We start from the raw sequence: 72,089 nt of genomic DNA on the forward strand, positions 1-72,089 counted from the left end.
CTTGTGGGAAGCCAGTGGATGAAGGATGTAAATGGTTATCCCCTGTGTATCTGCAACTGTTGTAAGTGCAAGCGAGTTGTCAAGCAATTGGCTTGCGATCACATGATTACAGGACTGTGAAGATGGCCAGAGGTTCGAGGATTGATTGTAAGTAAAACTGGTCACTGACTCAGTGGCTGTTAACTAAGTACCATTTGTATTGTTGTGAGAAAAAAATGGAGCTTTGGACTTTCAACCTCAATAAGGAATCTAGCAGAAGGAGGGTCAGGCATCCTGGACCTTCTGGAACAATTATACTATGTTTGCATAATCAGGAAATGAAAACTGATTTTCAAACACAAGTATATTAAAATAGTTTTGCTTTGGATTGGATATTATTTATGCACTATTTATTTATACTGGTTCATAACAAACTGGCTTTTTATCTGGCTCAGGTTCAAGGGCTGGTGGGTTTTCTTATACCACGCCCTGCTGAACCATTGACATTGGGGAGCTAACAAGTTAGAATGACTGATTAGAAATAGGATGTTACATCATGCATATCACGTTGAGATTTCTCCCAGTAGCTGCCCTTGGGGTTTTTTTTTAAAGCATTGGTGTTTGTGGAAAAATAGGCTCCATTGTCTTCCTTTGAAACCTGGATCAAAGGCTGCCCATCCAAAGAGCTCATTCATCATGGAATCAGGAAGTATTGAAAAATACGGGGTCGACTGCTAGTATCTCTGCTCTGATATTCTCTTTGTTTTCTACCAGCTCTGCTTGCTGTTGTGATGGATTCTGAAATGTGCTGGGAAATGACTAGAGTTTTGCAAAACTATTGAGCTTAAAATAGGCCTGAAGCAACCCACTCAGAGAGATTCCATTTTAACTGAGATGATGTTGAAGCATTATATGCCTTCAAGAATAAATATATTTTCCATATTTTTCCATAATGATTAATGTTCCATACTTAATCTGAAGTTGTTTAAGGTTGGGCAATAGTTAGTCTGGAATGGTATAGGATAGGGGTGGGTTCCTGCCAGTTCTAACCTCTTCTATAGAAGAGGTTCCACAAATCTACCATGCCATTTAGAACCGGTTCCAGCTCCCTCCCCCCGCCCGTCCACACCACACTTGCCCTGCCCACTGCTCACTGATTGGCTGGCTCACCAATCACTCCACCCACATCTAAGAGTCCTATCTAAACCTTAAAGTCTTAAAGCTGTCAAGTTTGAACAACCCTGGGGTTTTTTTCCTAAAGGGTTAGGGGTGCAAGGGTCTTATAACTTGACAGCTTTAAGACTTGCGTGCTTCAAATGCCAGAGTTTCTGAGCCAACATTTTGGTTGCCAAGCAAGAGTGTTGTTAAGTGAGTTTCACCACATTTTACAAGTTGGCCATGCCCACCCAGTCACATGGCTGCCAAGCCACTCCCACTCGGTCACATGGCTGGCAAGCCACTCCCACCTGGTCACATGGCCAGGAAGCCACTCCACACAAAGCAGGCTACACCTACAGAAGAGGTTCTAAAAAAAATTGAAACCCAGCACTGGTATAGGATCTCATGCATGAGCATGTGATTGGACAAGAAGAGCTTCAAGGTCCCATCCAACCCTGTTATTCTATATTCTATGTTTTATGTGTTTTGGAGGACTATTTATAATTTCTCTTCACATAATTAGAAGACTTATGACTTCCCTACTATTCAAACCTTATGAATACTACAATTTTTATATTTGATGTTATTCATTTTTGGATTCTTCTTCATGGTCACATTAATATGCATTCCTCCAGGCCTTGACTTGACAGTCAAATATGCTTCCATAATTTATTCTCCCCTGATGACTGAGCAATAATCTTCCTCAGTAATGAGGTTTATGAGGCGTCCTGTTTTTAAGCTTTAAAAGGTAAAGGTTCACCTCGCACATATGTGCTAGTCGTTCCCAACTCTAGGGGGCGGTGCTCATCTCTGTTTCAAAGCTGAAGAGCCAGCGCTGTCCGATGATGTCTCCATGGTCATGTGGCTGGCATGACTAAATGTCGAAGGCACACAGAACACTGTTACCTTCCCACCAAAGGTGGTCCCTATTTTTATACTTGCATTTTTACGTGCTTTCAAAATGCTAAGTTGGCAGAAGCTGGGACAAGTAATGGGATATCACCACACTACATGGCGCTAGGGATTCAAGCCACCAAACTGCTGACCTTTTGATCAACTTATATGGAGGGCAGTTGTAATCCCAAGTGACCCTAGAACAAGAAAAATGGAAAAAAAAAGAAAAAAAAGGGAAAGGAAAAAAGGAAAAAATCTTCAGGCTCTTATTTGCCTTTAATCCAATTCAGCAGAGTAAAATAAAAAAATCCAGCAGAAAAAAAAAGTGTCTATATATGCATCCCCAAAAATAGGAGGGAAAAGGCAAAAAAGAAACACTTTCTTTTAAAAGAGAGAGAGAAAAAAAGAGCCAAACTTCTTTTGCAGCCAGCCTCAATCAGCTGGCAATAGCTAAATGAGAGGGAGAGTAAGGGAGTGGAAAAGAAAAAAAGGGGAAGAGAAAAACACTGCCACTATGTAAAATCCAAGACTCTTATGCTGATTCTAAACAAAATTAACAGTTCTCTTTTCAAGGTCACTACAAATTTCTTTCTTCAGTTTCCAAACTTTCTTTCAAGCCCAAGCTCCACATGCTGATAATATCCCAGAAGAGCACCCGAATAAACAAATCTCCATGCTCATCCCACTATCATTTCATAAACAGACTCAAAGTCCTTGAAGTGTAGCGCCAGGTCTTAACTTTTCTCTAAACACTCATACAAGAAAAAGAAAAAAATGTTTCCAGACCTCTAGGTGGCAGTGTTATTTATTCTCATTCACTTTCCCTTACTTCCCTTATTCTCAAAATAAAAGGATAAAAAAGAAAATTCAAAAAGGAAATATAATTAAAACATTGTAAACAAAAAAATAGTAGGAAAAAGGTCTTAGACAGTGGAAATTGTTATGCAGGTTATTTAAAAAAGAAAAGAGTAAGAAATAAAAAAAACCAGTCCAGTTTAAAAAGTAAAAGATGTTTATAAAAATCCAGCCAAATTCCAACAATAAAAAGGAAAAGAAGAAAGCACTCAACTTGATTCTGGTTTAATCTCGCCGCTTAGCATCTTCAATCATCAATTTTAATTTTAATTTTTAGTCTTTTAGAGTGTTCTCTCAAATAATAATGAATAAAAGTCCTCTCACCAAAATGACACACTTTCTCCTGTTCTCTCTTCTGTACTGGAGCTGTCCCTGACTTCAGCAGCTTTAATGGCTGCCTCGCAACCATCAGAAAGAAAGGCTTCTCCTGGATCAACCAAGGACTTTGCGGTATACCTGGAATCAGCAGGATGTGCCCTTCACTATCACCATCTCTATGGGATGGTTTAGATTCAGAGGGACTGTCCAGCAGTAGAGATATTGACGGCGATCTTGGAGCTGCAAGATTGCACGTCGTATCACCGCAACGTCAGACATCTCCTCTCATAGATTCCCCTAGCTTTGTTTCTCTTCTCACACAGCAGTACTAGCTATTAGAAGCCACATCTGGTCATTCTCCTGAAAGTGTGGCAGGATAGATGTGGAAAAGTGTGGGTGAATGCTTTGCATGGAGGCTCTGCTACCTCTCCAGCTGTCTAAGAGACAGTCTTTGATGTAGAGATGCTCTAAATCAATGTCCTGATGTTTCAATTATTTCTGAACATAATCAAAATAAACCCAACTGAATGGTGAAAGAGTAGTGTGGGATGAAATGAGAAGGAGCTCATGTGACACACTAAGAGAGATCCCTCCCATTTCCCAATTTTCAGAGTATATGTCTATGGAGAGTCTCAGTCAGTCAAATCATGGTTGTCCCAAAGCTGCTTTTTCAAAAGGCAATTGTACTTGTTTTTTCCTTGAAGGCAGATTTATCTATTTTCCACACCTATAGGCACTGAAGCACACTACTACTTATACTGTATATAACATACACTCTGAGAACTGTTAGGGAGTGGTTCAGTGGTGGGTTCCTACCGGTTCGGACAGGTTCGGTTGAACCGGTAGTAGTTTGGTGGCCTGGGTCTCTGGAACTGGCAGTGAGCCAGGCCTGCCATGCCCCTGAACTGGTTCCCCAGGCCTATGGCGCTGCCATCTTTTTTTTCAGTTCTGCGCATGCGCAGAACAATTTTAATTGCACTGTGCATGTGCGTGCAGCATGCATCAAGCACATGTAGCATGCACACAAGTAACCGGCAGTAGTGCCTGCTGGAACCCAACCCTGGAGTGGTTGTCTTCATCCTCTTTCTCTCACACAAGCTATATGAACTTAGTTGGCTCTTAGTTCCTCTGGAATGCACCCCTCCCTCCTGGGGAATCCTGTCCACAACATTCCATCAGATGTCATTAGTTAAGAAGTCAATGCCATGATTTCCTCGAAATTCTTCCCCTGGCTTTGATGTAAATCTCAAATGTCCTTCCATTACTAAATGAGGTTTTTGTTGAATCTGTCTCAATACATCCTTTTCCAACAGCCACAGAAAGGTATAAATCATCCTTAAGCTCCATTGAAACTTCTGTCTCTAAAATGCATCTCCTAATTGGGGGGCAGGGGAAGGGGAATTAATTAATGTTTCTCCACAACATATCTGTTTATTAAGAAATTATGTACTAGGAAATTGGGTGACTTGCAGTGAAATGCATTTCTTAATGGTTGGGCTGACATTTTAAGTGATCAATAAATCACATAAATATTAAGACCTTTCTGAAGGAAGATAATAAAGTAAGGCATCTGGAAACAAGAGTTGCTGCTGCTACTTGCAATTACCAACCAAACAAAAGTGTTTTATTGTAAGTGTAATTTTAATCACTGCATAGAAAAGACAGATAATCAAACATTGGAGACGGGTGGTGAAAGATGCTTAAAGAATTTATTAGTTGAAAAGGAGGGAGGGAAAGGTATTTCTAATAGATGATAATTGCTTGTTTTTTAACAAACAAGAAAAAAAAAGAAAGTACAATTTACTATCTCTTAATATTCTTGGGAGTAGGGAACATGCCTTAATTCCATAGAATCTCTCATGGACCGAAGTAGCAGAGCCTCAATTGGTTCCCTTGATGGCAGTAAACCAGTTTTCCATGCTAAGTTTGGAAGTGATTTATGATCATCATTTTGAAATATTTCAAAAATCAGTTTGCAAACATTCTACACATATATATTAAATACACATCAGACATGGGAGAGCTACATTTTTCACTTTGCCAGGTGAAGAAGGCCCTATAATAAAGGTTTAAATAAAGTCAAGTGTAGAGATCTAGATCTCATTAAATCTACAGTAATGTGGAGGCATCATGAAACATTAGACTGCTTTGGTTTATTATACAAAAAATAAACATAGAAATTTTATCATTGGTGGGATATATTAATAATCCTATGCTAGATCTTTACAGTAAAGTTTATTACATTTACACTAAAATGATATTGCATGTTTTGTGGTTCAGCAGATTAAAGGAACTCAACAATTGTGTGAACCAGGACATCATGATCAGCCATAATCTGGTTTGTTTCTTTGGGAATAGCATGTTCTGTGAATATATGATATTTTTAAACTTGGATCTAGGTTTAAGTGTATTATATCAATCCAACCCATCTGTGTGAACAGTGAATTTGAGTGCCCTTATCCCACAGTCTATATTGTTGTTATTGAGTAGGTATTTGTATTTTTACAGCAAAATAGATGACTCAAGCTATATTTTTTTTCAATTTTGGAGATGATTGGAGCAAGGATTTTATTTGTATTTTTAAACAATTCTAAAATCTATTTAGGGATTATATTATAATTTGTACTGAAAACATTGGGAAATCTGGTGCTATTTTTTGGTGTTTTGTCACTGAATTTTGAACAGGAATGTAGGCCACCACAAAAGGGTTGATTTCTTCTGTGTGAAAAGCTTTGATGATATTTGGTTTTTGCAAGAGACAATTATTTGTGGATGGTTGGGTGAGGAATTTGCATGATACTGTATGGGCAAGGTGGAGACAGAAATGTATCTTATCCAACTAAGACAAGGGTGTCTAACTCAATTTCATTGAGCTCTGTATCAGGGTTGTGTTTGACCTCGGGGTGGGTGGGTGTGACCGTGACCAGGGTGGGTGTGGCCAGCTCAACATCAATCATGCCGGGAGCACATGTGGTGGCCAAGTGCTAAGGCAGGACTTCCTTCAGACCCTCCCTCACTCTCATCATAATCTCCTTCCTTCCTTCCTTCCTTCCTTCCTTCCTTCCTTCCTTCCTTCCTTCCTTCCTTCCTTCCTTCCTTCCTTCCTTCCTTCCTCCCTCCCTCCCTCCCTCCCTCCCTTCCTTTTCTTCTTTTTCCTTCATTCTTCATTCTCCTTTCTACTTCCTTCTCCTCTTTCCTTCTTTTTCTTTTTCTTTCCTCTTTCCCTTTCTCCTTTCCTGTCCCTTATTGCATGCTCAAATGTCCCTTCTGTCTCTTCTTGCATGCTCAAATGCAAAAGGGAAACATTTCTCCATTTGTTTTGTTTTTAGTTTGTTTTCCTAGCCCTCTGCCAACAAAAACGGAGCTTAGGGGGAGGGGTGTGCAAGCAGTCCTTCTAAGGTCCATTTTTGCTGGCAGAGGCACCGCAGGGTTGTCCTTTGCTGTTTCCATGGTGGCCCTGCGGGCCAGATCTAAGCATCCTGCAGGCTGGATGCAGCCCGCGGGCCTTGAGTTTGACACTCCTGAATTAGGAGAAAAGAGAAATAATGTCTCCAGGGCATTTGAAGTATCATTCAATTTGAAAATCATGACATGTTCATATGGTTCAGATAAGGAAGAGTTAAATGATTTAACTGGGTATTACAAATGTTAATATTACATATCTGTAAACTACCAGCAAGTGACCAGGAAAAAGATCTTGGATTATGATCAAAACATCAGCACAGGAAGTAGCTGCGCTGAAAAATGGCCAGATCATCTTGGGAATCATTAAGAAATGAATTAAAAACTTAACATAAGGTCAAAGTGCCTTGAAGTTAGTCTCTAATCCTGGTGACTACATGGATGTGTTTATTCAGTTTTCCTGACAACAGTTCAGCCATATTCATTCATTCAGGATGTCCCCCACGCCCCTAAATTCCCAGCCCAGATTACAGCTCTGGTTTTCCCAGGCAGTCTTCCAGCCAAATTGAACCAAACACTACTTTTGACCACAAATGAGTCTGGCTGGATGCTATTAAGTACTGAAAAATTTGGAAAATCCAAGCTACCAGTATAATACTATTTGTGTGAAATCTGCTTTGTAACAACTAAACATATCTACACAGGAAGATTGAAATATTTCAGGTGGTTGGTGACTGTGCAATTGAAGCCCACTCCTTTCTTTATAAGTATCCTACATCAGGGCTCCCCAGCCCCCAGCCCCCGGCCCCTGGCCCATGACCAGGTCTTAAGTCTATTGGAGCCGGGCCACAGAAGTGTTGGGCAAGTGTGTGCATATGCACATCCCCTCTTGTGTGAGCAGTAGGCAAGCGTGTGTGCCCGTGTGCTCCATTTGAGTAAGTGGTGGCCACACATGCCTGCTGCTGACACAGAACCAGAGGCGGTATTCAGCCAATTTTCTCCAGTTCAGGTGAACCAGTAGCAGTGGTTGCAGGAGGCTCCGCCCACTTGCCCTGATGTAATGTGCAACCCTCTGCGCATGTGCAGACGCGGCTGTTCGAGCAAAGCAAGTGCGCATGCACGCTCACATTTGCGAACCGGTAGGGAAGGTAAGTGAATCTCACCGCTGCCTAAAACCATCCCCTCCCCCTGCCACTAGTTTGCAAAGGCAGAAAGGTTGGGGAACTCTGTTCTACAGAATCCCTTGCCACTAAGCAGCAGGAGTTCAGTTGCTTGGTTCTGGCTGCCATTTTGACTTTTCTGATACTTCCCTGTCTGAGGTATAGAGCTCCAGAAAAGAGATAAGTCCTCAGAAGTAGAGTCCAAGAATTGATGGGAATGCTGGCAGGCTAGATCTGATCCATGAGCCAGAACTTCCTTGTTCCTGATTCAGAAATTTTTTTTCCCTGAATTGTCTCCTATGCCTCATTCTTTAGTACTTTACCTCTTTAGATGCTGTCCCCCACAGAACGGTGGATGAAACAAGATGCTCCTTTGGCATCAATTATTTTATTTATTTCTAATTTTATTTATTTGTAAAATTTATTAGCTGCCCATCTTACTGCATGGGTGGCGCAGTGGTTAAATGCAGCACTGCAGGCTACTTCAGCTGACTGCAGTTCTGCAGTTCGGCTGTTCAAATCTCACCGGCTCAAGGTTGACTCAGCCTTCCATCCTTCCGAGGTGGGTAAAATGAGGACCCAGATTGTTGTTGGGGGCAATATGCTGACTCTGTAAACCGCTTAGAGAGGGCTGAAAGCCCTATGAAGCGGTATATAAGTCTAACTGCTATATTTTCTTTTGGAAGGGTCAAAAATGCTTCTAAAGGCTCACGTTTGCTTAGAAGAGTTGGATCATGGGGATGGATTATATTTCTAGCTGTGGGAGCTGGACAGAGGAGGACAAAGCTAGTTTCTTGATCTGTTAAGCTACTTAATCAGATACCTTGAGGGCTACTGTGGCATAACATCATGAACAAGATAGTGTAGGAATTTTGCACTCACCCCTCTCCTAGGAAAATTAAATATTCTAGGAAATATTAAAAAGGCAGAATATTATACTTTCCTGGATCAGAAATGGAGAAACATATTTTTAGGTAGGAAGCAGACTCACTCTTAATAGTCCCCATCATCCTCAATAGCCCACAACAGATGCCAGCACTTAAGAAATAAAGAGATAACAAGGCCTATTCATAAGCAAATGCCCTCACCCAAGATCCAACAAAGGTAGGATTACCTCTCTACCCAACTAGCAACAGAACTCATCACATGACACCTGGGGAGATTACATCACCCAGCAAGATTCAGCCAAGCTTGGGACTCAACACACTACAAAATTACCCCTGCATGGCCTCATAGGAGACTGACAACCAATCAGAATACATTTCTTACACAGGAACAGGAAGCTCCAAGATAGGGTATACATCTCTCTCGCCCACCCATGTGTTTTTTCTTTTGCCCAGGATCTCAAACCATGTGGTCTTGTCGACCATTAAACCATCTTTCCAAGCAGTCTCCATGTTTCCAGTGTCTTTCTTTCAGTGGTGGGTTCCAGATCCAGTTCCAACTGGTACAGTTGCAATGGGGCCCAGCGTCATCCACATGGACCTGCGCAGCGCACGCATGCATCTTACCTTCTAGCGACGCCTCCGTGACCCTCCGTGACCCTCCAGCTGCTTGGTGGAGCATCACTCAGGCGCTGTACGCACTATGCACATATGCGGAAGCACCAAAGACTTTAAAGACAGGTAAGGAGTGCGGACTGGCAGGTGGGTCCTCCGGAGCACTGTATCGGAACGGTACCCAGTGATGCGGGCAGGCTCCGGAACTGGGGCATACAGCCTGCAACCCACCACTGCTTTCTTCCCACTTGGAACTGAACTCAGATAGACATTTCTTCCAACAATAGGTAGGTAGACTGAAGCCAAATATTCCTCTTCACAGTTTTTTGGAATGTTTCTTCTCCAGTCTAGCGATTATTGCATAAACACTTTATTTTGTTATTGTACATGTAAGCAAAAGAACAATTGATCCATCCACAAAGAAAACAGTTTTGAAAGGAGGGGATGGAGAATGCCAGCATATGAAGAAAGGAAAGAGAAAAGGAGGTTTATTGACTGATTGAATGAACTGATATCCCCCTTTCCAGGTATCAAATAATGCAAGGTATGCATTTAGAGTTGAAATGTAAGAAGGGGATTGATGAGAAAAAGCAGATGTGAGAAAAATAACTTAAGTACCCCTGGGACGTTTTCCTGCATATCCTATATCCCACATCCTGCAGCATCATGCTTAAGGTAAATTCACTTTAAAATATTTCATTTTAAAGTGAATTTACCTTATCTGAACACCCTGAATCTATAAACAATCCCACATGCTTTTTCTTAACATTCATTTTCCTGTCAAAATATGCAGCAATATTCATATATTAGACAACACAGAACTGAATAGATTAGGAAATAATAACATTAAAACCCAGTGCATCAAGGAAACTGCTATATAGCATGCATATATTTGATCCACACGGCATTTAAAAATGCATGGATTAGGAGAAATGTACACAAAAATGCCTTCCTTGTGGGCTTTTTTAACATGTGGAAATGGGATGATAAAGATTTAAAGCTCAAAAAATGAGAAAGTGAGCAGTACTGAAACTGATTGATCGCCATGGCTAAGAAGACCCATCTTTCTCTAATTTGGAACTTTTTAATGGCACCCTAAATTTGCCTCTATTTTACCTCACAAGATGTCCCCTTTACTCTGCTTATGAATTTCTACTTATCTGGATTTTTACCAGTCCGCTCCAAAGTTCTTGCTGTCAGAATGCCAAGCCTTGGCATGCCTCTCATCTCAAATTCTGTCTGTGGCTTGTGAGACAGAAATTAAAAAAAAAGAAAAGAGAATTGACCTGAGATGCTAATGAAGGAACATTTCAGACCAAGATGGTAACTTATGTTAATTAGCACTGAGTGCTTGTCAGACATTGGGCTAATAACTCCCCCTAAAAGGTCAGAGAGTTGCTTTCCTCTGCTGATGGATTCAAATTAAATAATACTATCATAGATCTCTCTCCAGTAGAGAAGAGGTGACAGGCAGCTCATAGCAATGGGAACTTGGAGAAGGAATTCTTTCTCACTATAACAGCTAATTTATGGGTAAAAAGATTGACCCTTTGAACCTTTTACCTAGCATTATTTCAGTCTCTCTTCCCTTCTCTCCAGCTTGAAACTTCTGAACAATCCTAAATATTGTTAGAAGAAATTAAACAATTCACCCACTGTTCATCTAAATAAATCAAGCATTAGTGGTTACTGAGTACATTGATGAATAAAGAAGCAGTGACATTGTCACATTAGTTCTGCTGCCACACATTGCTAGGGGCCTATAATGCAGTTGACTTTTAGGAAAAAGTCCTGATTTTGGAACATTGAGTACAACCTTTATATGATAATAATGTATATAATTGTTGTGAACCAAATCAAACTCTTGGTTCGTCTACCAAGGGCTTTAGCAGAAGAAGGCTTTCTACAACATTGCCTCCTAATCCTAGTTCTTTTTTAACAGTGATCTGAGAATTGACCTGTACATGCAGTGTATACATTTTGACATTAAGTGATAGACCTTCAGTGCAGTAATGTCTCCTGCTCTTCTTGACCCTACAGCATCAGCTACTTGGTTTAGGGAATGGAAAGATAATACTATTTGAGGGATACCTTTCTCAGCCAGGACAACCTTATAAAATATCATCTTTCCTTTTCCCTTCTCCATCTCTTCCTTCATGCCTTTCTTCTATACCATACCCAGCAATTTATTTTTTAATGAAGAAGCAAAACAATATTTGGAAAACAACCCAGAGAAAGAAAACAAAATGGAAATTATGTCCTCAAGAAGCTGTCCTTGGACCCAGCCCTTCTGCAAAACTTTTACTCAGTCTCTAACTGTAATTCCACTTACTTGATAAGGTTGTAGAGAAGTTGTAGTGATTCAACTTCAGAAGGTCTGGGAGGAAACAGATTGCCTAGATCCCCTTCAGGTAGGTTTTAGACCTCATTGTGGGAGAGAAAACATATTGCTCACTTTGATAGACCTTTGTCAGGACCTGGATGATAGCGCACCTGTTCTGACTCCCTCCTCCATCCAGTAACGAAAGCCAAGACAAGTGTAAAATGGAATGTCTTTTAATAACACGACCAGAATCTCGGTGGCTGAAAGCTAAATAAACAAATAGATAAGGACTTTGGCAGCAAGTCCGAAAAACCTTGGCAGCAATGCAAACAAACTCTGGCAGCAATCCAGCCTGCCAAGTTCGTTTCTCTTTAGTCCAAGCGTTGACTTCTGCAAGAAGGGCGTAGCACAAGCAGTCTCTTTTATAGTCTGGAGAGGAGCTTAATGACCATCAGCTGAGCGTAATTACCTCCTGTAATTACATAGTTGTTCTTGACGCCGAGTAGCCGTGTTGGTTTATGGATCACTCTCTCTTGTCTCCTCCCCACTGATCCAAGGCTCAGACGCCACCTGGTGGCCAACCAATCCCTCTGCGCCCTACTTGGAGTCGGAACTCTGTCCAGGGTCCTCCACATCCTCCAGGACCGACTCATAGGGCCCCTCGCTGTCGGAGTCTGGTGGCAGCTCCAACGGCTCCTGCTGGGCCACAACAGCACCTATATTGACCTTCTTAGATCTCTGAGTAGCATTTGATACTATTGACCATGATATTCTTCTGGACCAGCAATTGGAAGTTGAGCACACTGTTCTTAGGTGATTTTGCTGTTACTTTAGTGAGTAAGTCCAGTTGGTAAGAGTAAGTCCTCTAGAAATGCTCTGTTTATAGTCCTCCCACTATGCAAGGCCCATGTGGCATAATCCAGGTAATGGGTCTTCTCAGTGGTAACTTTGCCTTTGGAACATTTGAGGCCCAGAAGTGACAGCACCTTCTTCATTTAGGAGGCACTCATTCTCCAGTTGGTCCTGATGCCTGTTGTATGTTTATTTATTTGTATTTCATAATATGGCTTAACTTGTGATACTACTTGTGTTGTTCACTGCCTAAAACCACAAACAACTAAAAATAGACTAAAACAAATAAACAACTTTTTAAAGGAACAGCAGAAATTCCTTTGGTCTATAGAAAAATGTCAAGGAATCCAACTAGCTCTCTCTTGCTCATTTTTTTTAAAAAAAAGATATTTCATTATATCAAGCTAACAGAAAATGGGATATACAGTCAACTTTATTAACGAGATACAATTAAAGGAAGGGGAGTAGGAGTGGGGTGGAGATTAAAGAAGGAGGAGTAGGAGTGGGGTGACTGAAAAATTATACCATAAACAAAATCTACCTATCTTTTATATCAACAAAAAGCCAATGGAACCATTGCCAAACTATGTCAGTAATACATTTCTACAAGCAATTCTATATTCTTCCCTTCGGTGTTCTATAACAACTCTTTTGTTCATTTCCTCACGTCAATAGATAAGATTCACAACATGCTGGATATAAGAGAAGCATGTGTAAAGGAAACCTGAAGTGCTGTGTCCAATTCTTCCAGGCATCCCACTTTAAAACAGATTCAGACAAACCAGGGAGGTGAAAGGAAAGTTTTGAAAGAAAGACCTTGGAAAGAAAAACCCAGGAAAAGAGATGGAACAAATTGATTATGTTTAGCCTTGAGAAAAGGTGATTGAGGTGAAATAAAATGCCCGCTTCTCAAGTTTGTTTATGAAGTTGTCACAGAAATGGAAGCCACATCTTGTTCTTTAATGTATGTGGTGGTAGGATGTGGAATAATGGTCATGGTATAGGAAGGTGAATGTTAGGAAAAAACTCAGAGGAAAAGAGTTTGCCTGTGAAACTGATTACCTGAAATGGATTACTTCAACAGAGGCTCTGACTCTGGGGCTTAACTGTTAAAATTAAGAAAAAAGTCAGTACACCAAGCAAAAAGTACCAAGCAAATCTGGGAAATGTATAACTATAACAATATAATGGTTTGGTGCTGGTTACTGCACCAATAGGAATTGAATTTGATGGCTTAAATGACACCTTCTGACTCTGGGGACAGTGGGATGAAAATTCTAAATTCCCATTTGAGAAGCCACAGGCTGTCATAAATGAAAATGAGCATATTTTCATCTTGTTTTCTATGACATTCCTTGCTTTCTGTTTTTCTTTGTACCATGTAATCTATTTGCAATCTAAGTCATACAGCCCAAAAGACTGAGAAATCACACTAGTCCTAGCTAAAGAATGAGTCCCAGTTGTAAGACTCTGAAACAACCAGACATGCATAAAAAGCTTGGAGTGGCATGATTGTGGCAGTTTAAAATAAACGATTGATTGATTGATTGATTGATTGATTGATTGATTGAATGAATGAAAATCTCAAATAACTGCTGAGCGGATATTTGCCATATGCAGCACATGAAATAAAAACCTTGAAAGAAGTCTCATATACAATAAGTTTCTATGGAAAATTAGGAAGAAGACAAAGACTACTGTTGATGGATATCTCTATAACTCATTGGCTGGGTTCATATAACATATTTCCCATGAGTCTGGATAATAAATTGAACCATAAACTAAGCAAACAAGCCAGCAGGATTCACAGAACATGGTAAATCACAAGAAAAACTTATTTTAACTAAACAATCTTAGCAATGGTGAAATGCAATTTTTTTTACTACCGGTTCTGTGGGCATGGCTTGGTGGGCATGGGCGTGACTTGGTGGGAGTAGCAGGGGAAGGATACTGCAAAATCTCCATTCCCACCCAACTCTGGGGCCAGCCAGAGGTGGCATTTGCCAGTTGTCTGAACTACTCAACATTTCTGCTGCTCCCTCCCTCCCTCCCTCTGTCCCTCCTTTCTTCCTTCCTTCCATCCATTATTCCTTCCTTCCCTGTACAGTAGTGATGTAAGAAAATTGCAGAGCTATTTCTTGACTGTGCAAGTTTGAAGTCTCCTAGATGAGAATGAATAATGAAAATATAGAGTACAGAATAGATTTAGAGCAAGGGTGGGTTCTAGCCAGCATTACTGGAAGTTCGCTTATGGGTCCGCTTAGTGCGCGCACTGGATGCGTGCTGCGTGTGCAGGTGCAGTTCAATAGAAATTGTTCTGCACATGTGCAGAACTAAAAAAAAATGGCTGCGGCAGTTATGGTGACCGGAGGCCTGGCCAACCTGGGTTTCTGCCAGTTCTGCGACCCAGGCCGGCATACCACTACCGGTTCAGCTCACCTCTGATTTAGAGGATTCAAGTCTTAAAGATATAGTTGGTGATGGCCACAGATCCAGATAGCTTGAAAAAAATAAGATCTTTGAAAAATTAACTGATGAGAAGTATATCCACATATAATTATACAGACAGGCAGATTAACAGAGTTGGAAGGGACCTTGTAGGTCATCTGGTCCAACTCCCTGGCCCAAGCAGACCCTACACCATTTTTGACAGATGGCAGTCCAGTGTCTTCGTGAAAGCTTCCAGTGATGAAGCTCCCAAAACCTCTGAGGGCAAGCTGTTCCGTTGCTTGATTGCTCTCACTGTCAGATCATTATCATTGATACTGCAGTTAAGCTGAAACTCTGGACATAGCCGATATTCCCCCATTCCCCTAATATAAATTTCAAGATACTCTGGGGGAAAAAAAGGTGTCTGTTGGTGCCACTGTTGCAGATTGTGTGTGAGTGTTTAAGGGCTTGGGACAGCAAGCTAAGAAATGCATAACACAAAAAATAGTAACCAAAGTGAAAAATATTGTGAATAAATAAATAGCAACATGAATATAAGTTGAACAAATAGATAATGGTTTAGAAAATATTTCAAATAGGTAAAATAGAACAATACACATTGAAGAGTCTTAAATATTTTTCTCCTTTGCACATATGTACAAATTGGATTCTATATCATTGATTTTAACCCCAAGTACCATTGTCATTTAGTGAGAAATAAGGTTCCTGTAGGAAAAAAAAATCCTTTTATTTATTCTTCCCAGCTTGCAAGTGTCAACTCCATTGAAAGACATCAAGAATGAACTTCTTCCATGGGGTATTTTCAGATTAGGAAGCAAGGGTAGAAAGAGAAACCTCAGAATAGTGAAAGATATGCCTCAGAAAACCTGAACTATTTCCAATAATAAGCTTCAAAACTACCAAGTAAAGTTTGAAACTAATCCCCAGTCCCTTGAGAAAAACAGTAGGAAGGAAGCTTATTTCACAGACTAAGAAAACTTTCAAGAAATTGTAAACCAGATTTCAGCACAGCCTAACGTGAAGGATTCTGGAATAGTATGGGAGAATTGAAATATCAGTGTTAACCACATGTTTCTATCATCGACACCAATGGGACATAACTTTTGTTCACACGTCTACCTCAAACAGATGGTGTGAAGTTAGTCCAGATGTTGGAGCTTATTTTGGAAGGAAAGGGGCTTTGTTTAAACCAACATTCACTACATCTGTCAGGGTAGAAAGAGTTGCAGGGATTGTTTTATATAATTCTTCTGTCTGTGCTCTTGAAGAAAATTATTGAGAAAGGGCAAGCATACCAATCCGCTGGATTATATCTTCCCCATCTGATATCCTCCAGGAGGATGAGGGTTACATGTGGCATATGAGTAGAAGACAGGAATGGTTCTACCCCCCCCCCCAAAAAAGTAGGCTGAATCAGGACAAATAATTTGATTGAATTGAACTGAAATTGAAAATGTATTAAACTAATCTTTGCTTAAATTGAGTGACAATTTATTTAATGCCCCATGTGTTTAATAATGTTATGCTTTGTTCACTTTAAACAACTATAACTAAGTGACAATTTTAGAGATCTTTTGGTGGTAGAAGTGGGTGAATACATTTATTTATTTATTTTTTGATCGATTTATTGATTAATTTATTGATTTATTTATTCGTCTAAATTTTTAAAAAAAGTCTTTGGAGAACGAATTAAATCCATCCTTATTTTTAATCCCTCTCAAAATTACCATGGAAATACCCCACTAACATTTAGTTATTTATTTATTGGCTTTATATAGCTGCCTATCTCATTTGTCTTTGTCTTTGGGTGATGGACGCAGTTAAAACAACAACAAATCACCCAATTAAAAACAGTTCAAAATTATAATAAAAAAAGACATTGAAGGATGTAATCTAAATTTACAGCAACCATTTAACAGGCCTCGCATTTTCATGGGACCCACAGGCCTAATGGTGAAACCAAGTTTTGAGAGACCTTTGGAAGGCCAATGTGGTTGGGGGGGGGTCAGTCCCCTCCTTTTTTTTTTTGTTTAAACAGGCCTGCAAGCATAGAAAAGGTTTCATTTTTTAAAAAAAAGTGGAAATACTTCAGAGAGGAACTTTTTTTTTTTTCTAAAAAGCTTGAGAAGGGGATTGTAATAGATGATTCCATTTGAGGCTAATGTTATTTCGGGATGTCTTTTATAATGTGTTATTTACTGCATAGTTTAGAGCTGACAGAAAATAAACAGCATTTGCAATGTAATGTCTTTAGAGCCAGTGAACCGTCGCTCATCCTGTTTGGCTGTCAAGATCTAACTCCAACCAGCATCAGTCAATGTCTTCAGTGATGGAATCTCTTTTTATAATTATCTACCATGTTCTCTTTTTTAAAAACAACTTGAAATTAAAAAAACGGTTTCATGGCTAAACAGTGACGGTGGAGTTGTGTTCAGAGTTGAGTTAATATATTTCTGGGGAAAGCAGCAGAGAGGAATAGTAGATGGTTTCACATGTCACATGAGCTGTGATTTCCTTATCATTGAACGAAATGTGTAAACTGCAGCTTATAATCACAATAGTTTAGTTTGTACAGGCAGTCTATGACTTACGACTGGTTGCTTGGCAACCATTTCAAGTTATGACAGACCCTCCCCCAAAGGTACTGATAAATTGATTCCAAGTTCTGATGACTGCCCCCACCTAAGTGATATGACCACGTTTTGGGTTCTTGGCAACTGACCCACATTTATAGCCATTTGCGTCATCTTAAAATAACATGATCACAATTTATGATGTCCCCCCCCCTGAAAACTGGTGTTTACTTCTGATTTTTGGCAAAAACACCCCATAGCAAATGGAGATTCTCAGTCATCCAGGTTATAGTTGTCCCAAAGGTGCTTTTTTTCAGGAGGCAACTGGACTTCCTTGTTTTTCTTTGAAGACATTTCTCTTCTCATCCAAGAGCTGAAGAAACTTCTTGAATGAGAAGCAAAATGTCTTCAAAAGAAAAAAAAACAAGAAAGTCCAGTTGCCTCCTGAAAAAGCACCTTTGGGACAACCATGATCTGGATGACTGAGAATCTCCACAGACGTCTGTAGAGGGACTTAATTTTCTCTACTTGATTCTAAAATGTCTGCATGAGAGAAAGTCATAAAGAAGTCTGAATTCAGCTTAAAGAAACAAGTCTGCCAATTTATACCTATACCAAAATTTAGTGCATGATTTTCTCCTGGTTTTTCTTGTCTATATTTTGCGTTAGCAAAACACACAGAAGAAAAACAAAGCGGCTTGCGCTGTTGGTTCCTCAAAAGTACAAGTTTGTTTTGTTTAAGTGGTATGCTTGAGTACATGTTCCATATTGAAAACCATATTGTCAGTATCACTATTCTAGGTCAAGGTGCACCACAGGTTGTGAAACGAGTACTCTTGTAGTTGTGGACAGCAGCTTTAAATATTTCTGACCATGCTTCATTCCGATGAATTAGTGAAGCTGTAGATAGTACCTCAGCTATCTTTTACTGGATAAGGGTCCACTCTTCTATTTGGAAAAACCTCAGCCAATATCTTACCACTGTGAAGGGGAAGGTCACTCTCTATGTTTTTACATTTATAAAATATGAGCATAGGCAAAGTGACAGCTGGAAAGAATGAAACCTATATCCTGTGCTGTGGCTGGTGAAATCTATTGAGAGTAATATAAGGCTTGTCCTGTTAAGAACAGACTACTCATAAATCATTCCTTTTCCTTTGTGAACCTGGCTTCCCGCTTTGTAAAGTGAAGTTCCTGCATTTTTGTCTTCTGTGTGTTACTGGAAAAGACGCCATCCTGTCTTCCTGAAGAAATGCTTAAGACAATTGTTTTAGGAGAAATGGGAGAGTTTAGAAAGAGCCAGCTTCCCTTTCTTACATCGTGACTACTAAAATGTCTTATTTTGTTGAACTGTTTGGACAAGTTTCAAACAAATAAGAGACCGCAAAATCAAAGAAATGATATTATGGCTTCTTTGGTCTGAGAATCAAATCACAGTGAGGACAACCATCCTTTTCAATGTAAAAAAGAACAGATGATCCACGCTAGATTGCAGAAAATACTATTTCAGCAACAGAGTGGTCAATAACTGGAACGCACTACCTTACTCTGTTGTTACATCCTCAAAGCCCCATAACTTTAACCTTTAGCTGTCTACCGTGCACCTCACCCCATTCCTAAGAGGAATGTAAGAGGGTGTGCATAAGCACACCAGCCTGCCTACTGTCCCTGTCCTACTGTCCCCAATTATTTGTTCCTATTGCCTGTGTTCATATAGATGTTTATACTTATAGCTGTTATTTCATATATGTTTTGACAAATAAATAAATAAAATAGACCAGATGAAAGAGTGACCCAGTCAAGCATTTTGCTTCCAGACATTTATATAAATGTTATAGATCATTTAACTCTGGAGGTATTCATCACAGATGACTGGGAAGTGGTGGAAGAGAAGGTAGGATGAATGCTGTCAATCCTCATAACATCATGATGTACATAATGTTATTTTGACATTCTTGTAGCTTCTGACAAACACCTCTGATAGTGGTGATATTATAGTGGTGACTAGTGGGCATTGAGATCTTATCCCCCATGAAGTTGTCCAACTTCATGTCCAACTTTGATGATTAAAAATCATCAAAAAATATGATGATCACAACAGGAATACTGAAGTAAACTATGCTCTGCGCAATAGTCTCCCGAAAGCAGAAAGCTACTGTAGATATGTTTATGAAAAACTGAAGAAAAAAGATTCCCTATTGGCATTTAACATACAAACATGAGCATTTTATGCACACCATGTATAATGTTGTGCACCTAATCTCTCATTCACCTCCTTTCTAATCTAAAAATCCACAAGTGTCAAAGTTTTTTTTAACTGAGAAGCTGTTCCAGCCCTTTGATCATCTAAGTTGCCATCTTCTGAACCCTCTGAAGCTCCACAATATTTTGTTGAGGTGCAGTGACCAGAACTGCACATAATATTCTGGAAGCAGCCGCACCATAGATTTATATCTGAGCGTTGTGATATTGGCATCTCAATTTTCAGTACCATTTCTTATTATCACTAACATGGTCTATAAATCTATAGTGCGACTGCTACCAGGGGTCTACAACAACTTGCCACGGCCAACTCACCGCAGCCAACTTGCTGCGGCCAACTCATTGCAGGACAACTTGCCATGGCCAACTTGTCACGGGACAAGAGTTACACTAATATCAAAGAAATAGTGGAATAGACCATTAAGGAAAAGATGACAAAGAAGGGACAAAATGAAATGTAAATGGCAAAGATAAAAATAATGTTTTAATTATTTTAAATCATTAAATTGAATTGTTGAATAGTCCCATAAAAGTTGTCCCATGGTAAGTTGGCTATGGCAATTTGTCTCATGGCGAGTTGACCGTGGGGAGTTGGCCATGGCAAGTTGTCCCATTCCACCTTGGGTAGGGCTATCATAACTTTGAATGGTTACTAAGTGACTAGTACATCCATTTGCCTTATTGAAGCATTTACTTTCCATAACAAAATATACGAAAGGAGCAACAGATCTGAGAGATGGAGGAAACAGCCCAACACCCAACAACACTACCTGAGCATCGGAACAACAGGGAAATCTGCACTCTCAGCCATCCCAAGAAAGAGAAGTCTATGTCAGGGATTTATCAGGTTGATTCTGGCTTGGCCTGATGCAGTTGAAGACTTCTGCTAGTTACCACAGCTGCAGAGGCAACTTTGTAAATTTTGTGGAGATATATCCTTCTGAACCATAAATAGTTTCACTGAACTTGATTTTCCTTCACTGAAGACTCTTCTCTGCAAACTTCCAACATTTAAGTTCAGCCTCATATTACTTAACTTCTATGAATTGGTGATGATGCTCTGTATATCACAGAAGTGAGTACACCCCCTCACATTTTGTAAATATTTAAGTATATCTTTTCAGAAGTTTAGACATTAATGGCGGTGTGTTGCATTATTTTGAAGAGACAGCATGTTTACACTGTTATACAAGCTGTCTACTCACTACTTTACATTGTAGCCTCCAGTGTTGTCACATGAAAATATACACTTAAATATTTACAAAATGTGAGGAGGTGTACTCTGTAGGTGCATATCAAGATTTGAGCACAGATAATTTCATTATAGGGTGTTGAGCCTTGCCTGCAACTGTTTTTTTCTCTGTCTAGTAGGCAAACAAAACAATGTAAAGAGAAAGAAACAGGAATTTTAGTCCCATATCATATGAGAAAATATCTCATATGGGAAAAAAGCACTGTAGCACTGTCAATTTGTGGTGGTATAGTGGCTATACTGGGATTCCTTAAATAAGCTAAGAAACCTACAGCTTGAGACTTGTAGTTTTTGGTTTATTTTATATGGAAGGAAGGATAAACAATTCTGCACATTGCAAACTTTTTTCCCTATTTCCTCTGTCCAATTTAGCTCTAGCTCTATCCATCACTGGTTCTAATTCCACCTAGGGCAGCATTTAGCCTTTGGTAGATCACTTAGAAGAAACTTACTGTCTCTTAACTGAACCCCCCACTTCCCAATTCAGTCTTCCCCCAATAATAATCGGAGTCGGTCTCTAGTGTTGATCCAAACTCTATAATCAACATTTATGAGAAGACTATAATCTCCAGAGCTTCCTATTTTCTGGTTTTTTTAGGTCATAAAAGAAAATGAATTGTTGGAAAGAACAGATGTTTTGCTAAATGATCAACCCAAGAGTATTTTTCCTGGTTCTTTGAAACTTCTTGGTATCCCATTTGTGAGCTACAGAGGATTGTGTTGCATGTCTCCATATACCTCACAACGAAAAATAGCATGGAAAATGTGCATAATGCATAACTGTGCACTCATGCTATTCCATAAACATCTAGAATGGAAGCTCAAGAAATACATAGTGGCCAGCAGCATTTAAATCCATCTTTTATCATGGTGACCTGCTTTATATTCATCACACCTTATGTCCATAATGGGCAAGCTCCAATATGGTTGTAATTAGAGGGCTACCTCTTTATATTTTTTGGGAGCAAGGAATAATAAGGTAAGGAAGAAAAAAAAATCTACACATCAATTCTGCTAGGACAATAATAGACCTTATTTATGATTCTTGATGAATGTATCTTTTTTTTAATGTATACTGAGGGCATATGCACCAAAGACAAATTCCTTGTGTGTCTAATCACACTTGACCAATAAAGAATTCTATTCTATTCTATTCTATTCTGTTCTGTTCTGTTCTATTCTATGCTATGCTATTCCACATTTTCCCATGGGATATTCATAATCTCTCCATTAGTGGTATGGTGGCCTAGGGCTGAAACATTTGCCTCCCAGTTGGAAGGCTGAGACTTCAATCCTAGGTACTGGTAGATGTTTCTCCCTCAGGGTGCAAAGAGAAAATATCTGCTGCGAACTGCATGTAGGTGTCAGGAAGAGCATCCAGCCAGTAAATACTCACCTCCATTTACTTGGAATGAAGGAATTACAGCAATAAAAGAAAAAAAAATCTTAGTCTCTCAATTAGCAAGCGGGTATTAGAATGGGTATTTATACTATATGAGATTACCTTTAGGACCAGATGGACCTGTTTAATAAAGTATGTCCATCACTGAGGTCAAAAGCACATTCCGGCAGGTGTGAAATATTTCTTGAGTCTACCTACAATCGTTTGCTGTGGGAAATCTAAGATGGTTTTGAGTCTGTGGTGCTGTTGAAGTGGATAGGGCCCTTTAAATTACCAATTTCTTCCATTCCTAGATGTATCCATGCCCTTCATAACTGGTTAGGATTTCCTTGAGGGGGCACGAATTTAGGTTCAAACAGTAATCAATGCTTTTTTGAGCAAGGGAATATTTCCATCAATTCTGAAAGAGGCTGTGGTATGCCCCTGCTGAAAAAAAAAAAAGCCTTTGCTTGATCCAACCATTTCAGACAAATTTTGATCTGTTTCCAAGGTCAAAAGGAAACGTTTGTAAGGAAAAGTTGTAGAAAAAATGGTGCTTCTGCAACTGCAAAGAATCCTACAGTCAGCTGTTTATTGGAACCCCTGGCAGTCAGATTTCATTCTGGAACACAGCATGGGAACTCATGGTTCTACTTAGCCAATTATGACAACTTAGAGCAGTGTTTCTCAACCTTGGCGGCTTTAAGTCCTGTGGACTTAAAGCTCTGCTGGCTGGGGGATTCTGGGAGTTGAAGTCCACAGGATTTAAAGTCGCCAAGGTTGAGAAACACTGACTTAGAGCCATTGGCAGGCTTAACTTGCCCAAAGAAGTACAGCTAGTCCTCGACTTATGATCACAATTGAACCCAACATTTCTGTTAAGTGAGACATTTGTTAAGTGAATTTTGCTCCCCTTTTACGACATTTTTGCCACAATTGTTAAGTGAATCACTGCAATTCTGAAATTAGTAACACAGTTGTTAAGTGAACCTGGAGGAAGCCAGTTACCTAGACCCCTTCCAGTCCGGCTTCAGACCTGGTTACAGCACAGAAACCGCTTTGGTCGCATTGACCGATGATCTCTGGAGAGCCAGGGATGGAGGCCATGCCTCCATCCTGGTTCTCCTTGACCTCTCGGCGGCTTTCGATACCATCGACCATGGTATCCTTCTGCGAAGACTGCGGGAGGTGGGGGTGGGAGGCACTGTTTTGCAGTGGTTCTCCTCCTACCTCTCGGACAGGTCGCAGTCGGTGTTAGTTGGGGGGCAGAGATCGACTCCTAGGCCCCTAACATATGGGGTGCTGCAGGGTTCGGTCTTATCCCCCCTACTATTCAACATCTACATGAAACCGCTGGGCGAGATCATTCGGAGGCACGGGATAAGATACCACCAATACGCGGACGATACCCAGTTGTATCTGTCCGCCCCGTGCCAACTCAATGAAGCGGTGGACGTGATGAACCGGGGTCTTGAAGCCGTTAGGGACTGGATGAGGGCTAACAAGCTTGTACTCAACCCGGAGAAGACCGAGTGGCTGTTGTGTTTCCCTCCCAATAATTTGGCTAGTGTTCCATCACTCAGGCCGGGGGGTCAAACTTTATACCCCTCAGACAGGGTTCGCAACTTGGGAGTCCTCCTGGACCCACAGCTGACCTTCGATCACCATCTGACGGCTGTGACCAGGGGGGCATTTGCCCAGGTTCGCCTGGTGCGCCAGTTGTGACCCTACCTGAACCCTACCTCACAACAGTCACTCGGGCCCTTGTGACCTCTAGGCTGGAATACTGCAACGTGCTCTACAGTCACTCGGGCCCTTGCGACCTCTAGGCTGGAATACTGCAACGTGCCCTTGAAGAGCACCCGGCGACTTCAGCTAGTCCAGAATGCGGCTGCGCGAGTGATCGTGGGTGCACCTCAGTTCGCCCACATAACACCTATCCTCCGCGAGCTGCGCTGGCTACCTGTTGATCTCCGGGTGCGCTTCAAGGTGCTACTTACCACCCATAAAGCCCTTCATGGTAGTGGATCTGCGTACTTGAGAGACCGCCTCCTGCCAATTACCTCCTTGCGACCTATTAGATCGCACAGATTAGGCCTCCTCCGAGTTCCGTCCGCCAGTCAGTGTCGACTGGCAACTACACGGAGGAGAGCCTTTTCAGTAGTAGCTCCGACCCTTTGGAACGATCTCCCTGTGGAGATTCGCACCCTCACCACCGTCCAGACCTTCCACACAGCCCTTAAGATCTGGCTATCCCGTCAGGCCTGGGGATAAAGATTGTAATCCGTCCCCACCCGAATGATGAATGTTGTATACTATTTTTACTTATGTATTGTTTTATGTCTTACTGTCTTGTACTCCCCTCCCTATATATTGTAAGCCGCCCTGAGTCCCCTCAGGGAAAAGGGCGGCCTATAAATAATAAAACCAAACCAAACCAAACCAAACCTGGCTTCCCCCTTGACTTTGCTTGTCAGAACAGAAGGTCTCAAAAGGTAATCACATGACCCCTGGAAACTGCCACCATCATAAACATGAAATTTCGACCATGTGACTATGGGGATACTGCCACAATCATAAGAAAAACGATCATGTCACTTTTTCCATTGACATTGGAACTTTGAAGAGTCACTAAAAGAATTGTTATAAGTCAAGGACTACCTGTAATCTTATTCTCTTATTCTCTGCACCACTTACCACCCCTAGGTCTTTCAAATGCACATATGCAGTTAGTTGTTGCATTATTTGAGCTCCAGCCATCTTCCCTCCTTGTTTAATCAAGCTGTATTAAAGGCATATAATAGAAAATCAGTTTGCATTTATTTCATCTGTTTTCATCAGTAAAACTCTGGCACATCGCACCGTGTTTTGATTTAATCGAATCGGCACTCTTAAACCCAACATCCCCTGCCTCTCTCTCTCTCTTTCACACACACACACATACAAACACACATCCCACAGACACACTTTTGTCAATAACATTAGTCATTCAGCGTAATCTTTTGCTTTGCTCAGGAAAGAAAAAGAGAGAAAGACTCCAGCATGACAGCCAAACAGATGGCTTGTGAAAAACAACATGAAAATATTGAGTGGGAGAATTCATTAATTGCAAAGGAACCTGCGCTCATCCACTGCAGCGGCTGTGGTAGATCTAAAGGGTTCTTCAACGGGTACCTTCTTTGTGTTTAGCTGCATTTGCTAAACAAAACTCCAGCAAGGTCCTCTTTAAATCCTTCTATAGAAAAGTGATGATCACAACTGCTGATATCTGGTAGCATCCACTGTTGTAGTTCACTGTAGCTTTTTTTAAATGGCTTCTCTAGGCAGAGAAAGAGGGAAAACTATATTGGAAAATCAGGATTTGATTGTGGTAGCTTTCTTGCCATATAACTACAAAAGGGCTTGTTAGGTAATAGTGACCTAAGGCACCTGGTCAGAAATGGGGAGACTGTGAAGCCAGGGGTGGATTGCTGCCGGCATTACTGCTGGTTCGGCGCCCAAAATATTCGGCATGGGAAAAAATGCTCTGCACATGTGTGCATTTGCACCTAGAAAGGTCTATGCATGTGCGAAATGCTAAAAAAGGGAAAAAAATACATTTTGGTAATGAAAATTGTTCTGCGCATGCACAGAACCAAAAATCAAGATGGCGGTGTTGTAGGAGAACTGGGGGCATGGCAGGCCTGGGTTGCTGCTGCTTCCAGCAACCCAGGCCGCCAAGTTACTACCGGTTCGACCGAACCGTTCTGAACCATTAGGAACCCACCTCTGCTGTGAGCACTAGTCTGGCCTTAGGCATGAAAGCTTCCTCGATGCCTTTGGGACGGTCAATCTCTCTCTCAGCCCAACGTACGTATCTCACAGGGTTCTTGTTGTGAGGAAAATAGGAGGTGGAAGAAATGTTCGGCATCTTCACTGCCTTGAATTCAGGGGTGAAATTAAGCAGGTTCTGACAGGTTCTCTGGAGAACTGGTAGCAGAAACACTGAGTCATTCGGAGAACTGGCAAATACCACCTCTGGCTGGCCCCAGAATGGGGTGGGGTCCCCTGCCATGTCCTCCAAGCTACACCCACAGAACCGCTAGGAAAATAATTTGAATTTTGAACTACTAATAAGGATGGGAAATAATAATATAATATGTAAATAAATAAAAAAATAAAGTGTAGAGTGAAGGTCAGCAATAGGACTATCCTCTACATGGGGGTGGGGTGGGGGTTGTGGAGAGCTCCTAAAATTTGTTGTAATTGGCAGTGGTCACTGGGAATTGTTGAAGCTGCAGTCTGAAGCAAATAAGAAATGGTTCAATATGATTCACTGTAATTTATATTTAAAAAGTATTCAGATTTCCCCCAACATTTCTGGAGAATTAAGAGACAATTAAAGATGTCTCATACACTGGAGAAGTCGTACTTGGAATCCAAAATGATGGTTGGCATCATGGCACCCTAGGCACTAACAGTGCCCATGACTTTGGCAGGTGGCTCCCAGGGACCTCCAAATCTTAAAGAAAATAAATGAATAAAAATAGTATATCAGAAAGCAGTTACCTGCAAGACCTCATAAGATTTTGGCCAGCTCACTTTCAAAAATTATTGCTTTTTTGGCACATGCAACATCTCTGGAAATATTTCAATGTTTTTAAATCAAAATCACCTGAAAAAATACACATCCTTCTCTAAAGGACTATTGGCTTGTGATAATCATCCATGATTTCAAATAAGATTTATTTTCTTTGTTACATTTGTGCAATGGACTGAAATAAGAACTTTTACTTGTAACTGGGGTTCTCTATCATTATCACATTATGGCCTTTAAAGTCAATTCCTCTCCCTTTCTGGTATCCTCCATATGAATTTGGTATTATAACTTCCTGAATTTTTAATCAGTCTAGGAATGGTTGAAAATATTGAGCATTGCAGCCACAGGACATCTTTGTAATAAAGGCAGCTTTCTCTAAATTTGAGTGCTCCTCAGAAACATGGGCATTGACTTCTACACTTTTCTCGCCAATACAGGTAGTCCTCATTTAATAACAGTAATTGGGATTCCAAAAGTACTTTTTTCAAGAGGCAACTGGACTTTCTGGCTTTTCTTTGAAGATGTTTCGCTTCTTATCCAAGAAGCTGACCTGAATGACTGAGAATCTCTATAGACAGTAATTGGGATCAGAATTTCCATAGCTAAGCAATGTGGATAAAAAACAGGACATCATATGACCACCAAGCAGTCCCTGGTTACTATGGTTAAGAAAGGACCATGTAGTTAAGTGAGGACTCTACTGGTTTTTAAATGACCTCAAGTGAAATCTGACTTCCTGCTGGCTTCCCCATTGACTTTGTTTGTGGAATGCTGGCAGGGAAGATCACAAATCATAATCATGTGACTGGCAGGGTGCTGCAGTGGCCAGAGCTTCAAGGACCAGTCATAATTACCACTTGTTCAGCACCATTTTAAGTTCGAACAGTTATGGAACTGTTGGTCATTAAACAACTGTAACTATTGCTGGGAGATATCGTAGCCAGGGCCGGATTTTCCTATAGGCTAACTAGGCTTCAGCCTAGGGCCTCAAGATCAAGAGGGGCCTACATTCAAATTGTTAGCAAAATTAAAATTACACTATTCTAAAAACAGTGAACACTAAAACACTGAACCGAAAATAAGGAGAAATTCTATGCATATGACTAATAAACAAACATAAAAATGTATTGGTTAAGATTGTTCCAGCGCCGCGGCAGTTGGGGAGCCCACCCACGTTCCCGGCACCAGCAGTTGGGCAAGAGGCATGGCCGCTCCCAGTAGCCGCTCCGTCGACGTGGAGCCCACCAGAGGCCAAGCAGGTGAGGGCGAGGGGGCCGAGCCGGGCAGCTGAGCGCAGCAGGGGAGGCGGCTGGCCTCGCTGCCTTTGCCGCAGAGCAGAGCCGCCCTCCGTTGGGAGGCCAGCTATATATATTGATATATATTGATATATATCACAGTAATGATGTATTTTATTGTCTCTTGATGTATTACAAACTTAAAAATGGGAGGTGAAAGGGCCTCATAAGTGGAATCCGGCCCTGATCGTAGCCCATGCATCTTAGGGAGTACAAACTGGGGAAGATTGTAGCAAAAGAAGAGAAGAACAGAATAAAAATATGCACCTTATTAAGTACTTAAGTTAGGCTTTGTTTCAACAGGAGATGGAAACTACAGGGTTCCTATAAACTTTACAGAGAAGGCAAAATTTGAGGAAGGATTGAAAAAGTAAGGGGAAATGCAAATGAAATCATTTTATGTAGATGGCCATGACCAGTGCTTCAAATGCGATTTATTTATATTAAGCAGCCTAGTGCTAGCTGAAAAAAGTGGAAATTCAGAGTTGTATTAATGCATGTGGTAGTACATGATAAATTCTGACTTTCTTTTAGAGTGTAGCTTTTTCCACCCACCACACCGAACATCTTAAGCCATAGACAATCCCATTAGTATTTCTTCACTCATTCAGGACGCAGGAAAAGCTAAGATGTTTTAAACTATCTTGGCATTTTTGCTGCTTGCAGCAGAATCTATTATTGCTAGATTTTGGGGAAAGAGCTGCTATGCTAACATAAAATCTCTGAAAAAAGTTTGGGAAACTTATGATAATGAAAAAGCTCTCATATCAAATCAAAGTTGCCAAAGGACAGAGGAAGTTTTGTTAACATTACGCTATCCGTAAAACTTTACAGAAAGAAGAATACAGACATAAGCAAAATGCAATTTTTTTTTCTTACTAAAAGATAATCATGGAGTTCATAGGGAATTCTGATAAAGTGGTAAATGTATTGTCTTGTTATTTAAGAGAGGCAAAAATACAGTTTGCGTCTTTGGTTTTCAGAGTTCTTTTTAAAGTAATAGCTGTGTGAGACTTCAGTTTTCATTTCATATAGATTCCACACTTTATTTGATGGAAGCTGTTGTAAAGGTTTTTCTTCATGGGAGAGTTAAACTTCTTTTTGTGCTTATAGAAGCAAAATGCCCAAAGAAGCACTGTGGCATATAGGCATCATTGAGAATTCTGCTAAAATGTTCTTTTACCAATGGGAAATATTGTCCATATTCTCTGTTATTCTCTGGGTATCATCAGGTACAAGTAGTCATCGACTTGCAACCACAATTGAGCCAAAAATTTCTGTTACTAAGCAAAGTAATTGTTCAGTGAATTTTGCCCCCATTTTACAACCTTTCTTGCCACAGTGGTTGAGTGAATCACTGCAGTTGTTAAGTTAGCAATGTGAATCTGCCTTCCCCATTGACTTTGCTTGTCAGACGGTGATCACATGACCCCAGGATACTGCAACCATCATAAATGCATGCCAGTTGCCAAGCCTCCAAATATTGATCATGTGCCCATGGGGATCCTGCAACGGTTGCAAAATCGGTCATAAATCAATTTTTGCAGTGCTATTGTAACTTCAAAATATCACTAAATGAATGGTTGTAAGTCAAGGACTAGCTGTACTGCCCTTTTTGTCACCTCTTTGGGTTCTTTTTCTGCCAAACCAGTCTCTGCAGATTAGGTTTATTGTGTCTCTATCCAATCTGATTTAAGAGCCATTGAAACTACTTGGCTGCACGTACGTTAACAACCGGTTCCCTGGAAATATGAGGGTGCGCATGTGAATGCTCACTTCGCTCGCTGCACGCCTTCCACGCATTTGTGTGGCTTCAAACCAGTGGTGGGTTTCAATTTTTTTAGAACCTCTTCTGTAGGTGTGGCCTGCTTTGTGGGAGTGGGTTGCCAGCCATGTGACCGGGTAGGAGTGGCTTGGCAGTCATGTGACTGGGTGGGCGTGGCCAACTTGTAAAATGTGGTGAAACTCACTTAACAATGCCCTTGCTTAGCAACCAAAATGTTGGCTCAGAAACTCTGGCATTTGAAGCACGCAAGTATTAAAGCTGTCTAGTTACAAGACCCTTGCACCCTTAACCCTTTAGAAAAAAAACCCCAGGGGTATTCAAACTTGAAAGCTTTAAGACTTGTGGACTTCAACTCCCAGAATTCCTCCTCTCGCTCTTCATCTTGATGATGTGCAGATGGGCGGGGGGGGGGGGAGCTGGAACCGGTTCCAAACGGCACTGTAGATTTGTGGAACCTCTTCTATAGAAGAGGTTAGAACTGGCAGGATCCCCCCCCCGCTTCAAACACACAGCAAATCTTGTCAGGCAGATTTGGTGAGTAGAGAAGGTGAGGCGTGGCAATCAGCTGGGCTTCGTGGATTGGGAACAAAGCCAGAGAGTGAGATAAATAGGACAGGCTAGTGCCAGGGCAGTTGGGTGGGCCCAGACGGTGGTTGGAACTATCGGTTCACCTGAACTGGTCCAAACCAGTCTGAACAGGCAGCAGCCCACCTCTAGGAAACCCATTTTTGAATGTGTGACTTGGAACTCTTCTCTATTGCTCAGCTGAATCGTTGTCAACCCATTTTCAGTCAGCAGAACATATCAGCTGTACCTTTGCTGATTGCTGGCTGGGGAATTCTGGGAGTTGAAGTCCGGACATCTTCAAGTTGCCAAGGTTGAGAAACACTGCACTAGGTGGAGGAATCAGCATCCTGGGCCCAGAGTGTTCCTGAAGGCCAGCAGGGTTTGAGGCCATGTGTATCACTTGGGGAAGGCAGTTCTATAAGGCAATCACCATAAAAGAGAAGACTACTTCCAAGGACAGACTGCTTAACTTCATCAACAAATGCAGTCAATGATGTCCCCTGGCCTGAAACCTGACTGTAATGGGTTCAGATAATCTGCTTCTTTCAGAATCCTTTGAAGAGAAATAAAACATATTTAATTATGTGAACCAGTCTTCTACCTGCTCAGTGTGGACACCTCTAAAAAGCTGAGCTCATGTTCTGCTAAACTGTTCCTTTGGTGAAGAAGAAATAATGGTCTGATTCATGTAACTCAGGATTGACAACCATTTGGTAGCCAATGGCCACATGGAACATTGGGAGGATTGAGAACCACAAGATAGGCAGGGCCTTGTCTGGATAAGGCAGGACTTGAGATGGAATTGATGGTATTTTCCTTTAAACTGTGTTATCCCCATTTTAGAATTTGCATTAATAGTTCTCACATGTTTCCTTCTTCAAGACAGCAGAAAACCAAGCTGCTAATTTATAGGAGTCATAATAATGAGGAAGAAGATCTGAGAAATATGAAAAAGGTGACTCAAGAGCTGTGGCTTGTGCTATCTCTTTTCAATTACATGTGTACATTGTAAGTCTTCAAAGTACTTGCAGGCTTGGAGTATTTTCTCTTTAGCAATAGCAATAGCACTTAGACTTATATACAGCTTTACAGCCCTCTCTAAGCAGTTTACAGAGTCAGCATATTTGAGTCCTCATTTTACCCACCTTGGAAGGATGGAAGGCTGAGTCAATCTTGAGCCTGATGAGATTTGAACTGCCAAATTGCAGGCAGCTGGCAGTCAGCAGAAGTAGCCTGCACTCTAACCACTGTGCCACCACAGCTCTTTAAGAGCAAAGGTGGGTAAAATGATTATTTATTATATTTCTAGTCTGCCTTTCTTCCAGAAACTTAGGGCAGTGTACTATCTATTCTATAATTTTTCCCTCCACACAACTACAAGTCTCTGTTATGCAAACCCATCCCATTTGATTATCTTATCATTCAATACTGTGTAAACTCAGAAAGTGGGTTAGTTCAGTAACCTTGCTGAAGTTAATCACTGAATTAACCCATTTATCAGAGCTTATGCAATATGTGGAATGGTAAGCTAACCAAATGACATGGCTTTGTACAACGAAGTCACAGCTCTTGGGTAACCCACCTTAAACAAAGTTAGTATGCTATGAGAAGTCAGCCCCTAGATCATTAACTGAACTGATTAGGAATGAATGGAACTGATGAGGAATGAATTGTTGTTCCTATTTGAATTGATGCTGCAAACTGAGATACACAGGCCAGCTCTTGGGCCTGTTATGGGAGGGATTTTCAGTGATTCAATGGTGACTCAAGGGTCTTTCTCTGAAACTTGCTACCTATTGTGAAATGTTAAATATTTTGGGGTTCTGTTATCTTGTTATAGGGATATTGTATGCAGATATTGTATCAACTGGTTGATCATTAACTATTCAAACCAAGTTTGGAAACAGGGGCAAAGTCTCGCCATAGTTTATTGACTTTAGTGAAAGTAGCACAGTAGCACACAAATGTGATTGGGATGTGTAGATTGTCACTGGGTCCTCATAAAATCAACCCTGGACAGTAGGAATGGAGGAAATAGTTTACTGGACAGTGAAAGAAGATACTCCTTGTTTGCTGCAGTGCTCTTGAACAAGAGACCAATGGAAGCTCATCAGAGAGTAAGGCAAAATATACCTGCAACTAGCTGGCTCACCAAAAGGTGGACAAAGACATTGTTGTGTGAATGATTGCTCACAGTTTTGATGGTGGTTTGCCAGCCTGAAATCTTCCACGTTCTGCTTTGATTGATGTTGGGGCTGGATAAAAGAGGAAGAACATATCTTCCTCTACCTTGTTTTGTTTAAGTCAAGAATCTTCCATCTTGGCTGAAAAGTGAAACCCTCCAAAGGAATAGCTTGTTGCAAAGGACTTTTTTATATTGGAGCACATTTCAAGTCACCAGAGAGAGGACTGCTAAGAGATGAGAAGAATCTGAAATACTTCACTAAACTGCAAAACAGAGATTTCTAAGCTAGCCACTGGTTTGAAAAAGAAACCTTTGGTAACTGTGCCTTCCAATTAATTACTTCAGGTAAGAATTGCCTTCATAAAAGTATGATTGTCTCAGAACACTACCAAAAAAGAATGATTTCATTGTGACATTTTTTTTCTCCCTAACAGAATTCAAAACAAGAGCTACAGATTAAAAAAACTGAGGACAACAATGATCCAGGAGGTCAGATTGTGTGGCATAAAACTGGACAAGATTTATTTCAGTCTTTGTTTATTTACAGCAAACCATTGGAAAGAAAAGGTGAAGATACACTTGAATGATCAACTTCCAAAATGACTGAATGGTTCAAAAGAAGGCTATCAGCCTGCTGCATGAATCCACTTTACTTAATGAATCCAAGCTTCTTCATTAAACTGCTGGTCCTCCTCCTATTATATAAACATGGTAAGAGATTGGCTTCTAAGTTATCTTGGGGGGAGGGTTAGTTCTAAATTAGAGTCTTTCTCTACTGCTGAATTAAACTGTTCTCCATCCAAACTTCACTCAGCAAAAAACCCCAAACATATTAGCTTGACATATTGTTGTTCTCATTGACGGTCTTACTGAGACTCTATTGCCTCTGTCCCTGGACAACCTTTATTCGAATCAAGCAAAACACCCATGAAAAATGAGGGCTGGATTTTTTATTTGTTTTTTGGAGGGTGGGATAAGCTTGAAGCTACAGTTTTCATGCATTTTTGTCTCAAAATAGAGATTGTACCATCAATTTTCTGCTGTAATAGTCAAAGGATACAAGTCTTGTTTTTGGTTTTGTTTGAAGCATTTGGATTTATGAGTGCCTTGCTTTGTTTTCTAAAAGAGCCTCCTTCCATTTCGGATCTTCTGGATAATTTGTTATAAAAATTCTATAAAATATCATTATCCTAAGGAGTGCCATTCTAATGGTCTAGAGCTGTGATGGCAAACCTATGGCATGCGTGCCATAGGTGGCACATAGAGCCCTCTCTGTGGGCACACAAGCCATCACTCAGCTCAGCTCCATGGTGCATATGTGCACACCTCCCGACGGCCAACTGAGTTTCAGGTCTCTGCCATAAATGCGGGAGATGTACCTGCATGCACAAGGGGGGAGCACTCTGCACTCCGCTTTTGGTTTCAGGAGGCTTCAGGGAGGCCTACTAGCCTCAAAATGGGGCACAGTGGTGGGGTCACGTGCATGTGCAAGGGGAACATGGAAGGAGGGGAAGTGCAGGGGGGTCATGCGCAGGGGCGGGGCACTGTGGGTATGGGCATGCATGCGCTGTTGTGCACGTACAATTTAAGCATGTGAGGACAAAAAGGTTAGCCATCAGTGGTCTAGAGAAGTCCTGATATTCCTGACCCTGTATGGAGGTCTTCTTAATTGGATGGTTGTGCTTATAACTTTCCAGCCAGTTTGGCTAATAGTGACTGGAGATTTATGGAAGTTGGAATCATTATGTCTGAAGAGAACCAACTTGGAGAAGGCCTCTCATATGTAGAAATGCTTTTGTCAGACATGAAGAACCAGACCCCCACATGCAGAGTTCAAACTAGTTACTTTATTGTTCTATATCTATTTTACAGGCATCTTCACACACTGGGAAAATTAGGTTCAAAGTCATGGGGTAGAGGGACCTTGCCCTCTTGTGTTTATGTAATGAGTCCATGCAAATTCCTTGTTTGATTTTGTCCTCCTGACTGGGATGTTCTCCAATAGCTTTATTGCTAAAAATGGGGGAAAAATATCCTGTGATCTCCAACAGAGATATGCAGGGATGGATATGGGGAAACACAAAAAAGTTCCAGAAAAATAGACAGCAATGAAGAGTGAATACAGAGTGAATTACTTCTTTCTGACTTGAGGAATTTATGCAGGAGGCATTCTCTGTTGTATTCAGAGCCCGTGTTATCTAGATCTTTATTATTTATTTAAATGTATTGGCTGCCCAATTCCAGTGGACATTTTAAAAGAGTTGGAAACTTTGGGGCCAGGTGACCAGGCTTTGCTTATGAAATTGCTAGTCAAGTATTAGGGAGGAAATTCCTGCAACTTTGCAAATGATGTTGAAGGATGAATCTACAGTCTTATTTCTAATGGTTTCTTTTGATTTCCCTTGGTACAGTTGATTCCCAATGCAAGATTTCACGCTGTAATTCTGAATTTATAGAAGCCACAGCAGACATGCATGACTCTGAAAGGAGCACTGCCTACTGTAATGCCTTGAGGGACTACTCCAGCTGCACCCGGAGGACATCCCGCACTTGTCGCGGGGACTTGGCATACCACACTGCTGTTTATGTCATTGAAGACCTCATAATTCAGAACAACTGTTCCAGGGACTTGCCAACCACAGTGCCCAAACCTCCAGCACTGTCACCTAACAAACATGATTATTTCCCATCCACAGACACCTGTGACTATGAGAAAAGTTTTATCCACAAACATGGCCAGTCCCCCACATACCAGTATTGTGCTGTCTTTGGGGATCCTCATGTCCGGACTGTCAGCGATGAGTTCCACACTTGCCGAGTTGAAGGCTCCTGGCCACTTCTGGACAACAACAATTTATTTGTGCAAGCCACTAGTTATCCTATCATTAAAGGATCAAACGTCACTGGAATTGGCAAGGTAGACTTACATTCTTTTATATTGGGGGTTGGGCAACCAACAGGGTGAATGTATTTCATCCCCCCCAGCATCCCATTTGAGAATTCCCAACAAGCGGAGAAAATGCTGGAAAAATAGCTGATTTGGCTGGTGTGATTTGCATTTTTTTTTCTTTTTAATCTTGGACGATGGTAAAGGTGAAACTGTAGCAACTGGATTATATCAGATTGTCAAAATCTACATTATGGTGTTATGCAGTACAGGTCATCCTGGACTTTATAACAGTTCATTTAGTGACTGTTTGAAGTTACAATGGCACTGAAAAAAATAACTTATGGCCATTTTTCACACTTACAACCATTGCAGCATCCCCACATGATCAAAATTCAGGGGCTTGGCAGCTGACCCGTATTTATGACAGTTGCAGTGTTCTGAAGTCATGTGATAAACTTTTGTGATCTTCTGACAAGCAAAATTAATAGGGAAGCCTGATTCACTTAACAATCGTTAGTAACTTAACAACTAGGGCAATTCACTTAAGAAAGGTTGTAAAATGTGGCAAAATTTACTTTACAACGATCTTGTTTAGCAATAGAAGTGTTGTGTTCAATTATGGCAGTAAATTGATTACCTATATATAATCCCAGCTATAATCTTATCAAAGTTTTCCTCTGACAATTCAGGAAGGTGTTTGAGCCTTTTCTTATCTGGTGCCTTTCTTTGCCCTCTCCAATCAGGAAATTGAATCTAAGTAGTGGGTGTATAACTGACGTGAATATTGCTGGCATACTGGGTCCAATATCAGCTCCTATCACTAATGCAGAATTTCTTATATAATTCCCAGTATTTGCAAGGATCTAACATTATTGCAAAGCGACATGGTGGCTCAGTGGCTAAGATGCTGAGCTTGTTGATCAGAAAGATTGGCAGTTCAGCGGTTCGAATCCCTAGTGCCGCTTAATGGAGTGAGCTCCCTTGACTTGTCCCAGCTTCTGCCAACCTAGCAGTTTGAAAGCATGTAAAAATGCAAGTAGAAAAATAGGAACCACCTTTGGTGGGAAGGTAACAGCGTTCTGTGTGCCTTCGGTGTTTAGTCATGCCAGCCACATGACCATGAGGTTGTCTTCGACAGCGCTGGCTCTTCCGCTTTGAAACGGAGATGAGCACGGCCCACTAGAGTCGTGAATGACTAGCACAAATATGTGCAAGGGGAACATTTACCTTTATCTTTAACATTATTGGAGTTCCAGTGGTTTGACTGGATCAGAGAAGTTGTCATTATTCCTAAGATAGCTCAGTCACCTTTAGTTAAATAGCTAGGACTATCCCATCTCTGGTTGAAAGCTTGGAGATTCCCCAGATAAGGCAATACTTCCAGATATCTGAACCAATTTGCTCTGAAGAGCCAATGAACTTTACTATAGTTGGTGAAGGAACATCCCTGGAAGCAGGTTAGTATCAATACATAATGGAAGAAGGAGTTTATCTTCTTACGCTCCTTTGTTTTTCCAGAAATCCCACAAGAAGTTGTATGCTTTCTGCTTTTTTCAGCTCTGAATTACAGTATGTTCTGCCATTGGTAAACTGGACCTTTTCGTATTTGGGGGAGGGCACTGCTGCTGTTGAAGACCCCTAATTTGTCTCTCTTCTGTAGTATAGAATCCACCACTATAATTCTCAGGCAAGGTTGTGGTTTTGGATAAGCATGGCAGTTAAGTTGATCAGGTCTCCTGATAAGGGGTAATATGTATGTGTGTTACTCCTTTTTCTTCAGTTACATACGAAAAAGCATCTTAGCTAATTTTAGACTTCACTCCTACCTGATGAATAGTTTTTGTTTTTCCTCTAAAAAAGAGGAAAAGATTTTAACTTGATGTGTGTTCCCTTTGGATGGTAATATATGAACTGGTCATTGAATGGCTCTTAGAGAAGTTAGCTATCTGAACTATCCCTTGTATTTTAAAGCTATTATTCCTTTGCAGCTTACCATTATATTTAAAAACATGAAAGAGTGCATTGAAGAGAAGGTCTACCAGGCAGAAATGGACAACCTGCCAGTAGCATTTGCAGATGGTTCAGTGAATGGTGGTGAGAAACCTGGAGGGAATAGCTTAACCATTCATGAGCATATACCTGGACAGCACATAACAATCCAAGCAACATACATTGGTACCACCATTGCTGTGCGCCAGGTAGGGAAGCACCTGTCCTTCTCCATCCGGATAGCTAAGGAGATAGCAACCTCCTTCACAGATGAACAGGATCTCCAGTTGTGTATGTCAGGATGCTTTCTCAGCCAGCGCATCTCTATACATAACTGCTGTCGTCCAAAAGGCAGTCTGACCAGAAAGAAAGCTCGTCTGCTATGTAAGGAGAAGCTACCAGTTGAAGACATCTATTTCCAGTCATGTGTCTTTGATGTGATGACTTCAGGAGATGTTAACTTTACTCAAGCAGCACAGAAGGCATTGGAAGATGCCAGAGCACTCCATCCCGATTCCAAGAAAATCCATATTTTCCACAGTAATAGGACTTCTTATCCTTGCAGTTCATCCTTCCTTCTCTTAATCCTCACAATACTACAACTGTATATTTGAACATTTCAGTGGTGACTAAAAAGTCTAGGGGATCAGCAAATATGGTTTATTTCCTCAAATGGCTTTTTAAGTGCTGATAGATGAGCTACCCCAACCTGTTTTAAAACTAGAGTTAGGTGTCCCATTCATGTTCTTGTGTGGAAATCTCATTCTTAAGACCTGGGACATTCCAGGAAGTTATGAATATTTATCTATCCTATGGTGAATGGGATTTGTATTCCTAATGCTTCTTGATGCAATTAATCAAGAGGACCTTGCACTATAATTCCCACATAGCTTAGTGATGGTTATCAACTGGAACTTTTTCTCTGAATTTGACGACAACCTTAGTTAAGATCCTTAATTACTAATGACAATCAGACGAAGGAAATATTTGGGTATTCAGTGGCTTTAAATTTTTTTTTAAGATTTAGTGGAAACCTGAGAGAGATGAAAACTAATGGTAAATGTTCTTTGGCACCTTAAAATATCTGGACAGTATACACTGAATGTAGTAAGCTATTTTTTTCTTCTCAGCTTTCTGTTTGCTCACTATGTTTTCAGGTTTATTTAATCTCTTCTGAAAACTGGAAATTCACAGCTATCTACAGAAATAACACTGAGACTGCATTGCCTCTTTCATTAAGTTTTAGTTTGCAAAGTCAGTGTTTCTAGAAAACAACTTTGCTCTAAGTGTCTATAATGATTTGTTTATAACAGAGAGAAAAATGGGAACTCCTCAAAAAATGTAAGGGCTACTCAGACACAATCACTATAAATGCCTGAACTATAAATGCAGTCAGAAGAACACATTTTCTTTCTTTACTCAATACTTGTTTTTCTTCTTCCAGACAAACTGCAGTTGTTTTCTTCCCATTGACAGCTCAGATTGTAGATTCTATGGAGCCAGATCTGAACCGAAGTTCCCAATAGATTCTTGAATTAGGTTGGCTCCATTATTAAAGTCAGAGACAAGATAGCACTTTAAGAGTATTGCATGTGGATTGAAATGGGTTTGCAGGGCCAATGCAGGTTTTTACAATGTCACAACTCCTTTGCACTAGTATTCACACACAGAAGCTAAAGTAAAGGCAATGTATATAAAATTTGTACTTGTTTCCATTTCAGTGTTCTGGTGCCCTTATCTGAATAACTTAAACCAAGAATGTATCTTAAGGATTATAGTTTTGGATGCAATTAAGTTATATGTATAAAATTTTATAACATATAAAATGTGACTTAAATATACAGAATGTTTACTCCAAATCAGTCCTCAGAATGTTGGTGATATGTTTATACAGATGTGTGATGACCCAAAGTAACATATTCAGTTTGGAAAAACAATTTTAGGGTATAAATGAAACCAGTTTAATAAAGTTAAACATTTTTAAAGTTATATTGCTTAGTAGTTATTCTTTTCCATAAAGGGAAAACTATACATCCATTGCACAGAATTCATTAGGGCTTGCTAGGGCTTAGTACTGGTAATCAGAAAATGATTGTTCTTCAGCAGAAATTTAATAGAGTTACCCTCTTATTGAACTGGTAGCAATTTGCAATATCGGGACATTATTTGATTTTCATACTGTTGCACTCACGTAACTATCAGTGGTTTATAATAAACAAACAAACCCATAGTACAATATTAATATATTTTCTTCATTTGTATGCCATCCACTTCTGAAGGTTTTTGGTCGCTAATCTTCATACATACAACTGTAAGGAGAATATTCACAATTATCTGGAACATATAATTCCAAAGGTGCTATCCTAGGTAATTAAAAAGTGCTCTATTTTAACCTGGAATGTCCAATGTTAAACTATTTCACCAGGGTGATAGTGAAAAGGATTTCCTCCTAGTCTTGGTTGGCCCTTCAGATTACCAACCTGTTTTTGTGGTTTATTGGACTGGTCAGTTCTAGTTGTAGAAAGTGGTGGTAATATACCTCTGGATATGCCAGGGCTGTAAGCCAGAGATTTTCAAATTTAAGATTTTCAAATTTAAGATGTTGACTGAGTTGACACATCTTTGCATTGCTAAGTTTGAAAACTACTGTTCTAAGCCATACAGGGCTTGCTATATTAAAATCAACATTTTAAATTGTAGTTGGAATTCTTCTGGCAACCCATGTAGAGTTCACAGCACAGATACTAGATGTATGTTCATGGCATTTACCATCCATGCATGAGCTGCTCCACTTTATGTCAACTGAAATGTCCGAGGAGTATTTAAAGGGAGAATCCTCTCAAAAACTTATTAAATTTCCCAGCTGCAGAATTGTCTCAGTGAAAGGTTATTAGAGTTTCAAACTCTGGTGACCTTCTATTATAAGAAGCATCTTGGATAGAAGGCACAGAGAGTTCAAGTGTCATACATACATACATACATACATACATACATACATACATACATAACAATGTATGGAGTGTTGACTTTGTTTCAGTAAGTGAATGATTGGTTGTATGGTTGTATCATGATTGGTAGATTGGTGCTGATTGGTGCTGGCTGTGTGTCCATTGTTATTTCCTGTTGTAATGGCCTTGATGGTGGGTGGGGCTCGTTTGTTGACTAGGGCTGGTTTCCAGATGTCTGGTAGGTGGGAGGTATCATCACGTTTATTCATGTTGTGGGGGTGTTTCTCTATTTTGATAGCTTCCATAATTATTGTCTTGTTGAAGTGTTCTGTTTTGGAGATTAACCATAACCACAATCACTCCACGCGCACATGGAAATGTATGACGAATTTTTTCTTTTTCTTTCTTTTTTTCTTTTCCCCTAATTACTTGCATTGGGATTATTCCTTATGCTATTTATGTTGTTTGTATTTGTTGTCACGGATTGCACCAGTGAGGCTAAAACCAATTTCGTTGTATTTATTTTGTACAATGACAATAAAGGCTATACTAATACTAATGGCCCATAGATAGTGTGGGTCTATGCTCAGCCTGGCCATTATATGTATCCATCTCCTCTGTAATAGCAATAGCAATAGCGCTTAGACTTATATACTGCTTCATACTGCTTTTACAGCCCTCTCTGAGCAGTTTACAGAGTCAGCATATTGCCCCCAATGGTCTGGGTCCTCATTTTACCTACCTCGGAAGGGTGGAAGGCTGAGTCAACCCTGAGCTGGTGAGTTTTTTGAACTGCTTAACTGCAGCTACCACTGAACTGAAGAAGCCTGCAGTACTGCACTCTAACCACTGCGCCATCATGGCACATGAGATGAGTGGAACACATCATCAAAATAGATGGCTATCATATGCTCCCATTGTGCCACCTTGACTCTTATGAAGTCCATCTATCTGCTGGTTATCCCCTCCCTGTTCACTTTTCCCAACAATATTGATTTCTCAAGGGAGCTGAATTTTCACATAATGTGCACAAATTATGAAAATTTGAGCATAGGCATTTGTACTTTGAGTAACAAATCTGGTTTTAGTTGTTCTATGATCCATTGTTCATTTTCTTATCTTTCTATGATATTGTCAGGCGTCTTCCCAACACCATAGTTCAAAAGTATGAATATTTCCTCCATCTGGCTTCTTGAAAGTCCAACTTTCACCACCATAGACTGTCATAGGGAAAGTCATTCCTTGCACAATTCTGATCTTTGAAGGTATATACACTTTACAGCATCTGAGTTTCCTTTCCGAGGCTTTTATTGCTCTCCTACCAAGTGCTAGTCTACAGTGGATATTTACTGTTGACAGTCAATCTTAAAAGGCAGAAGTTATCAACCACTTAAATAGCTTCACTGTCAGTTCTAAAGCTGGTACCTGTATCTGTTATTTTTTATGTTCTTTTTATATTTAATCTTAGCCTCTATTTTTTCCCCTCTGATCTTTGATTTTCATTACTAGAGCTTTCAAATAATTTGCATTGTCAACCATCTGAGTAGAATCATCGATAGTGCAGGTTATTGATGTTTTCCTTCCATTTTTTTAAAAAAAAACATGCTCAGCTTCTTCCAATTTAACTTCTTTCAATATAGGTTCAGCATATAAACAAGGAGACAGCCTTGTCTTACACTTTTGCCAGCCTGGAACCCATTGGTTTTCTTTTGTTCTGTCTGGACTTTGACTTCCTATTCTGTGAATAGGTATCAACCATTCATGGTTGACTAGATCAGGGAACAGACCCCGAAGAAGCCTACAACCATATCATAATATACTCTTGTAAGCCTGTCATCATCAGGGATTGCCACAAAGAAGAAGGAGTTAAACTATTCTCCAAAGCACATGAGGGTAGAACAAGAAGCAATGGGTGAAACTAATCAAGGAGAGAAGCAACCTAGAACTAAGGAGAAATTTCCTGACAATTAGAACAATTAATCAGTGGAACAACTTGCCTCCAGAAGTTGGAGAATGCTCCAACACTGGAAGTTTTTAAGAATATATTGGATAACCATTTGTCTGAAGTGGTGTAAGCTTCCTGCCTAAGCAGGAGGTTGGACTAGAAGACCTCCAAGGTCCCTTCCAACTCTGCTATTCTGTTATTTTCCTTACCATTTTCCTTATATCCCAGGGAGTTAGAGGGGAGCCAATCTGAGTCTTTTTCTAACATTTTCCCTGTTTCTTGGCCTTAAAACATATTTTCAGACCTATTGATGATGTAATGATTTCTGAATACTTTTTCCAAGGTCATCCCCATGACTCCTTATAAAAGGTTTCTTAAGAGGGCAATGAGATGTTCTGGGATCCCCATTTTCTTAAACAGATGCCACAGCTAGACATATGTTGTTGAGTTCTTCCTAAGATTCCTGAGCTGGTGAGAATTGAACTACCAAACTGCTGGTAGCCAGCAGTCAGCAGAATTAGCTGCAGTACTGAATTCTAACCACTGTGCCAACATGACCCTTATGAGCCTTTTTCCATGCAGTATGAAATGAACCCTTTACTGTTATCATTTAAGCCATCATCTTTAGCATTTTCCTGTCTTATTGCTCCCAATATAGGTATTTGTTTGTTTTACTTGGGCTGCAGGGATGAATTTCATGAGGTGGCATTTCTGGGACTATACATTTTTAGTGTATATTCCTGGCATTCTTCTCTGTTTCCACTCAAGGACAACCCCTTGCCATTATGAGGCAACATTCAAGAAAAGGAAATATATAAATCATGCTACATAGCAGTAAGAACTGTCTTTGAGGATAAAGTTTAGAGTTCTTCAACAATATTAACAGGGATGTGGAAGGAGTGGCCCGATACATATAGTTTATTTGTATATTCAGAAGACCTTTCATGATGTTCCTCATTACAAACTGTAAACCCAAAGCATTAATGGGATAAAGGAGAGATCAACTTTTGAACTAGCAATAATTTAAATAAGTGTTTTGTTTTGCCAGTGATCTGATGTTGGGATAAATACAGCTGTTCACTGAAATGTTCATTCATTCATGCATTTGGTAGGAAATGCATATTATTTAGGTGGTAAAAGTGGAAGTGAGAAGATCTTTCCAAGCAGAAGAAACTAAAATGAGACCAAGCAGGGTTAAAAACAAATCCAAACTAGAACAATGTAAAGACCTCCTACCCATGTCTGTAATGCCATTGTAGCTGCTATCCCTCTCTGTGTATCTTTATATATGCATGTTTGTATATACTGGATTGTATGTTTGTATGTATGTATGTATGTATGTATGTATGTATGTATGTATGTATGTATGTATTATATTATACTAATATAATATAAGAGCCGAGGTGGCGCAGTGGTTAAATGCAGCACTGCAGGCTACTTCAGCTGACTGCAGTTCTGCAGTTCGGCTGTTCAAATCCCACCAGGCTCAAGGTTGACTCAGCCTTCCATCCTTCCGAGGTGGGTAAAATGAGGACCCGGATTGTTGTTGGGGGCGATATGCTGACTCTGTAAACCGCTTAGAGAGGGCTGAAAGCTCTATGAAGCGGTATATAAGTCTAACTGCTATTGCTATTGCTATACTGCGTAATGGAGTGAACGCCCGTTACTTGTCCCAGCTTCTGCCAACCTAGCAGTTCAAAAGCATGTAAAAATGCAAGTAGAAAAATAGGAACCACCTTTGGTGGGAAGGTAACAGTGTTCCATGTGCCTTCGGCATCTAGTCATGCCAGTCACATGACCATGGAGACATCTTCAGACAGTGCTGGCTCTTCGGCTTTGAAATGGAGATGATCACTATCCCCTAGAGTTGGGAACGACTAGCACCTATGTGCAAGGGGAACCTTTAACTTTAGTATGTATGTATGTATGTATGTATGTATGTATGGTTTCTATGTATGTCCATATATGTCTCTTCAGTCAACATTCCTGACATGAGCCATTTTCTCTACATTCTTTTGTGCAAATTAGATTGAACTGGTCTTTTTGATATTCAAATGCTAGGGAATAGCATTTGAATACCAAATAGTGTTTAAAAGCTTCTAGAAAGAAAATAGGACTCCCGTTTTTAGGTTGAACACAGGGATAAGAGAAATAAAAAGAGGCTGTAACTGATTTCACTCAAGTCATCATTGGGTAGTACACCACATTAGCAATAGCAATAGCAGTTAGACTTATATACCGCTTCATAGGGCTTTCAGCCCTCTCTAAGCGGTTTACAGAATCAGCATATTGCCCCCAACAACAATCCGGGTCCTCATTTTACCCACCTCGGAAGGATGGAAGGCTGAGTCAACCCTGAGCCGGTGAGATTTGAACAGCCGAACTGCAGAACTGCAGTCAGCTGAAGTAGCCTGCAGTGCTGCATTTAATCACTGCGCCACCTCGGCTCTAAAACACACCAGGAGAGCCATCATGCCTATTGAACATGCAAGGCCAGGAGAGATGTCAACAAAAAAGGAAAGCTGAGGAGACACTTTAACCTGATTCTTTGCTACTCTTTGCTACTCTACTTTGTTTGCAATTCCTGACACTTCTGGAGAGCACCATGTGGATTACACGTGGATGCCAAACCAGCAGCCACAGTAGTTAGGAAATATGTAGATACACAGGCTGACATTAATCATTGAGACATTCACCATGCAAAGTAGAGACATATATATGGCAGTTGACTTCTGGGCTTCATATTCTGATCTGCTGACACAGCTGTTAGAGCATCTGTTTTGACTAAGCTCTTGCTGAGAAGTGCTTCACAATTCATGGAAGCCAGGGATTTATAGCAGTCCCTCGGAGGGGGAAACATGAGAGACAGAAGTTAGTGTTGACATGATGGACTCCAGAGTCACACAACATGAAGGGAGAAAGAATGCCATAAGACAGAATTCGTGCCACTTTGCTTGTAGAAGGATCCCAGGGGCATTCATAGGAAATAAAAAGGATGGGTAAGAGCAGCTTTGGACATTGATTGGAAGTCTATCAACCTGTTCAGAAGAAAAGGGAAAAGAAATAGCAGCTTGGGGGGGGTGTCTAGTAGGGACCAACTTCATTTGTTTGCTTTCTGATAAGTTTGGGTTTTGTGAGTTACCATATGCTCTCTCATAGTCATATCTCCTGTGAGTTACCATATCTGCTGTAATAGCCAGAGGAATGGTGGTGGTGGGGAGGGAAGAAGAGGAGGAATGATTTGCTTGTTTTCAAATTTTTAAATACAACTACTGGCTCTCAAAAATCGTTGATAAAGTTGTGATGAATACTTGGCCTCATCTAGTCTAATGTCTTTTAGATTTGGGGACTAGAAAAGTGTATAGAGATTTATTTATTTCGGAAAGTTGGTCACCCATCTCAAATATCACTCACCACTCTGGGCTATATGCAAAACCAAGCAACATAAACTTGTTCTGACCCGGCTCGCAAAAATGACAAACACTGTTTTTAACTAAACATTCCCTTTATTGGAAGCACCAGAAACCCTGGCAAAGAGTCAGTCTCCCTCTCTCTCTCTCTCTCTCTTTCTCTCTCTCTCTCCCTCCCTCCCTTCCTGCCTCTCTCTCTCTCTCTCTCTCCCTCTCCCTCTCTCTCTCTCACACACACACAGCAGGCTAACAAAACCTCTAAGTGCCCGTGGAAAGTGAAGCTTGCTCCCTTTCCTCCTGAAATGGCTCACACATACTAGGAGTCAGTCTCTCTCTCTCTCTCTCTCTCTCTCTGTCCCTCACTCACCCTCTCCCTCTCCCTCCCCCCTCCCCCCTCTCTCTCACCACACTTGTAAAAGAAGTCCTGGATGGTGTGCTCACTCTTTTCTCAGCAGAAGAGAGAAACACACACACACCAGAGGTGTTATTGAGCAGGAGAACCGGTAGCAGAAAGTTTGAGTAGTTCGGAGAACTATCACCTCTGACTGGCCCCGCCCCCATCTATTCTCTACCTCCTGAGTCCCAGCTGATCGGGAGGGAATGGAGATTTTACAGTATCCATGCCATGCCCACCAAGCCACGCCCACCAAGCCACGCCCACAGAACCGATAATAAAAATTTTAGAATCCCACTATTGACACACATCCTCCAAAGGTGCACCTGACTCTCAGTGCCACAGATTCTAAGAAAGGATTCCGATACAGTTCCTGACAGGTTTCAGAAGTTCAGACTATCAGTGGTTGACTGACAGGGAGATGAATAGATGTCTGCCACACCTATTCATCTCTGCCCCCTGTCTTTTATTCCCAGAGCTAGGGTGGGACTTAGCTAGCAGCGGTGACTCTTCCATCCCAAGGACCAGCTCATCACTTCCCACTGCTCTCCTCTTCTCTGCCTTCTGCACATCCACACATTAGGCACAGGACCCAGCTGTTCCTCCTCTTCCTCATCAGCCACCTCCAGACCTGGGGGCTGTTGGCTCTCCATTTGGGGGCTGATGGACGGCCCAGGCTCTTCCTCTCTCACAACTCCATTCCCTTTTCCCCCTTGGAGCTCTCAGATTTTCTTGATGTGAACCCGACTCCCACTCCATCTCTTCATCTGATTTGGCTGCTGGAGGGGCTGGCAGCTGACAGGCCACAACAAAACTGATCAACCCACCCATATGTAGTCAAGCTCAAGAGAATCCATTCCCAATCTACTACAAAAGAATACCAGTCAATCAATCAATTAGCAGAGCTTGTTAACATCCAAACCTGAATAGATGTAGAAATTGCCAGGTTTTAAGTACCTTATGGAAGTCTAATAGATGGGGCTGCTTGAATCTCACAGGGAGAGATGCTGTTCAATAGAGCAGGAACTGCAACAGGCTAGCTGGGGATAAGAATCATAATTCATTATATCAGGCAAATACTTCTTTTTGGAAGGAGATAAGGGAAAAAGGAACAATTTCCCTCCAGGAAGCTTCGAATATACTATTAAAATTTACATAAAAATAGAGTGAGAGTTATGTTGACCATAAATAGTTATATCACCTGAAGAGCTCCAAAATAGAGAATCCTGCTCATTGTAAAACTAATATAATACTCTATAACACATGTCAATATATAAAAATTTATTAGAATGATAATAGATATACAGCATTTTAGGAAATATGAAACTTACTTATTTAATAAGTTTGTATACAGTATTTCTAAGCTACTTAAAAAAGTATTCTAAGTTGGTCACGGAAGTTCTGCTGAAATAAAGTTTTTTGTTAGTCAAATGACCTCACTGGTTTCAGCGATAATCTTCATGAGTCATGTTGTCTGAAAATGGGCTTTTCCAAAAAGGGACAAGTGAAATTAAAATGGCTATGTGCACCTAAGGGGCATCTCTCTCAGAGGCATAAACAACATTCTTTATTAATCTGAAAATATTTTTTAATCCTAAATAAGGAGTGATTTTTGAAATGAGGGATTGGTGGCAGAATGAAACATAAGCAAAACAAAACTTTAAACTCAAATTAGAATACTGCATGTATCAGGTCAATTCAAGATTTAGAAAAAAGACACCAAATGTACAAATATAGAATGAGGAACTACTTGATAATACGATGTGTGAAAATTATTTTAGAACAGCTGTGAATTGCAAACTGAACTGAATTAGCTGTGGAATATGGCTGCTAAAAAAAGCAAATGGCCATAGCAACACAAATATACTTTCCAAATTTATTCAAATGTATTTTAATCTATTACCCATTGACCCATTGGACATTTCTGGGTCCCACATTTTAAGAAAGATTCAGGCAAGATTGCAAAGGTGTAAAGAAGGGCATTACAAGCCAGTGGTGGGATTCAATTTTTTTACTACTGTTTCTGTGGGTGTGGCTTTGTGGGTGTGGCTTTGTGGGTGTGGCTTTGTGGGTGTGGCTTTGTGGGTATGGCAGGGGAAGGATCCCCATTCCCTCCCCACTCTTGGGGAAAGGTTACTGCAAAATCCCCATTCCCTCCCCACCCAACTAACCTGCTTTCCAGCTCCATTTGCCTGTTAAGGGCAACAAAAGAAGATCAGCTAGGAGGCTGGGAGGCAGCAGGGGCATGGCCAGCCTATTTGCTGGTTCTCCAAACTACTCAAAATTTCCACCACTGGTTCTCCAGAACCTGTCAGAACTGGCTGAATACCACCTCTGTTACAAAGGCAGGCTGAAGGAACCCTGGATTTGTCTAGCTATGATGAAAGATGACAGAAGAAGATTTGGCAATAATTCAGGTGTGTTTGATAAGTATTTCAGGTACTTAAAGAGCAAAGAAGGAGGACCATGTCACAACGTTACAACGTGCAGTCTCGATACTCTGAGACAGCCATTGACACTTTTGGCACTAGGGGGGATCCATTGAGACCTAAACCATCCCGTAGAGATGGCGATTAGGAAGACAAAGCCTTGCTGGTCTCAGGGATATCACAAAATCCCTGTTAGACCCAAGGGAAGTGCTTCAAGCCTGCAGTGAACAGGCAGTCCCTAGGCTGATGAAGTTGGGACGCTCCGGAAGGAAGAAAGTGAAAAGAGAAAGTGAGTCCATCTGGTGAGGTATTTTTTCTATTTTGCTAAAGACTGCCCAAAGAAATGTTTCCTTAAAGCCAAACTGATCCTTAAACAAAAGAACTGGGTGGCAAAAATAATCCTAATGGGATAACTGTGGAAAGTTTTTTTTCCTTTGTCACTGTAACTATTTTTTTGTGGATTGAAATGCTCATCACGTTCTCCATTTCTCCCCTTAAAGTGAATGGATTGATTTTTTCTTCTTCTGCTTCTTGTTGCTTTATTTTTTGACTTCTGGATTAAAACCTTCCTTTTTATTTTAACAATTCTTCCTACTACTTGTTATTACATCACACTAAGAGCAATCTAAATAACTTTGTTTCCTACAGAAAGTGAAAATTAACTGCCAGTCAGAATTTTTTTGAAACAATGTATCTCTTTCTTTATTTGACTTCACTAACTTTGCAGCTGAAGGGTTTGCAACTTGTTTACAGAAACTGATAAAAGACCAAGGGCACGAACTGTTTTCACAGGTGCCTCTGAGAACTATTTTGGCAGAGAAAGAAAGAAAGAAAGAAAGAAAGAAAGAAAGAAAGAAAGAAAGAAAGAAAGGGGGGGGGGCGGAACAGAACCCTTCCCCCTTCAAGAACATAAAAGAACTTGTGTTTAAGTCAATAAAGCTAAGAGAGGCCTGGAAGACTAGAGTGGCAGTCATTATTGGTTTCTTTTTCTTTTTCTTTCCCTCTTCTGTTTTGGAAACATGGCTCAATTCTTAGATGAGGAAACCTTAAAATTCCAAAATATCTTGGCTGGAATTCAAAATCTATTGGAAGAATATGGGAGAATTGAGAAGAAGCTGGAAAGACCAGTCTTCCTCACAGCAAAAGATGATGGGACTGGAGCCCCCAAAATTAAAGGGGAGAATGAAGATATAGAAGATAAATATAAGACAATAGATGAATTTAATAATGGAGCAAATGTTGGTGAAAATGGAAAGGGGATGTGGAAAAGGGAATTCGATGAATTGTAGCTCTACCCCAGATTCCAGGACACAGAAGAGAAAAAAAATAGTAATGATGATAGACATAAAAAGAGAATTTTTTTCAGAAGCAAGATTGACAAAGGCAAGTTAACTTTAGTAGCAACTGATGGGCAAGGAGATTATCTGAGAGATCCTTCAAGCAACAAAGTGCTGAGAGAAGTCTATAAAAACCTTATAAAGGAGACAAAAAGAAGACTTGACTCCACAATTGGCAAGAGAGATAAGACTGTTTTGTTACTGGAAAGATACAGGTTGACAATGAAAGTTGGTAATAAAAATTTAGGTTTTTTTTATTATTGGTGATTAATAAGTAGGAACCTTGTAACTCCTAGACTGTTTTAGATTGTTATTAAATGTTTACTTGCTAACAATTAATTAACCATAAATAATAATAATGAAATGATAATGGATAAAATGATATATACATGTATTGATAATTTAGTAAAAGAAATTTGGATATAAATTGTAAATTGTGACTTGGGAAAAAGACCTATAAATTTTATTAACAAATTTTCATTTAGATCTTGTTATAAAGATGTAAGGTTTTTTTTGGGGGGGTGGGAGCCCTGATGAGAGGAGATGGGGCATAAATAGTAAATGATTTTTAGCCAATTATAATAACAACAAGGAAATGTTAATGGTCATTGTTTATCAATATATACATGCTATGGTATTGGCTAAAGTAACTTAGATATAAGTGTTAGCGAGTTGGAAAAAAGGGGGGAAGGCTTAAAAATGTTATCTATTGACTTTTACTTAAAAGATGCTATAAAGGTGTAATCTTATTGGAAGATTTTTTGAAATAGCTAATGAATGTCATTATGTGGTTGTGTCTTTAAGTATGAATGATTTGAGGTAAAAGCATGTTCAAATAATTGTAGTCAAATGAGAATTGTGGTACATTGATAGTAAGAAATACAAAGATTTTTGACTTAAAGTGTATAATCTGATATGAACTATAAGTAATGACTGTGGAAGAAATGCACAAAAGTTATCTGTAACCAATTGACACACTTTCTACAAGATGTAATGAAGGATGATTCTTTTTGTGGGAGTGTGTTTTTGTTCAATTAGAATAAAAAAAGAAGAAGTAAAGAGCTGTTTCCATTATTTCAAGGAAAGACGTGGAATAAATTACAGGAAGATAGGTCCCCGCTGAAAGTTAGAAAGGCACTTTTAGAAAGGAATATGGAAGTTATTGGATCAACCAGGATCACAACTAAACCACATTATAAATAAGCAGAACCAAATATGATTGCTTGCAAGTGACTCCCACATTTCATTTTCAATTGTAACTAAATGCAGAACTGTGAGTCAAATTACAGTCACCTCCCTTTTTAAAAAATCATTTTCCTGATCTGAATTATTATGAGATTCAAGGCTCACACAAATTTACTTATGCATCATCTGTGCCTTCTATTTAGTGACTATTTAACTCCTATGTCTACTCTCACACACTATGTCAAGATGAAGAGAAGTTATTGTTCCTCTCTATTCCCCCTTGATCTGATCTCTCCTAGAATATTGCTTCCAATTCTGGATATCACAGTTTAAGTAAAGGTAAAGGTTCCCCTCACACGTATGTGCTAGTCGTTCCCAACTCTAGGGGGTGGTGCTCATCTCTGTTTCAAAGCCAAAGAGCCAGCACTGTCTGAAGATGTCTCCATGGTTATGAGGCTGGTATGACTAAATGCCAAAGGCGCACAGAATGCTGTTACCTTCCCACCAAAGTTGGTTCCTATTTTTCTACTTTTTACATGCTTTCTAACTGCTAGGTTGGCATAAGTATTTATTATTATCTATTAGGCAGAGTTTCGAAAGTGCCTAAACAAATTGGAGCATGTTCAAAGGACAGTAACCAAAATAATAAGTAGCTAGGATAGAAAAAAACGCATGAGGAATGATTGGAGCTGTATGGTGTATTTAGCTTGAAGAATAGAAGACTGATGGGAGACATGATAACTATCTCCAGGTATCTGAGCAGCTGTTATGGAAGGATGCATGGCAGCAGGTATGCCATGCTCCTCTTTCTTTTTCATATTTCAGTCACTCTTGCAGATTGGGAAAGCTATGCCTATTATAAAACTGTGCAATTGTGTTACCGGGAAACATAATGGAGGAAGAAGATGGAACTTGTTTAAAAAACCCTAAAAGGCTGAGAAGACTTGGTGGCAGAGCAGCAACATGAATGGGGTCTTATCATTGGAGTTTCCCTGAAGATGTTGGCAACATTCTTCTGAGAAGCCCAGGTGATGATATCTTGAGCAACTATGGTGCTGGCATGTTTGAATGGCTGAGGTGCTAGCATCTAAAGTGGTTTGGGGGTTGTTGGGCATAGAAAGGCCCAGGCACTAACCATCACCATCACTTCTTAAAGACCGAGGACACTGATAGCTCCAGGAAGCAGAATCAGGTCTGCAGCTGCTCTAGGGAGTATTAAAGGGATCATAAGAACTCTCATTGTGTCATCCAACAGTTGGTATAACTTCCTCCCCAGTGAGGGACTTTGGGGTGGGGGAAAACAGTACAAAAATTATACCCATAGTACTACAGAAATGTAGAATAGAGAACAGAATATGGTAACCGTTTAATAAATCGCTGTTTATGTATATTTCATACTTCCTAATCGTCCATCTCCCTCAGAGGAGAATGGGAGACATTAAGATACTGTTAAATAAATTTAAAAGTAATATATAAATCTGTCTAACAAATATGGTTTGAACCTTTGAGTTAAGTGTGAAACTTTTATTTGAAAATTGTTTTGTAATAATCTGTCATCTCATTAATGAGCCTGTCACCATCTCCAAATTGAATCTATGATAGCTATCATGTAGGGCAGAATTGTTCAGAACTATTCCAGAAGACAGGTTAATAAATATTCAGGTTGTAGATCAGGATTATTTTTAATAATAGCAATGACTTTTAGCAATAGAGCAAACTGCCTTGGGAATTAGTGGACTCCCCTTTGCTAGAGGTATTTAGATAGAGGTTAGATGGCCATCTGTCAGGGCGCAGAATGGGACTTTCAGCCTCCTACCCCTGGCTGTGCCTCCTTCTCCTCCAGGGTACTGCCTCCACCCTTTTACCTCTAGCTTTCCTCCTTGGCTGGCCCTCCCCTAGCCATTCACCCTGGCCAATGGGTCTCTGCCCTTCTGCCCCATGCCCTTCAGCCCAGCCCATTTGCCAAAACACTGTTTGTCCCAGGCCTTTGGCCGCATGGGACAATTAGCCACCAGCCAATCAGGGGGCAGATAGAAACCACGATGCTTCTGCCTGCCAGCATGCCAGATTTCAGGGGCTATGGGAGAGGTGCAGCAGCCAAACAGCCTCAGGTACTTGTTAGGGGAAGGAAGGAAGGAAGGAAGGAAGGAAGGAAGGAAGGGGAGAGGGTGGAATCCTTCACTGGGCAAAATATTGAATTAGATGGTCACCATTATGACTTCTAATCTCCCCATTCTGTGATTCTCTATTGATAAACTAGTCCAACTCAGTGGCAGATTTAATTTTTGATTTTGTTAAATCTAGTGAAACAAGTTGTCCTCCGTGCTGTGTGATTTTGTTGAACAAATGTAGTATATTGAGAAGCTCTGTTCAGATATGTTTACTTTAATAGGAACAAACCTTTCTCTGTGAAATTACAGATTCAGCACTTCTGTTGCTCCTGTATGAAATTCAATGTACAGTAATCTGAGAAAAATATGCTGTTTTAGAGATTCATTATTAAAAACATTACTAAAAAAGTCTGTATTTCTCCATATCTCATCCCTCCTGTTATACTTCATTGGTGTATACACACATCATAATTTTTGGGATACAAAATACATTTGTTTGGCTAGTGCCTTGGGATCACTGACAGTTGCCTTTGGTGGTATTCTTATGAATTTATAAATAATACTGCAGTTGCAAAGTATATTCAAATCCTGCAGCATATATTCTGATTGAGAAAATGAACTGTAAATCAACTGACTGCCTGTTATAAAGGTTGCCTTTAATTCCTATAGATCACAGTCCTGACCTTATAAAGCTCCATTAGTCTATGCTCTATATTAATTATTTTATCTAAGTTTTTTCCATGAAGAATTAGATGTTTATTATTGCTCCTATAATAGAATATCCCTCACAAGAAGATTTGACAGTCCTATTCTTTGAATCCAATAAGTGGAACTGATACCACCCCTGTGTAAAAAAAAAGTTCCATTTAATTAGGGTGATTAGAGGAAAAATGTAGCCTCTGAGATTTGCATAACCCATTTAAAGCATGGGTAGAAAACTTGTGGTTCTCAAGAGACTATCGACCTAATTACACAAAGATGTCACCAACGTTCTTGAAGCTGTTTACAAACAATTCAGAGTTCTGGTAAGATTGAAGAGAAAGGAGAGATCAGAGAGAGAAAAATAACAGTATCAGAAAGAAAATGAGTTTTTCCTGTTACTTTTTGCTCTGGCCTCCCTTTCTGCTTGTGTCAGCCCCATCCAATGTTTGTTTTTCTCATTGCACCATAGTCATGTGGCCTTCAAAGCAGAAAAGTATGGAGGGACATTTCATGGTTCTACATGCATCGTACTTGTTCATACCTGGACATTTATGGTTCTTGAATATATCTTTCTTTGCTTGTCTGTTTAATGTAACAATTGATGTACACGTCCACAATAGCCTTAATTGCAGGGGTGAAAATTTAGCAGGTTCTGACAGGTTCTGGAGAACCGGTAGTGGAATTTTTGAGTAGTTTGGAGAACCGGCAAACACCACCTCTGGCTGGTCCCAGAGTAGGGTCGAAATGAAGATTTTTCAGTATCCTTCCCCTGCCACACCCACCAAGCCACACCCACACAATCGGTAATAATTTTTTTGAATTTCACCACTGCTTCATTGCTAACTCTTATGTTTCATATACTAGGTTTCTCCCAGTTGCTCCTACAGTAGTTTTCTTCCAGATGTCATTCAACATACTAGTTATTATCTTTAAAGATTTACATGTCCCAAGGCTAGGTTATTTGTGGGGGGGGGGGCTGCCTCTCCTTGATGGTACTTGCCAGGTTGGATGGAATGGATATCTCCAGGGCCTTCCTTTAAATATTGCTGTCTACTGTGACCTAGGAAGTGTTCCTTTTCTGTGTCAGCCTCTGTTCAGTGGCACACCATTTCCTTTGAGATCCAGCAGTGAGGATCTCAAGGGGGTGGGGGAACCCACTTAATCTTCTGGAAACCCATAATGAGCTGATGATGTTCCTTCAAAGTAGAAGCTGGAGTTGGAATGGAATGGAATAGAATAGAATCTGGAAGGAACCTTGGATATCTTCCAGTCCAACCCTGTGCTCAAGCAGGAGATCCCATACCAAGATAGTGGTGTCAGTTGCATCAAGAGAGATTGGCTGCAGCATCAGATTTCTTTGTGGGTTTTTTTGCTTTTATCTTTTTATCATGTTTGTTTTTATATAATTGTTAAGAGCCATCCAAAGTTGTAATTCTAAGAAGGGTGGCCATACAAATATTTTTAAAATAAATACATTCAAATAAATATATATGCCATGTCTACTCTGTCGTGACATTTAACCTCTCACCATTGTAATCTTTGTTATATCTATGAATGCCATTTGATTCATAAATTTTATGCCTCCGAAAACTGCAACATTTGTTTACAATTCTCCCTATTCCAAGCAGGGTGGCATTCATACTTTTCAAAGGCCAGGTATCATGCATTAAAAAGTATTCTGTTTCCAGATGCGGGGGATGCTTAGATTCATCTTTCTCCCTAACTATACTGCTTATCATTTGTAAGGTAATTCTTTTTCAGTAGTAACATGTGTATGTATGCCCATCTTCCATATCTATAGCCCTATATAAGAGTTCTGTTGACCAGTCTCTGGTGCTCTTTACAACCAGTGATTTGCTATACTACAGTAATGGCGAACCTATGACACGTGTGCCAGAGGTGGCACACAGAGCTCTCTCTGTTGGCACGCGCACTGTCACCCCAGGTAGGATCTCCATCGCATTTCTTTCATGAGATTCTGTTTCCCTGCAAACATTGAAACAGAACCTGACGAAGGAAAAAGATCTTGCAGCACTGCCGGTGTTGGGATGCCCTGTCTCTCGCCGGCCAGCTGGTCTTCGGATCTCTGCTGCACATGCGCATGTCTGTGCATGCATACATGCATGCTGGCACATGCACACATCTGCACATGCATGCATTTGTGCATGACCATGCACGCATGCGGCATTGCACACATGTATGCACCTTTCAGTTTGGAATGTGTACGCACACAGTTTGGTCCCTCGGTGTCTAAAAGATGCGCCATCACTGCTATACTGCAATTTGATAATGTTAATAAAATGATTGTTATATCTCCTTCAATTGTTGGTCTGTTCATAGGTGAATTTTTCCATCACAAAGAGTTGGTTGCTGTGCGCTGATGTTCTTTACATCTTGAATAGTCTTAATTGTAATAATCACTCTGTCCTCTCTTCCAATCCTTCTCTACAATGATTTCTCTAATTAACTCATTTTCTTGACAATAACCCCATCTTACCTTACTTGCATTCCATTGTTAACTGATATTCCTCCTCAATATCTGAACAATTCTTGTGCCAATAGCCATCACCTGCTCTCATTCTTCTTATTATAAATTTAAACTATCTCCAAAGCCATGTCCCATTTCTGTATTGTGTACACAGTCTGATGCATTTCAAAAGAGGTGCTTTATTAAAAAAAATGGCACTTTGAGAAGTGATTTATAAAAGCCCTTGCAAACTTTTCAGAACTGACTGCAAGACTAGCTTATTATTATATCCTGCCAGCCAGATTTTCCCATTTATGGGAGGAGGGGAGAAAAAAAGTCATTTAATTAAACATATTTTGAAGCCCACAGCTGTATAATTTTTGGGTTGTTATTTAATTGCTTCAAATATACTCCCTTTTGTGCATGTTGGTAATAAGCTATTTGCTTTGAGAAATAAAGCACTCTGGCAGATGGCTGTGAGGAGCTGCTGGCTGGGAAACAGTTCACTTTTTTTTTAATTAAAAAAAGAGGGAGGAAGAGAGAGAGAGAAGAAGCCCACTTCTCTTCTTGAATTGTCTGTAGGTATCAGAAGAGCAGAATTTTGCCACATCTGTGGTGTCAATCCCCAGGCGAACCTTAGCTTTGCATTATAGGCAGATAAACAGCTTCTGAGATTATTTTATGGGAGGACAAGGGTAAGAAAAAGATAAATAGCATAAATAGGAATCTCTTTGTGTGAAGCAGAGATGAGGATAAACCCTAAGTAAATATCACTATTAATAGGACTCTGACAGGCTTCCTGTGAATTGAAAAAAAATGTTTTCCCATGTTGGCACTTCTGAAAAGCTGCTCTTTGTCTTCTGCACCTTAATCCATGCCAGCTTCTGCTTTTGTCCAACCAGACTGTGCCTTCAGGAGTATTGCCACTTAAACAAAAACTTTTCCCTGGTAAGAAGGAATGGCTTAATTTGAACATATTTGGGACTCGACTAATTTAGTCAATCCAATATGGTTCAATTCTGAGTTTCCCAAGTTTTTCAACTTTAAGACTAGTGGACTTCAACTCCCAGAATTCTCCAGCCAGATGGTCAGCCAGACGTTTAGACTGGATTTGGCATTTTTATTTACCATTGAGTCATCCTCCCAGAGGACCTGGAATAGGCAGTCATTGTTGTTTGTTTGTGCTATAGGTATTGTTGCAGTATGTAAGCTGTTCCAAATAGAAGCTGTCCTTTGCAGCTGGCCAGTGATGATTTTTAACAGAATAACAGAATAAGGAGTTGGAAGGGACCTTGGCAATCTTCTAGTCCAACCCCCTGCTCAGGCAGAAAACCCTAAACTATTTCAGAGAAATGGTTGTCCAAACTCTTCTTAAAAACTTCAAGTGTTGCAGCACCCACAACTTCTGGAGGCATGTTGTTCCATTGATTAATTTTTCTAACTGACAGAAAATGTCTCCTTAGCTCCAGGTTGCTGCTCTCTTTCATTAGTTTCCATCCCTTGCTTCTTGTCCTGCCTTCAGTTGCTTTGGATAATAGGTTGACCCCATCTTCTTTGTGGCAACACCTTAGATATTGAAACACTGCTATCATGTCACCCCTAGTCCTTCTTTTCACTAGAGTTCCAGTAATTGTTCCTTATATGTTTTAGCCTCCAGTCAGGGGTGGGTTTCTCGCCCCATTCCAACTGGTTCGGTTGGAACAGGGCCGGCGGCGTCCTCGTGCACGCGCACAGTGCACGCATGCGCACTAGCGCCTGTGCGATGCTCCAGCTGCTCCTGGAGGATCGCGCAGGCACTGTATGCGTTCTGCGCATGCGTGGAAGCGCAGAACTCGTCAAAACCGGGTAAGAAATGCGGGCGGGCGGGTGGATCCTTCGGCGTTCCCAGAAGTTACTTACTTCCGGGTTCGCCGACCAACCGGTTCGCGGGGATCGCCGCGAACCGCCTGAAACCCACCCCTGCCTCCAGTCCCCTAATCATCTTTGTGACTTTTGTCTGTACTCTTTCTAGAGTCAATGGCATTTAAATGATTTAAGTAATGCCCCAAATGTTTTGGAAATGGGAAAGCACCTATTAATAGTCCTACTATTTTTGGTTTATTTTGCCACAGTCATTCTGCTTCTATTTGAATTTCTTTGTATTTTGTTATTTTCTCCACATTTTCCCCTTCTGTTCTGCTTTTTCCAGGTACTGCTGCATCCACTATCCAGACTTTTTTTTCTCTTTCTTATGAACAATTGTGATGTGAAAGACCCACAAGGTTTACTTTATTCACTTCTTAAAAAGATTTGTAGGCCAACCATCTTAACCAAACGCATTAGCTTCAAAAAGAGCTTCCAAGAGTCATTTAAAATATTTTGAGGGCTGAAGCAAATGCTACTCCCTCTCCCTTTGCATACAATCCACGTGGAATACAAATGTCATGGTATACACTGCTTGAAGACCATTGGCTAGTGGCCATGTGCAGAAAAGATAACATAGCCCAGTCATTTCTATCCAGAGAGGCACAAGCCACGGGTAGGGCTACAAGGTAAGATACCAAAATGCACATTTGAAGTACTTATTTTTAATTTAAGAGATAAGAAAAAAAGACAATAACATACCCATAAATATAGAAATGTCCTAAGAAAAGCTGGGCTTTTTTGTTTCTCTCATGGTGGGACCTAACCCTCTGGCATTAACTTGAAGGATGAAAATTCTGGTCAATCACCTTGAACCTGTTAAGTGAAGAGAATTAGATCTTTGGTCAGCTTTCTATATTTGACATGTCTTCTGCGTTTACCTCTGCTGCCACTCTTTTCCTAAATAACGATTTAGGGCTTTGGTTTTATATGGAACAATTTTTTGGTTGAAATGCATTTTGACTTGTGAAGTTTCTTTGTTGCCCTTCGACAACTAAAGGATCTTCAGATGATTTTTAATTCATTTGTTTACTGGGTTTGATCAAGCAATCCAGTCGGGAGGCTCTGATAGTTTATAGCAACTAATTATAAGGTATGGTTAAAACAGTAAAGGCACCATAAGTGAATAAATGATAAAATCTAGCTCAGCATGCCTAGATTGTTGAAATAGCGTGATTGCCCATCTCATCCCTGCTTGTCCTCTGAAAGAGCCATTGTTTAATCTATCATTTTGGATTATTCTGATATTCTACTGCTGAATTCTTTAGTAGTAGGAAATGAGATGGGGCACAATAATTCAAATCAGGCATAATGGAGGGATTTGCTACTAAGCAGAGCCTCTTAGAAATTCTCTTAAAACCAAACCTTAATAACTACCTATATCTCAGATTCTCCAGCTGTAATAAAAAATAAATCAAGACACATTAAAATAAAGGTGTCAAGCAGGTGGAGGAAAGATATAATTTAAATCTTTCTAAAACTGAAAAAAGATACTATCGCAATGTAGAGCCAAGGTGGCGCAGTGGTTAAATGCAGCACTGCAGGCTACTGCTAGATCAGCAGGTCAGCGGTTCAAATCTCACCGGCTCAGGGTTGACTCAGCCTTCCATCCTTCCGAGGTGGGTAAAATGAGGACCCAGATTGTTGGGGGCAATATGCTGACTCTCTGTAAACCGCTTAGAGAGGCCTGAAAGGCCTATGAAGCGGTATATAAGTCTACTGCTATTGCTATTGCTATATTGCTATTGTCTAAATCTGCTATCTTTGAAGTTCGGGTCAAATGGCTCTTCTTGATTGGTTCTATTATCACCAAACTATCGCTATATCACAAATCCTTCCTGATTTTCTGATGCATTGTTTTTTTTTCTCGTGACTTTTGATAATTCCACTGAGTTCAAGGAGAAGAAAACATTGTTTGCCTCTGGATGGTATGGGACTAAATTATAATATAATATATGATAATTTTATTAAATGTTTCCAACTATTTTACTTATTTTAGTATTTAGTATTTAGTATTTATTAGGATTTATAGGCCGCCCTTTTCCCTGAGGGGACTCAGGGCGGCTTACAATCATTAGGGAGGGGGTGCAATTCAAAAATAAACAGTATGTGAACAAAGTAAAATAATAAAAACACAACTTGCATTCAACACTCAACACTCGGGTGGGGCAAATTAGAAGCTTATCCCCAGGCCTGTTGGGATAGCCAGGTCTTGAGGGCTGTGCGGAAGGCCTGGACGGTGGTGAGGGTGCGTATCTCGACGGGGAGGTCGTTCCACAGGGTCGGAGCTGCAACAGAAAAGGCTCTCCTCCATGTAGTCGCCAGTCGACATTGACTGGCGGATGGGATTCGGAGGAGGCCCAGTCTGTGCGATCTTATCGGTCGGAGGGAGGTAATCGGCAGAAGGCGGTCTCTCAAGTACTCAGATCCACTACCATGAAGGGCTTTAAAGGTGGTCAACAACACCCTGAAGCGCACCCGGAGATCAACAGGTAGCCAGTGCAGCTCGCGGAGGATGGGTGTTATGTGGGCGAACCGCGGTGTGCCCACTATCACTCGCGCGGCCGCATTCTGAACTAACTGCAGTCGCCAGATGCACTTCAAGGGCAGCCCCATGTAGAGCACATTGCAGTATTCCAGCCTAGAGATCACAAGGGCTCGAGTGACTGTTGCGAGAGCCTCCCAGTTCAGGTAGGGTCGTAACTGGCGGACCAGGCGAACCTGGGCAAATGCCCCCCTGGTCACAGCCGACAAATGGTGGTCGAAAGTCAGCTGTGGGTCCAGGAGGACTCCTAAGTTACGAACCCTATCTGAGGGGTATAAAATTTGACCCCCCAGCCTGATAGATGGAACATTGGCCAAATTGTTGGGAGGGAAACACAACAGCCACTCGGTCTTGTCCGGGTTGAGTACCAGTTTGTTAGCACTCATTCAGTTCTTAACGGCCTCAAGACCCCGGTTCATCACGTCCACCGCTTCATTGAGTTGGCACGGGGCGGACAGATACAATTGCGTATCGTCCGCATATTGATGGTATTTTATCCCGTGCCTCCGAATGATCTCGCCCAGCGGTTTCATGTATATGTTAAATAGTAGGGGGGATAGGACCGAATCCTGGGGCACCCCATATTTTAGGGGCCTCAGGGACGATCTCTGCCCCCCGACCAACACCGACTGCGACCTGTCCGAGAGGTAGGAGGAGAACCACTGCAAAACAGTGCCTCCCACCCCCACCTCCCGCAGTCGTCGCAGAAGGATACCATGGTCGATGGTATTGAAAGCCGCCGAGAGGTCAAGGAGAACCAGGATGGACGCATGGCCTCCATCTCTGGCCCTCCAGAGATCATCGGTCAATGCGACCAAAGCGGTTTCTGTGCTGTAACCGGGTCTGAAGCCAGACTGGAAGGGGTCAAGGTAACTAGCTTCCTCCAAGGCCCGTTGAAGCTGGAAGGCCACCACCTTCTCAACAACCTTCCCAACAAAGGGAAGGTTGGAGACAGGACGGTAGTTATTTAAAATGGCTGGATCCAAGGATGGTTTCTTCAGGAGGGGTCTCACCACCGCCGTTTTAAGTGCGGCGGGGAAGTGCCTCTCCCGAAGGGAGGCGGTTACGACCGCCTGGATCCAGCCACGTGTCACCTCACTGCTGTTGGCAACCAGCCAGGAGGGACACGGGTCCAGAATACAGGTGGAGGCACTCACAGCTCGAATGGCCTTGTCCACATCCCCAGAGGCAACATCCTGAAACTCAACCCAGAGATGGTTTGCCAAGTAATCCTCTTGTGTCCCGGCTGGATCTGCAGCGGTGGAGTCCAAGTCCAACCGAAACCGAGCAACTTTGTCCGCTAAGAATTGGGCATAATCCTCAGCTCTACCCTGCAAGGGTTCCCCCGTATCCCTCCTATTTAGGAGGGAACGGGTTATCCTAAACAGGGCGGCTGGGCGGGACTCAGCGGACGCAACCAAGGTGGCAATATGAGATCTTTTTGCTGCCCTAAGTGCCCTGATGTACTCCTTGGTGCAAGTTGTTAGGAGTGCTCGGTTCGACTTGGACTTATCGGACCTCCACAAGTGCTCTAGGCGTCTCCTCCGGCGCTTCTTCTCCCGGAGCTCCTCGGTGAACCAAGGAGGTCTCCGGGATCCGCTGACCCGGAGGGGCCGTAGTGGCGCAATCCGGTCAAGAGACTCCGATGCCGCCGAGTACCAGGCAGCAGCCAGAGTCTCCGCCGAACTGTGGGCGAGAGTATCAGGAATAACCCCAAGCTCCGTCTGGAACCTCGAAGGGACCATAAGTCGCCTGGGGCGGAACCACCTGGTCGGTTCCTCCTCCCTACGGTGGGGGTTTGGCCTCCGGAAGTCAAGCCTCAGTAGGCAGTGGTCTGACCACGACAGGGGTATGGTCTCATTACCCCTCAGACCAAGATCACACATCCACTGCTCCGAGAGAAATACGAGGTCGAGCATGTGACCCGCTGAGTGGGTTGGGCCCCGAATTACCTGGGTGAAGCCCATGGCTGTCATGGAAGCCATGAACTCCTGCGCCCCATCAGAGTGTTCATCGAGCGATGGCAAATTGAAGTCCCCCAGAACCATAAGCCTGGGGAACTCAATTGCCAGCTCGGCTACTGACTCGAGGAGCGAGGGGAGGGCTGCTGCAACGCAGTTGGGAGGCAGGTACGTTAGCAGCAGACCCACTTGACCCTTGAGGTCCAACTTCACCAGCAGAGTCTCACACCCGACAAGCTCCGGAACAGGGATCCTACGAGGTACTAGAGACTCCCGGATAACAATAGCCACACCGCCACCCCTTCCCTGGGCTCTCGGCTGATGAAGCACCTGAAATCCTTCTGGGCACATCTCTACAAGGGGGACTCCTCCTTCTGTGCCCAGCCAGGTTTCAGTAATACATGCCAGGTCTGCCCTCTCGTCAGAAATTAAGTCCCGGACGAGGGGAGCCTTGTGAACAACAGACCTGGCATTTAGCAACAGCAGCCTGAGACCAGGGTCCTGATTACTCGATTTCCTTCCTATTTGAGCAAGTTTCCTTTAAGAATTCCTAAGTAGCAACCAGGTGGAGAATTATAACACAGCACCAGTCATTTAGGTCCCTGAATGAAATCTCTTTCTCAGTGAAGAAATCCAAATCAAAGCATACATGACAGATGATTGTGCTGCCTTGGCTTAAACACAACTGGCACAGAATGTTCTCCAGTGTACAAGGGCCAAAATTCTACCAGAGAAAACATCTAGTATATATCCACTACTGAAGGTCCTCCTAGGTCCCACCAGAGAAAACGTTTGCCTCAAGTCCTTCTTCCTATGTCCCTCTTCTCCTCCCCACTTCCAGGAATCATTAATTTAATGTATGGCACAGGTGTTAAACTTGCCACATCACATTGCCATCATATGACGTTTTCCAACATTTTCCCCTTTGTGGAGCTGGGATGGGCATGGCCTGTGGTTGACACATCTGGTCCGTGGACCACCAGTTTGACACCTCTGATGTATTGCAATGGTACGTTAGTCAAGAAACTGCAGGGTTAATACAGATTAGTTGTTTGGCTGTCTAAGACTGCTAGTCTGTTCGGTTCATGCTCATGTGCTATGCAGAAGTGCACCATAGGCATCAAACTAGTTCTGTGCTCAGAATGGCTAACAGCCTTCTGCAGTGTCATCTGGAGCTTTTCCCTCCGCTGATGTCACCTTGGGTTCCAATTCGGGCAGGTCTGGTACCAGTTAGCTTTATACTTCCTCATAAAGCCATTGTTTTCCGCACCAGAGTGGTACCTATTTATCTACTTTCATGTAACATGCTTTCAAAGCGCTAGGTTGGCATAAACCAAGGTAAGTGATAGGAGCTCACCCCATTTTGCAGTGCTAGAACTCAAACCACCGGAGTAGAGCATCTTTAAGCCACTGAGCCATGATGCCTCTCTTCCAGGAAATAGCTGAGAAACCAAATTGTTGCAGATTTATGGAATCATACTATCAGAAGAGGCCATTTAGGCTATGGAGTCCAACCTTATTCTTAATCTGGGAATACAACTTCAAGCATACTTGACAAATAACTCTCTACCCTGTGCTTGAACAGAGGAGTTCATCACCTCTCTGGGAAATTGATTCTACCATTGAATTTCTCTTAGAGTTAAGAAATTAACTCCCACTAAAATTAATGGGATTTAAAGGAGTGATGTTGACAATTTGTTTCATTGGTTTCGGTGCTGTGTCTTATGACTAATGTAATCAGACTGCAATCCATAAAAACAACATTAATTTTAAATGCAGCATTAAAAGAAAAGAGTAGAACTGGATAATAACCAAGTCTTAAACATTTTTATTTGGATGGCAGATGAGCATTTCTTTTTATGCTTATTTGCCATTTCTCCCAAGGCCATGCAAGCAGACCAGGTGCATTCCTTGCTTACTTAAAAAAATCTACATGAGAAACTGTTGCTTGAAATATGAAACAGGTGGAAAACTCACCTGATCCTGAGATCTCATTATGGATTTCATTTAGATTGAGAGAATGTGAACTGACTCTTTTCCCATCCAAGACAATCTTGATTCTCATCCTGCCAGTTTCAGACAGTACCCTACTACTAGTAGACTTGCCTTCATTTATCTGGGAGTCTTAGTTTATACCTGGCAAATATCTTCTTTGTCTATAGCAGGAGTGTCAAACACAATTTAATTGAGGGTCGCATCAGGGTTGTGTTTGACCTCGGGGGATTTGGGTGGGCATGGCCAGGATGGGTGTGGCCACTTCAATGTCACTTGTGTTGGGGGCACCTATGGTGGTCTGAGATGCCGAGAGTGAAAACAGGCTCCTGAGCTCTGTTTCTGGCTGCAACAGCCTCTTGCAACTTTCTGCCAGTGAAAATGGAACTTGAGAGGGCCATCCGCAGACATGGGTGCATCAGAGGTGGGTTTTAGCTGGTATGCACTGGTACGCACATACCAGTTCGAAGAATTTACAGCCCCGAAAGTGAAACATCTCTCCTTTCCAGTCATTGCTGCCCGCTGGCCCGATTCCCCGATGCAATTCGTGGAGCTGCTTCCCCTCATGAAAACGCAGGAGTGGCATTTTCAGACTTTCAATGCTTACAGCTATAGGTAGGAAGACAGGGGCGTCTCTGGAATGAAGCCTTCAGTGCCAAGTGCTGAGTCCCCCTTCTGTCCCCCTGAAAATCACTCCCAACCCACTCACTCCAGTTAAATGTGTGTAGGGTGATAGGGTTAGTTTTAAATGGATAGTGTGGCTTATTTGCCAGCCTCCCAGTTGGCAAAACAGAAATTTTCACCAACTGGAAGGGATGTGTGTGTGTGAGAGAGAGGGAGGGGAGAGAGAGGGAGAAGGAAAGAGAAAGAGAAAGAAGGATAAAGAAAGAAAGTGGGAGAGAGAGACACAAGAAAGAAAAAAGGAAGAACAAAGAAAGAAAGAAAGAAAGAAGGAAGGAAGGAAGGAAGGAAGGAAAGAGAAAGGAAGGGTGGAAAGAAAGAGGGAGAGAGACACACAAGAAAGAAAGAAAATAAAAAGAGAAAAAGAGAAAAAGAGAACTTATGATCATAATTGAGCCCAAAATTTTGGTTGTTAAGCAAGACACATTTTCCAAGTTGGCCAAGCCACTCCCACCCAATCACATGACCGCTGAGCCACTCCCACAAAATAGGACACACCTACAGAATAGGTTCTAAATTTTTTTGAAACCCATCACTGCTACATTTGTCGCTGTGATGGGCTCCTGAAACCCTCTGCCAATGAAAATGGAGCTTGGGAGGACCACCCACAGCCCTCGCATGCTCCATTTTTGTCTGTGATGGCATCTTGCAACCCTCTGCCAGCAAAAATGGAGCTCAGAAGGGCTGCCCATGGCCCTCTTGAGCTCCATTTTTGCTGGCATAGGCACCGCAGGATGGTCCTTTGCTGTTCCCAGGGCAGCCCCACAGACCAGATCTAAGCACCCCGCAGGCCGGATCTGACCCACAGGCCTTGAGTTTGACACCCCTGGTCTTTAGTGAGGTAGTGAACAGAGGGGCTAGGAGCCTGCAGTGAAAGAGACCCCTAATGACCATCCAGAAAGTAGAGAGTAATGGAGAGACAATAAGGTAATACTCAATTTACAACTATTTAGTGACTGTTCAAAGATACAACGGCACTAGAAAAAAGTGATTTATGACCAATTCTCACATTTCTGATCTTTGCAGTGTCCTCATGGTCATATGATTAAAATTTGGGCATTTGGCCACTACCATATATTTATCATAGTTGCATTATCCTGGGGTCATGTGATTACCATTTGCAACCTTCCCAGCAGGCTACTGACAAAGTCAATGAGGAATGCATGATTAACTTAATAACTGCAGTAATTCACTTAACCATGGGAAAAATGTCGTGAAATGGGACACAAACTCACTTAACAACTATCTGGCTTAGTAATTGAAATATTGGGTTCACTTGTGGTCATAAGTCAAGGACTACCTGTAAACTGACATCAATATTTGGCTTGACTTGGTCATGACCTGGGCTTCTCTAATTACAATGTTTAACCATCACAATTCTTCTTATTATTATTTTTTTCAAATGGAAGCAGGTTGACTGGGCTTGTCTATATGTCACTATATAGTTCAACTATAGTTACTAAATAAAATCAGTATTTAATCATACTCTGAATTGTATTATGTTTTGTGTAAAATTTTTGTATATTTTTTTTTATTTCAAAGAAGCCACACATTTACAAAAGAGGGGATTTGCACTTGAACCACTGAATTTTTGCATACTACTACTCCCCACTCCCCAAAAAATCATATCACAACATTTGGAAAGGAATGGGAGTTCTCATTTTTGTGAATGAGATAAACCTCACCTATAAAAGTTCAGGTATGTTAAGCATTTTCATGCACATCTATCCAAATGCAAAATGTTTTGTTTCAAATTTTGCTTGACACCTTTGCATATTATTTATAGAACTAGATCCATTTTGTACAGGTTTTCCACTATTCTATATTTTAAAAAACTACATTAAAAACAGTAAAATATGAATTTTGGTGCTAATAAAATTTACGTGTTTGCATTGGCTTGGAAACGGAAAAATAGATAAGTTTGCATTCAAGATACGAATGAAAGAACTTTTTTTCCTGTTACTGAGAATGCTCAGACACAAATAACTTCATACATACATTCATATAAACAGAATATAAACATGTAGTAAATATATATTCATATATACTTATATATACCAGGTGATTTTGTCTGATTGAGTGATGGCATGTGTGTACTCCACAGTACACACATATAAACATACATACATACCAGTGATGGGATTCAAATTTTTTTACTACTGGTTCTGTGAGCGTGGCTTGTTGGGCATGGTTTGGTGGGCATGGCAGTGGAAGGATACTGTAAAATCTCTATTCCCTTCCCACTCCAGGGGAAGGTTACTGCAAAATCCCCATTTCCTCCCAATCAGCTGGGATTCGGGAGGCAAAGAATAGATGGGGGTGAAGCCAGTCAGAGGTGGTATTTACCAGTTCTCTGAACTTCTCAAAATTTCCCTACCGGTTCTCTAGAACTGGTCAGAACCTGCTGAATACCACTTCTGATACACACACGAACCGTGAAGAGAACAGAACAGAACAGAGTAGAACAGATACACACACAAACAGTGAAAAAAGAAAAGAGTTGCTTGAAATCTTGTCATGCTAGTTTTGTCCGCAAAAACTGAACCCCCCCCTTTGCCACCCACTCTTCTGTCCCCTTGAAAAACTAAGAAGTAGCTAACATTAATTTGCTAATCAGCTTTAGCACAAGCCAGAAATGCTGGGAGCAAAAGGTGCTCAGTTATTGAAACACATTTTAGTTTGTCTTTACCCATCCCAGCCTGCTGTGAAACTTTAATTACATATTAAAAGTGGCTGTTGAATAAAAGAAACAGCAGAATGCAGACTTGCACTTGTTTTCTTTTGTTATTCAAGAGAAAAGCTCCGAGTGTTTCTTCCAGTCCCAAATGACACTTTTGCTTTTATTTATTTTAAATGACTCTCAGGTGGCTTTGGAGGTTTCTCCACACTGTCCAGTTTCCCTGTTGCCAGAAAGGGGCTAACATTTTTGGACGGCAAAAATGGATGATGTGGCTCTGTAGTCATTGCCTCCAGTGGTGGGATTATTATTATTTTTACTGCCGGTTATGTCGGCGTGGCTTGGTGCACATGGTGTGGCTTGGTGGGCGTGGCTTGGTGGGTGTGGGAGGGGAAGAATACTGTAAAATCTCCATCCCCACTCCAAGGGAAGGTTACTGCAAAATCCCTATTCCCTTCCGATCAGCTGGGACTTGCAAGGCAGAGAATAGATGAGGGCAAGAGCAGTCAGAGGTGGTATTTACCGGTTCTCCGAAGTAGTCAAAATTTTCTCCAGAACTGGTCAGAACCTGCTGAATACCACCTCCAATTTCCTCCCATTACAAATGTAATCTGATGTATTTTTTTGCTCTAATGTTGGCTAATCCACTTTGCTTCCTTATAGGCTAACTCCAACAGTTCACTGGCTGCTTTGTAGAGGTAGAACTGTTCTCATGACCATTATGATGGTTTCTAATATCTCTTAGATCATCAGGGGTGTCAAACTTGATTTCATTGAGGACCGCATCAGGATTGTGTTTGACATGGGTGTGTGTGTGGCCAGAGTGGGCATAGCCAGTTTGATGCCACTTGTGTCAGGAGCACCCGTGGTGGCTCGAGCACTCTGCCAGCAAAAACAGTCTCCCAAGCTCCGTTTCTGGCTGCAATGGCCTCCTGCAACCCTGTGCATGCGACTCTCCCAAGCTCCATCTTCGCTGGCAAAGTCACCAAGGGCTGGTCCTTCACTGTTTCTGGTATGGCCCCACAGGCCAGAACTAAGCACTCCACAGGCCAGTTCCAGCCCTTAGGCCTTGAGTTTGACTCCCCTGTCTTAGAACTATCTTTTATAGTAATGCTGTGATAGCATGATAGTTATAACCTTTATTTTAGAAATAGAAGGTTGCTGATTCAAAACCGCTTAATTACTATTTTTATTTCCCCCAGCTACTTACCTTTCCTTGTTTTTTTTTAAATAAGTCTATCAGTATAAGGCTTCGTTATTTCTCCAGTCACTGGTGTCCCCAGTGAACTGAGGTAAAGGGTATATTCCTCTTTTCCCTCCAATGGCTAGCTAGAGAAAGGATGAACCCATTTTTTTTCTCAAATAGCTGAAATGTGACAATTGGCAAGAAGTCTCTTTAAAAAAAAAACGGTTCATTAAGTTGTCTTTGATAAATCATTCTTGCAGCTGCTCCAGTTTATTGTTGGTAGCTTTCTTTTTAATTGCTATAAAATAGCAATTTGAAATTAATATTCTATTAATGCTAGTTGGAGCAAAATGGTGATAATTCCTGGTCCTTCGATTTCACAGTTGGTGGCAACCCAGGTCTGCCATCATGAAGTGAAAGTACATGTCCTGAAACCTGAAGTGAAACATTAGGCGATATGCTCTGCCTGGTTAAGCAATAAGGTGGAATTGCTCAATAGCTGCCATAATCTAGTAAGCAAAATATTGTGCCATTGTGTTGCTTTAATGCAATCATCTCTGAGTTGATGCTTTGCACAGTCCTAAGTGATGCGTCTTAAAACTATCTTGCCTTGTTGCAAATATATCATTGTGGCTTATTCAATTTGTGTTTAGAATTGGAATCCCTTGATCCCCCATCCCCCCACCACCACATCATTACTAAGAAATAGAAGCTGTGTAAGAAAATATGTTGTTGCCTCTAAGTGCACACCTTCTCTGATTTGACAGGAGTCAAAATGGGATTTTCTGAGAACACAACAGAGGAAAGGAAGCAAAGGATGGATACAAACCAAAACCCTTATTTTGGATTTATTTCATCCGGGGATGAGTATTAAAGGTCGTAAGCCAAAAATTTTCTGAACAGATGGGTTTTAAGTGGAAGCTGGAAAGGAGAGTAGAAAAGTGGAACCACGTTAATATTTAAGAAGGCTCAAGTAAGAAGAAGAAAAGAAAAGAAAAGAAGAAGAAGAAGAAGAAGAAAAGAGTACTTATGCTAACCCTCCTTCTTACAAGCATATACATGAGGCGTATGAAGGTTGGCTGGAGAGAAAAGCACCCCTGGGACATGTAAGTTGCTTCTCCTGCTCAACTACATCTGCTTACCTCCTCTAAAGCATCTGTTAAGGCATTTTGAATATAAGTCCAGGTCTTCTTTGAGCCTCCACATCTGATACTCAGCAGACTAAGCTCTAAGCATCTCTGCCAATTGTTTTCACCCATCTGGTAATTTTGGAACAGACATAATCTTCACTCATTTCTAAACTGCTTTTAGTGCAAATAAACAGGTTGCACAGTGTGTCAAATAAAGGGTGTTGGGCTTGCAATTGTCTGAGAAGACACACACAATGGGAACAGGAGAGGAGATGTAAAGGAATTGAAAGCCAATTCTTTACAGTAAACTTATTCTAGGCTTATCCTGCTGAGTTGGCCATTTTGTATATGGAAAAACTAAGGTCTAAACTTTTTCTGTGCACTCTGTGTCTTTATAGAGGACAGAATCACTGCTGGCTCTACTGCAGAGAAAGCACTCAATACTTCCTAAAACATTTAAAATCAATAATGTTGCTAAATTTCAAATATTTGAAGGGAAATCTCAGGGAGGTGTTTTGTTCTAATTTATTCAGCGAAGGCCCCTGAAAGTTTTAGTATTCTCTTTTATAACTACCTACTTCTTATTAAGATACAGAAATGGAGGCAATTTGGATGGAGAGTTTGCAGAAATTGGATCCCAAATTATACAAGGTGAGCAAGCAGGAGAAGGCATTCATACTAGCTTGGCTAGGTAATTATGAAGAAATTGATCTCTTAAAACTGAGTTCAAGTAATAATGCCAAAAATAATAATGCTAATAGTAATGCAGGAATTGCTGTAACACTGAATTGATTAATTAGCTGATGTCATTTGGAGACTGTGGCCCCAAACGTACTTACTATTAAAATTATATTTATTAAGAAGGTATTCCTATTAATGTAAGAGCACTGTTTTGTAATTTTAAAAAATGCAAATATTCATCAGGAGCTAAAGAGTTATTATTTATTTATTTATTTATTTATTTATTTATTTATTTATTTATTTATTTATTTATTTATTTATTTGTCTTGTATGCCGCCCACTCCCGGAGGACTCCGGGCGGCTCACAAAAGACAAGGGAAAAGGGGGAACAAAACAAAGACAACATATTAAAAACAAAACCAACATTCACAATTTCTATGGAGGTAGATGCTTCTCAGCTCCCCCCAGCCTGCTGGAACAGCCAGGACTTGGTGGCTTTGCAGAAGGCCGGGAGGGTAGTAAGGATCCGGATCTCAACAGGGAGCTCGTTCCAGAGGGCCGGAGCTGCAACAGAGAAGGCTCTCCCCCGGGGAGTCGCCAGCCGACATTGGCTGGCAGATGGAATCCGGAGGAGACCCAACCTGTGCGATCTAATTGGTCTGAGAGAGGTAATCGGCAGGAGGCGGTCTCTCAGGTACCCCAAGATGACCAGCAGCACCATCTGTAAAATAGGCAAATCCTCTTTGCTATTATACT

The 72,089-nt window shown here is 41.1% G+C and overlaps 1 protein-coding gene across 2 annotated transcripts; it reads left to right on the forward strand.

Annotated features, from left to right (window-relative positions):
- The first annotated feature begins 32,521 nt into the window (after nt 1-32,521).
- LOC116522307 (hemojuvelin-like) lies at nt 32,522-39,639 on the forward strand. Of its 2 annotated transcripts, none has more exons than XM_032237154.1 (4): nt 32,522-33,116; nt 33,206-33,482; nt 35,183-35,688; nt 37,650-39,639. In XM_032237154.1, the coding sequence occupies exons 2-4, from the start codon at nt 33,371-33,373 to the stop codon at nt 38,262-38,264; spliced, it is 1,233 nt and encodes a 410-aa protein (XP_032093045.1). In that variant the 5' UTR covers nt 32,522-33,116; nt 33,206-33,370; the 3' UTR covers nt 38,265-39,639. The 2 variants fall into 2 exon arrangements, with proteins under 2 accessions (XP_032093045.1, XP_032093055.1); XM_032237164.1 differs by having other exon boundaries at nt 33,319-33,482.
- The last annotated feature ends 32,450 nt before the right edge of the window (nt 39,640-72,089 follow it).

This window comes from Thamnophis elegans, chromosome 1, assembly GCF_009769535.1.
Source record: "Thamnophis elegans isolate rThaEle1 chromosome 1, rThaEle1.pri, whole genome shotgun sequence".
In the NCBI taxonomy this organism is placed as follows: Eukaryota; Metazoa; Chordata; class Lepidosauria; order Squamata; family Colubridae; genus Thamnophis; species Thamnophis elegans.

Excerpts from the sequence above, each read along its gene's own strand:
- LOC116522307 (XM_032237154.1), top strand. The coding sequence starts at position 33,371 with ATGACTGAATGGTTCAAAAGAAGGCTATCAGCCTGCTGCATGAATCCA. Across the intron at positions 33,483-35,182 it reads CCTCCTATTATATAAACATG|TTGATTCCCAATGCAAGATT; the intron begins GTAAGAGATTGG and ends CCCTTGGTACAG. Across the intron at positions 35,689-37,649 it reads ACGTCACTGGAATTGGCAAG|CTTACCATTATATTTAAAAA; the intron begins GTAGACTTACAT and ends ATTCCTTTGCAG.